The following is a 72089-nucleotide window of genomic DNA, read 5'->3' on the forward strand; positions in this document are numbered from 1 at the left end:
TGGGCTCTCCTGCAGCTGCTCTGTCGAGTGGTGGGACTGGTTGGTGAGCCATCCAAATTTCAAAGTCCTCCTCACTTGAGTTTTCAGTGTCAATTTGCTGTAGCTCTGGTTCGAGTGTCTGGTTTCTCCTTGTCCGAGCTCGGCGTGGGGCAGGCTGTGGAACATCTCCTGGTGGCTCATTCACCAGGTAAGGGCAAGGCAACAACAAGTTGCGGTGTAACACACGTCTTCTCCCAACACCTTGCAGAGGCTCAACTGCATAAACAGGGCTGTCGGGACCCCTCCTTTCTCTGACCACATAGATGTCCTCCTCCCAATAACTCCGCAGCTTTCCAGGACCACCTCTGGGAGCCAGATTTCGAACCAGCACATGATCACCAGGCTGTAGAGTAGAACTCCATGTGCGTTGGTTGTAACACCGCTGCCCTCTTCTGGTTGACTTCCACATGTTCTCCATGGCTATGGCATAAGCCTGTTGCATAGCTTCTCTCCACTTCTCTGCATATGCAATGGGAGACTGGTGTTCCTTCTCCCCCTTCCTCTTACGAGGGATGAGCAGATCAATGGGCAGAATTGGTTCACGGCCAAAGAGGAGGAAAAATGGAGAAAACCCAGTAGCTTCATGGACAGTTGAGTTATAGGCGTGGACCACTTTACTCAGATGTTCTTTCCAGTGTGTCTTTTCGGTCTCCGCCAGTGTCCTCAGCATGCCAAGCAGCGTCCGGTTGAAACGTTCTGCCGGGTTTGACTGCGGATGGTAGGGAGACGTGCGGGAATGTCGTACACCAGAGTAACTCTCAAGCTTGCAAAAGAGCTGATTTTCAAACTCCCTTCCCTGGTCATGGTGAATTCTTGAAGGGAAGCCAAAGCGCAGAATGAAATCATCAAAGAGTTTCTTGGCCACCGTCTTCCCCGACTTATCTTTTGTGGCATAGGCCTGTGCATACTTGGAGAAATGGATCCACCAGCACAAGAATATACTCTTCTCCTCCACTGCTTTTCTCCAAGTGCAGGAAGTCAATAGAGACCATCTCGAATGGGGCTGATGTTTCAATACTTTGAATTGGTGTTCGGGTGACTCTGTTCGGCTTCTTTCTCTTCAGGCAGCAACAGACACTGATGACATGATGTTCAATGTCCTGTCTCATCTTGGGCCAGAAAAAGCGCTCACGTGCCAGGGCTATGACTCTGTCCGCTCCCAAATGTCCCATATCTTCATGCAGGTGCTTGTAGATGAGCGCCTTCATGGTCTCTGGGACAACCAACTGTGTTCTGCAGGCTGTCTCCCTCCAGAGGACTCCATCTTCATCTACATGCAAGCGGGACCACTCTCTGAGCAGATGTCGAACTGGTGCACACTCTGCCATTTTGTCTTTGTGCTTCAGGTGAGTATGATTCTTTTTCAGGGTGAGCACTCTGGCAATAACTGGATCAGACCGTTGCGCAGCTCTGATATCTTCAGCTTCCAAGGGCTGAACAGGTGGGACAATGCTGACCTCTGCTGGCAGAGCATCAATATTGCAGGTGACAGATGAAATCCAATTAACTTCACCCCTGCTCTCTCCTTGTATGCCCATTTCAATGCCCTCAATGTCCTCTTGATGGCACTCTTCAGTGCACTCTTTCATGATTGTATGAATAGGTTTGTGTCTTGACAGAAAGTCCGCATCGCGATTTGCTGTCCCAGGCCGGTATTTAATTGTGAACTGGTAGTCAGCCAACTCCGCAACCCACCGATGCCCTGTCGCATTAAGCTTGGCAGATTTAGTGACATACGTGATGGGGGAGATAGTCCCGAAAGCGCTCCGTAATAGACCATTTCAGAGCCAGAAACTCCAATTTTCCAGAGTGAAGTTTATAGTTCTTCTCTGTCGCAGACAATGTTCTGGAGCCATATCCAATAACTCTAAGGACTCCCTCTTGTCTCTGATAGAGTACAGCACCCAGTCCTTCCTCTGAAGCATCCACATGCAGAATGAAGGGTTTCTCCAGGTCGGGGTAAGCCATCACTGGTGGATTAATCAGTTGCTTCACCAGCTTTTGCAATGCTTCTTGATGAATAGCAGTCCACTGCACTGGATGTGATGGAGGAAGCTGAGCTGACTGGCGACTTGAGCCCTTCCACTGGAGACCTTTTCCAGCAGACTTGGGTTTGGAAAGTAGGTCATAGAGGGGTTTGGCTGTTCTTGAGAAGTCTTGAATATACGACCTGTAATAGCTGAGGAATCCCATCAATTTCCTCACTTCTCTGACAGTAGATGGCGTTTCGTTTTGGAGAGCTTGGACCACCTCTATTTCTTTGGGATTCATTCTGTAGCCTTCAGCTGAGATGATGCGTCCCACATAACACACCTCATGCTTGAAAAACTCACACTTTGTTGGTCTCAGTTTAATGCCGGCTTGTTTTTGTCTGTGCAGCACTTGTCTCACATTTTCTACATGTTGGTCAAAAGTATTGCTGAAGACCAGAACATCATCGAGGTAAGGGACACATACCTCATCCCTCAGATCCCCCAGACAGCTTTCCATGTAGCGCTGAAAGTTGGCTGGGGCATTTGTGAGTCCAAAGGGAATCCGTACCCATTCATAAAGTCCCCACGGTGTAATAAAGGCTGTAGATGGGCGGCTCTTCTCACTCACAAAGCCTTGATGGTATGCCTTCCCTTGATCCAGGACCGTGAACCACGAGTTGCCCCCGAGATTCTCCAAAATCTCTTGAATCCGGGGGATTGGATGGCGATCGGGCAGAGTCTTTTGGTTCAACAGCCTGTAATCCACACAAAGACGGAGGCTCCCATCTTTCTTCCGGACACAAACAATAGGTGAGGAATAGTGATTTTTGGATCCACCCCCTGCTCAGCAGATCTTGGATGTGAGCCTTTACTTCCTGATAGAGGTGACGTGGGATGGAATTATATGTCCTTTGCACCGGGATATTATCTTTCAAATGAATGTCCATTTCTAGTCCTTTAATACATCCCGTGTCCCAGTCATTTTTAGCGAATACTTGACTCTCCTCCCTTAGCATCTGTCGTACTTTCTGTTGCTGTTCTGGGGAGAGGTGGCTCAGATCAACAGGTGGGTCCCACAGCTCCCCTGGTGACACTTCGATAGACTGCTCCACTCCAGAGATAATGCTGCCCTCTGGTGCAGATGGTTGTGACTTGGGTTCAAGTGGGCACACACTATCAACACTATGCAACCAGCCAAGAGTAGTGCGGCCACTAATTGTAATGTCTCTGTCCGTTATATTTTCCACAGCCACAGTGACTCGTGTCATGTCTTGGGGGAAAATCACAAGCTGCTCTCTTACTTTTAGCCCACTTGGCCATGGGACTCTGGGTTAGGCTCTCAGCATAGCAATAATGGGACGTTCTAGAGCACTACTGGCCACAAGGACAGGAACAAACACTGACTGCTCACTTATTCCTGGAACAGCCTTGTGAGCCATTGTGAACTCCACCTCAATCCATCCTTCATAATTTCAGTTCCATTTGCTGCCAACAGGTCAAGTTCCCCATCTTCTAAGAGCTCTGCCACCGGTCGCACTTTGACATGAGGTAAGTATTTGTTTTTCCAGTCCACACCAACAATAGATACTTGTGAGCCACTGTCCCATAGCACTGTGGTATCCACATCATTGAGTGAGGCTCTGACCAGGCATCTTCGTCCCACTAGCTTAGCTGTTTGTCTTTGTTTGCTAGTGAGAGGGGCATAATGAGTAAACTGGGCATCAGTCTTACCAAGATGTACCGTAGTGTCAATCTTATTAGTAGAGGCTGAAACGTGTGTGACCTTACGACAGCCAATTGCCCAGTGATCAGAACTGCCACATTTATAACACTGGTCACACTTGCCATGGGGGTTGTTGGCCTGGCAGCGCTGGCACTTTCTTGAGATAAACGATTTCTGCTGGGACCTGAAATTTCTGCCGTATGGTCGACTGAGCCTCTCTGGTGGTGGGGGTCTTGGTGCTTGGTGGAGGCTGGAGAGCTGGGTGGAAAGCTGTTGAATAGCTTCACAGATTGCTTTATTGCCCTGATCCACTTTTTCCAGGAGAGTTTCACGTTTGTTGGGTTCACTGGGCTTATTGCAGTTGGTGGGTGTCAGGGCTGGGCTCTCTCTATTGTTAATATTGTCTTCCCCCACTGCTGCAATTCGGGTGGCTCGTGCCTTGGAACTACAAGCCAGCTTGTTTTTTCTTTCCATTTCCAGAGTGTATGCATCAGTCACCTTTTTCAGCAGCATCTCATCAGAAACCTTTGGGTCACGTAAGTATGGCTTTAAATCAGTCCTTATTGTATCATCTATCAGACCCGTAAGCACTGTCTGCAGGAATTGGTTTTTAATTAGTTCAGAGCTATATTTGAGTCCAGTCTCAGCCCTTTCAGATGCAAACAAAATCTGCTGCCTTAAGTCCATTGCTCTGAGGACAAACTGTATTGGTGTCTCTCTGGGATCCTGTGCTGCTCTCGTGAGAGTGTGATACAGTTCGGTAGCGTCCTTTTCAATGAAATGTGTCCTCAGAATTTGTCTCAAAGCACTAAGAGGTAGGTCCACTCTGCTTTCAAGGTAGCTCTTTAATTTTATTCCTGGAGCAATGGCCTGAATGACAGCTTCCACAATGTCAGACTCACTGTATCCTTTGTTTAGAGCTTTTTGAATCTGCCTCTCCAAACTAGTATATCCAAGTTTGTCCTTCTGGTGTGACTCACCAATTTGCCCCACAATTTTCAATTCCTTTCTATACAACTGGTGAACAAAAGGTGGATTGGCATTATAAACAGGAATGCTCGCATTAGAAGCAGTTGGTTGTCCATTGAAAACAGTAGGCGCATTCTGAGTGTTAGGTGCAGTACCTGGTAAATCCAACAGAGGGGGCTCCCGCGCCGGAGTAGACGCGGCTTGAGTTTTAAGTTCATCAATGCGGTCGCAAACTATAAGCAACAGAGACATCCCTCCGTCCTCCCGAGAAATAACGTCATCTCCTTCCAGATACTGCAGAATAATCCTTCTCATTTTACGAGGTAAGTTCTTGTCCTCTTCGCTTACAGCGAACTCCAACATCGTGCACAGATCAAATAGTCCAGCGGCAGGTAAAGTCAATAGTTTCTCCTCGATCTGTCCCAGTGTATCCTCCCAGATCACGGTCATCTTTTCACCCGCAATCGACATGATTTTATGCTTTTACCTTAGCGAGAGGTGAAAAGCAATTAGTCCAGGTGAGTGGGCCGTCAGCTGGTGGCTTAACTTCAACTCCACTCAGCTGTTTTCCGCTCCATCAGTGTTGTCCCAAATGCGATCTCTTATCCGGGTCACGGCACCAAGATTTCTGTTGCACTCTTAAATAATCCAGGCGAATAGTTCCGTTTTGCAACGTTTATTTTATCAAAGCGGTTCATTACATGCGAGGCACGCAGGGCTACAACACCTGAGCGCAGGCCACACTCACAACACCTGGATGGGCGTGTCTGACCTACTTTTATAGCTGGACCCCCAACTATTGGCACCACCCATTTCCTGGCTGCTCTCGATGCTACAGTGTATTAATTATATTCAAATTTAATAAATTAACAGTGCATATACTGTAATTGATAAATACTACATCATTTTACATGCCATCAAAATATATTATATAGATGGGCTACATATACATAAGAAACAATGTGCCTAACCATCCATTAGCACTTACAGGTAATCTAAAGACAGTTCATTTCATCTTATCTCTATCATGAACTGAACTAGTACAGTTGTTTCCCAAATACAGAGGCATTTGTACAAAGGCCTTTTGATGCACAATAGAATCACAGTTGTAGAAAATATGTTAATAACAGGACAATTATGGACTATTAACAGTCCATAATGATTCAGTTTTATTTCTGAACTATTTGGCATGGAGCCCATCACCAACTAGATCATCACTCAGTCAGCACACATTTCCCATATTTTACAAAAATGGTCTGGAACAAGTCTGCAACTTATGCAACTGGCAACGCCCTAAACACTGTTAAGATGTGAAGGAATTTGTAGATTTAGAGTTCTGAAATATTCAGGTAAATGTATAGAGAAGGGAAAGTGTCCAAGCCTTGGCCCTGTCTCTAAACTAAACAGATGAGCTTTGGAGGAGTGAAAGACTGTAAGCGGCCATGTGTGACATTCCACAGAGTAATTGTGTGGGAGTGTCTGCATCTTGCAGCTCATTGATACATATTGGAGGCAGACAGTGGGAGAGGACAGGAGGAGTGGATCAGGAACCCTCAGAGAGAGGACCATGATGGATGGCTCTCATCACACGCAGCAGTGTGACCGCACCGCTTTGTGCCGGAAATTTAGGGAAACAATGGCAGCCAATGTTGAACATGAAAAACAATGCTCCAAAAACAGAAACTTGAGTGTTTCTGCACGTCTGAGATAAGGACAGGAAAAGAACATGTGTCTCCTCAATCATATTCTACAGCTATGTCACTGTGTCACATTATTCAGGAGAAAGACTAACACACAAAAATATCTTTCTTGAGGCACAGACGCTGGGGCAAAAGACTTAAAATTCAAACAAAGACCCGCTGGTTCAAAGAAAAAAGATCTGACAAACACATTAAGGTAAAAACTGACATCTGCAACCTGAGAGTGCAATGCTTTGTTTGAATTTTTACCATGTCTAATTTTAGGACCACACCTGTGAATTGATGCTGTATTTTTTGCTTGTTTTCCCTTCTTGTTATTCACATTCTCAAGTAATTTTGTGTTAGCCTCATGATACAGGGAACAATTTGATATGCAATCATACAAATACATGGTGTTTAATGTTATGCTGTTGATGTTTTGTTTAGGACCTGCACTTGATTTCCACTCCTTCTGGTTAAGATAAATGCCCTTTATTCTTCAATCTAGTGTGGCAGGGACACCAGTTTCCATCCAATCAGGAGCAGTGTTTGCTAACGTTCATGGCAACACAACTGCTTGACATAATCCTAAACAATTTATTCCTGGTCATGGCGCATTATGCATTAAGAGAGACAAAAGAGATCAACGTGGGTGGAGATAGATGAGAATCATGTAGAAATAACTGCATGAAGACTATCCGGACAGCTCACAGTAATGATTAAAGGTCCATTATAATACAAAACGGACTCTTGTAAGCTTTTAGGCATGTTATAATGTTGTTACCTCATCAAAAACATAACCACAGTTGAATTTTGTTTCATTTACACATGTTTGAGTAAACCTTTATTATTACTCTGTCTACATTTCCAAAGCTCAAAATACTCTGTTCTGTTCTGGTTGAGAGAAAAACTCAGCCTAAACATGCAGGGTTTGAGTGATGAGTGTTAAGTGAATGAAACAAAACACAACTCCAGTTATGTTTGTGATGAGGAAACAACATTATAAAATAGACAAGAAAATAGAGTAATATTGTCCCTTTAATTAAGCTGAGCTATCAGTTCAAACTAAAATATGTTCCTGATAGTTCAAAATGGTATACACTACATTTGTTGGTATTTGTGGTATTTGTGTGTATTTTGATAAACTTCGTCTTGCTGCAGATACACGGTGAGTGATGGGCAGGAGCTGGGCTGTACAGATCCATCGTTCTCTGATTTTATCAAGAGTGACAACTACAAAGAGACAGCTCTGATTCTGCTGTGGTGCCATCCGTCACGTCAACACAGCCCTCCTCCACGGATCGGTCTATGCCATGTGTGTAAAGTCCTGGTGAAGTTGTGGTTTTTTGCAGAGTGGGGCTATCTAAACAATGGTCCCAGAGTCCATACATTATTAGCTTCCCACTGATCTCATTTACAAAGTGATTGGTTCTGCATGAGACCTATATGTCCCACTGAGCCTCTAGGAGCAGCCTATTTGTTTTTATAAAAGTCTAAAGTTTACTCTGTGTGTGGGGCTGGACCACTATAACAAATGATTACCTTCCTTGTGTTTATCTTCCTCACTTATATATATATATATATATATATATATATATATATATATATATATATATATATATATATATATATATATATATATATATATATATATATATATATATATATATATATATATATATATATATATATATAATTGACCATCTGCTACTTTATGTATGTGTGTCCGTGAGTTACTAAAGGCAGAATACTTTTTTAACTATTTGTGATTTAATGTAAATTGTGTAAATTTTTTGTATAAATCACATAAGCAAATGTTGCAAAAGAAAAAAAGGCAGGCTCAAGGCTCTAAGAAACTATTTTAAAAGCTTTCTTGTTTGTTATTATTGTATAGCTAATTGCTAATTGACATCACCATCCATCCATCCATTTTCGTCCTCTGATCCCGGGCCACCATCTCACTGAAATAAGAGAAACTTATGGGCTTTAGAGTGATCAGATGTTACTTTCCATAGCAATTAACCATCAAAACAAAACATAGTATCATTTGTTTGACCAAAATGTTGAAACCCACCACAACACTAAGTTTGTACATATAAATGAAATAATATCACCATCTCACTGAAATAATGGAGAAAGAATGATAATAAAACCAGTAAGTCCATACCATGTATCACCCTCCACAGCAGAGTTAAACTGTCCAAAACCTTTAAAACAGTTGACAGGAAGAGAGTCCATGTGAAATTAGCATTAATAAATAGATAACTAATGAAAAATATAGCTCTTGGATGCTGGAAAATGTTTCACAATTAAGGACATTTTCTTTCATCAAGTAAACATAACAAGATAAGCCTTCAGCCTGGAAGACCTAACTTCACTTGCAGCTTCCTCACCATTTCTCCAGAGTTTACCTGCTCTTCAGCCTTCATCGCTCACTCCAAATACTCCTCCCTTCCGCTCACCGCACCTCCTCTCGTCCAATCAGTGCCCACTCTGCCCAATTAAAACTCCCATTGCAGCTGCACACTCGCTTTGGTTTGTGCCACGCCCCATCTCCTCCTCAGTAACCCTTCTAATCATCTCATGGTCCCCCTTCACTCTCCTCTTCCTCTTCTCTTCCCCTTCACTATCACCCCTAGAGGTGAGGCCAAGGGGCTAGAGGGTGTTGAGTCCAGCGCGGTGAACAGGCACAGGGCTGTAACAGTGGCTCATATGGAGAGCACTGGGGCTGGGACAGACTGAGGCTCACAGCAGCCTGTAGAAAGTGTTAGACTCAATAGACACCATGCTCTATAAAACACCTCATAAATGTTATTGGATCACATAGTAATATGTTTATGGAAAATAATATAACATACAATCATGGAGGAATTAGGTTTTTTCTTGTTGCATTATCAGAGTAAGAATATTCTAAAACAGTAGAATTTTTTTTTCTTATGAGTGCTCCTGACTGTTTGTAGGATTTCCAGAAGAACATTTTCATTTACGAAAAAGTTTTGCGAATGCCAAAAATGTTCATAAGAAGGTTTGTAAGAAGTACAAATGTGTTTCTAAGAATGCTTCATAAATAAGGACCAATAAAACTACTAATAATTTTCCTTGTGTATGTCTGAGTCTCCAGGTTGAATTGTTGCTTTCCCATGTGCTCTTAATATGAGGTTAAAAAAAAAACGAATGGCTGGAGGAAACATTCAAAAGTTGTATACTGATAAAACATAGTCTCTCCATCTGAGTAAATACATGGTTTTGCTGTGCACTGTATTGGCTGTGGTGGTATTGGCAAAGAGTTATTTGGTTGAGAGCTTTGTAAACAGAATAGCCTGTTTATTCATGGGGTCTGGTTGTCCTTCAGTCTTTTGGCACATGACAGCGGAACATGTCCAGGCTTTGTTTACAGTGCTGTGGTCAGTCGCTCGGTTCCTCTGTGTATCATTGGGCTGTTTGGTCTTATCAGTGACCTTTCCACTGCTCCTTGATCCTATCGACTTCATGAAAAAGAATAAGTGGTCCTTTAGGACAGTATACGCTCAATATTGTCTGTGGGTGAAAGTAAACTAGTTTTCACATTTTTATAGTTACATTTACTATTTTTTGCATTATCTTAAAGTATATTTAGACTATTTAGACTGAGTTCTCTCAAACGGAAAACACTCTGTTCTACCTTGGCATGTCATGTGGTAATATGGAAAGTGCTCCACTGTGTTTTTAAACTCCATACACCTCTAGAATCATTTGGGTAATTTCAGCCCTGGAATTACCAATCTCTACTGAACAAAAGTTAAAAGGTAGCTGTGGTAACTTGAAAACTACTCCTTCATGACATCAATAAGTGGATGGAGCATTCTGAGATTTGGAGATATAGACAGACTTATAATAAAGGTTTACTCAAACATAACCGTGAATGAAACAAAACACAACTCTGGGGGTGTTTTTGATGGAGTAACAATATTCTAACATGGTTTAAAGCTTAAAGAGTAACTCTGCGTAATATAGGAACTTTGAATTATCTTATGTAGTCTTAATTTTATTTATCTAATTTTCTCTAGGTACTTTTTTATACTTACTATGCTTATGCTTACTTTGTTGCTGCAATATTAAAATCTCCCAGTTGTGGTCCAAGTAAAGATTATTTTATCTTGTCTTAATTTCCAAATTGAATTCAGTCCTGGTTGATACTGTGGGGAACCCTATTTTGAAGTATCACATATGAAAACCATACCTCTTATATTGTTATTGTCAAATTGACTCGAGTTAAGTTCCTGGCAGAGGCCTATATATTTGGGGATGTAGTTTCAAACTGGCAGCATGTACACATCACAGACTGAGAGAGTGCATAAGAAACAATGTGCAGCAGATGGATGAGCAGCAGTGTGACAGGGAAATTGCAGATGAAAGCCCAAAGATGTTGAGGGATTTTCTCGCCGTGATTGGCTGTCTTTGTGGTCTCAGGTTTTTTTTATAATCCCGTCCTGTGATGCGCTAATCTCCTCTTTCTTTCCTACACATTAAATACCCTCATTACATAGGGCAAAGCTGACGACTTGTAATAAAAATGGAAATGAAGAGCCCGGAGAAGGCATTTAGGAAATACTTCTTACAGAGCTATCAGGCCAGCAGCGCCCACGTGATTACCATGAAAGATCCTCTGTCCAAGTGTGTGGGATAAAGATGTGCACGTAGGAACTTTTAGCATTTCTAAACACATCACATCATTATTTAACCAGGAATCCTCTCTTTCTCTCTCTCCTGTCGGCAGCAGAGTCTAATTAAATGAAGGTATTAAACTTTGATGTTATGTTTAATCCTTCGGGGAATCCAGGTCATTGTGTTCAATTTAAAGTCGCTTTAATTTTTGGGGAAATTATATCTTTGAGGGGAAAAAACTTCTAGTCTAAAGTGGTGAAGGTCAAAGAAGGCGCTGAAGGCAGGATTATCATCATCATCATCAGAAAGTCTCATCTCACTATGTGCAGACACGTGAGCAGAGAGTCAAAGGGCAATGCTCTCAGTCTTCACTGCATACGTTTAAAGATTATGTCATTTATTTCTCTGCAGATGACACAATCAGCAGGTGATAGCCATGTGATTCTACTCAGATCACATATGGCAACGCATATTAATACATTAGGACAAGTTTGGAATCAATTAGAATAGATTTGGAGGGCTACATAACACAAATAACATTATAGACTAGTTTCATAGAAGTACTATATTACTCAAAATTTACTCTTGTGAGCTTTATGCCATGTTATAATGTTGTTAGCTCATCAAAAACATGCAGTTGTGTTTTGTTTCTTTCACACTTTTGAGTAATCCTTTATTATTAGACTGTCTACATCTCCATAGCTCAAAATGCTCTGTTTGCAGTGGTAGTTTTCAAGTTAATAACTACCTTTACCTTTTATTCAGTAGAGATTGGTAGCCAGGCTGGCGCCACCTAGTGCCTCCGCTCAATTTCATTTCTCTCCAGCAACTAGGTCAGGAATAAAAATACAATAGACAGTTTGCAAAAACCCCAGAAGTGCAAGTTCGGGCACCAGCCAATCAGCGAAGGGTGATATATTCAGTGTTGTCAACAATTCCGAGGATCTAAAGCCGGAACAAAGAGAATGTTTGGTGAATTTCATCAAGGGGAAAGACGTTATTGCCCTTCTTCCTATGGGATTTGGGAAGAACTTAATATACCAGTTAGCCCCGTTAGCGGCGCATTACATACGTCACGACCAAATAGTAGCAACTGGTTAAATGATAAAAACTACCCGCCTACTGTCGAGTGAACGAAATCTAATGCTGCAAGGTCAGACGGTTTTTACAAAGTGAAATGAAGTAAAACTGGCTGATGAATCAGGCTAAGAGATTGGCAACTCCAGGGTTGAAATCATACAGAAAATTATCGGAAAGTTGTATGAAGTTTACAAACACAGTAGAGCACTTCCTCTGCTGTCATCACATCATAAGGTGGCGTTTTTCGCATGAGAGAAGAACTCAGCCTAAATATGTAGGTTTTGTGTGTTAAATATGTGAATTAAACAAAGCACAACTCCAGGTATGTTTTTGATGAGTAAACAAAATTATAACACAGACCAGACAATATTGTAATATGTAAATTTTAAACCTAAACTATGTGACTTTCTTGCATTTATAGCTGATTTTATTTCTCAAAAATACATTGAAAAATATGCATTCTGTGTGTGTAGTTTGCCTTCCCACAGATCTTGACTTGCATGTCGGCATCACCTAGTGTAATGCTTTACTTTGTAACATTCCAGGCAAAGCATTAACATCTCCGTGGAGTCATGTGTCCTGAAGCATGACTAGTGTTAATGTGTTAGCACAGTTGTAAATCCCAAAGCAAAAACGTTCAGGTAATCAAAACAGTGTTATATCTATAGTATAGTAATATCACCTCTTAAAATGGGTCCATCAACACTCTGGGTATTTAGCATATTATCCTGACCAGCCATGTATAAAATATCAGAAACGTGTGTAAAAGCGTGTGTTTTTGCTTACTTTTATATACGCTCTGTTGACCATATGACCATACATTTCTTCACATTAATTCCCGCCCATGAAATAGTATTTGTGTTACATTAATGCCCCAAATTGTAGGTATGTGCAGCTCTCCAACTCAATCCTGTTCTGCCTGAGGCTCTGCTCTAAAGCTGTTCCATTTTGGCCCTGTATATTCATGATCCAAATGTATTCATAGGGAAGCTGCTTTGGGGAAGAGGCCATGTGATAGCTGTTCGACTCCATTATAGTGTCAGGCGGGAGGCACCTTTTCCATACAGACCGTTTTAATTTGAGGACTGCGGAGTTATTGATTCACTAAAACTAATCAAAGGCTTTCGTCGGGCAGTTTGTATGCAGTGATTCATTTGTGCTTTGTGTGTGATTAGAAAGCTAAAAAGCCATTAATCAATTGTTTAATGTGATGCAATAGGTTAATATTTCCCTTCATTCACCCACAATGTACTTACTAATTCAATAAATGAGTCTTTTAATTATTGGCCTCTAGCACATAAGCCATGTCAATCATTCCCCCCCAGCTGCTATATTAACGGAGACAGGAAGACAGCAGTGTAAATACAGATAGCGCAGTAAAAGTTAATGGCCTGGTATATGTCTAGCCAGTGTCACAGCACAGCAGCCCAGCATCGACTTTGTCCTCATCCAAACTGCTCTATAAACTACACCCCCTTGATGTCTTCATATAATAGCAACGTGGCCAATACAAAAAAAAATGTAATTCAATTCATTTGTCCACGTGACCTGTATGGCGCGTTTCAGTCATTTTATAATCACATTAACATCAAAGTGTGAAATGTGCATGTTTCTATTGGTGATGCTGCCACTGTTAAAATTGAGGTTTCAAGCTTTACCTCCCACAGCCAGGTTTTCCCTCAGGCATGATATTATGCAATACAACGTGAACAAGGAAGAGCAGGGAGAGAGGATTTTGGATAGATAGAGACAGAGAGATAGAGAGAAAGAAAGATACAGAGAGTTATGATGTGCAGGCTAATCGTCGGCTTAGAAACTAGTTTGAGAAAGACAAGGCCAGACTCAGCCCTCTTGCCCTCTCCTGACACCACCACTTTGTGTGCACCATTCACTTCGAGCAGTGCAGGCGCAGGCAGCGGGAACCTGTTCTAACTAAAAAGGTGCAATTATAACTCAATGCCAAATGATACAAAAACGTTGGCCTCAATTTTTTTTTTGTAGAATTTTTAACAAAAATGTCAAGATCTGGGGAAAAGAGTGTTGCAGTGCAGTTGTCCATGGCAACTGAAAATTTGCCACAGTGGTGGAGTCAAATGCAGTGGGCCAATCTCCCCACTGAGACAATAAAATATGACTTACACCATATATGTCAAAAACAAGGGGCAAATGAGGGGTACATGCTTTACCCACTGACAAAATACAGGCAGGATGCATTTTACACAAAATACTTCAATCTTTTATTTTATTTTATGTATTGTATTTATAAATAAAAAACTTTATTTGAATGCACTACATAGTTTACAATCAAAGAGTTTACTTTTTATTATTATTGATCAAGATTGTGTTCCATCTCCATTCCAAGCATTTTATCAATATTTGACCTCTATTTTTAAATTCTTTTATTGGAAACAGATTCACAGCTTACATAAATATGACTTTGAAATCCCTGGGCAATGTAATCAATAGCCTATTTTTAATTGTATCTTCCAACATAGTATCTTTTTATACTGTATTATCTTTAACAATCACTTAAACAGATTCCTTGGGTCACTATCCCAAATGTGACATTTTCAAAGTTGACGCAAAAGTTGATGTATCTCTCCTTGATGCTGTAATGTTGTGTGTATTATTATCCCTTTGACAGAGCCTGTGCTAGTCCTGCCTGACTCAGCCTCTCATGCAGTCTGCTGCTCCGCTCATCCCCCTGTTTTGTGCTCGTGTGGGTGTAAGTGACACAGGAAGAGGAGAGCTGACATTGTACACTTGGCTTTGGCTATCACCTGCTCACTGTTAATCATGGATACTTTGAGGACATCTGTTGTGAAGAACTATGCATTCTTATCTCATTATCTGAAACTTGACTGGACCTTTCTTTTGAGAGGATGTGAAGGAGGGATGCAAATGTTTAAAGTGTATGTACAAGGTTAGAAAAGGACAATGAACTGCAGTTGGCTAAACTTTTTAATTAACGAACAAATGAATCTTGAGATCTCCAGGGAAACAAAAATAAACAAGTCTTGGACTGAATTAACGCTGTTTTAACCAGCTCACAGCATGGAAAATAAAACAATTAAAGCACATTTTCAGCTTAAATCTCCTGGCAAAGTTTGGTGCATTGCAACCTAGTCAGATCTGCCCACTTGCAAAATCCCATGTGGAATCCAAACAAATTAACAACATCAATCTTACAATGTATTTAAAATCCCGTACAGGCCGATATCGTTCCGGTCCCAAGGCTCATGAAATGAAGTGGGAAACCGGGTGGGCATCTGGCTTAATGCCTTTGCTAAATTAATATGTAAATCACAATGAAATGCTTTGTGTATAAGCAATTACTGGGTTTTAGATCGCATCACAGCCATTTACAGGACCATACTTAAAAGTGCTTTGTGCAACTTTTCTGGTGGAGAGTCTGCCTTCTTGGCTTCATGGAATTGTTATTGCTTTGCCTGGAATGTTCCATGTTATCACATTAAACATACATCTAATATGTGTTTATTACGGGTGTTTCTATTGCTCAAAAACACAATAATTGTTTCTGTGAATAAGGGCAACTCTCCACAGATCTGAACTATAATGTAGTGTAGTGCTGTAACCTGCTTGTCTCCCTCTTGATAGATAGGTTTAATCTATACTGTGGAACATTCTAGACAAAGCAAAAACATTTCCATGGAGACAAGCAGGTGGCAGTAGCCAGGCTGGTGCCACCTAGTGCATCCGCTCAATTTCATTTCTCTCCAGGAACTATATCAGGAATCAGAATACACTAGATGGTTCACAAAAACCCCGGAAGTGCGAGTTCAGGCATCAGAGAAGAGCGATACATTCTGTGTCAGTAATGATTCCCAAGATCGAGGATTTAAAGCAGGAACAAAGAGAGTGTTTGGTGAATTTTATCAAGGGGAAAAATGTTATTTCCCTTCTTCCTATGGGATTTGGGAAGAGCTTAATATACCAGTTAGCCCCGTTAGTGGCACATTACATACATCACAACCAAATAGCAGCAATTGGTTAAATGAAAAAAAGTACCCACCTACAGTCAAGCGAATGTAATCTAATGCTGCGAGGTCAGATGGAAACCAAGCTAAGGTGGCGGACCCTTCACTAGAAATGTTACATAGTGCACCTTTAATTCAGAGTGGAGGCAGCCAAAATGGACAGTTAAAATGTAGATTTTACAGTAATTGAAGGGGTCTAGTTAGATTTGTGAAACTGTCTATTTCTTAAACAATATAATTAATAGGAAAAATTGGCTCTTGTCTTCATCTGGCAGTTTGACATAAACGCTTACCAGACCCATAGAAATATATGTTGCCTCGCTAAAAATGTTCTTAGAATGAGAAAGCATCGTGGTGGTATATTTTGTTCTAAGCGATATGGTTGCACAATTTGTCTGACTCACTTCGAACTATTTCTAGACATACCCCCCATCTTATGTGTTACCAAACAAGCAGTCTAGTTAGTTCTTCTCTCTGTGGATGTGCTCTAGTGCGTTCAACATCCGAGTTTATTTACTGTCCGGACCTCGCACCAAATCGTAATGAGATTCCTTCCTAAAGAATCGGAGCGGTCCCTGGAGGCTACTGATAAACCACACTGCTGGGTAGATGGGTCAGTCACGGCCAGACAAGAAATAGTGTCCTGGGCGCGTTGATATTAGTGGTCTGGAGTTTGTTGGCTGTAAATGCTGTATGCCTCTGCTGGTGCGCTTGGTTCCCCTTCGGTTCACTTTAAGGCATGTAAGGGGCTCTTTCTCCCCATTTGGCAGGCCCCGAAATTGTTTCTGTCAGCGTAGATAAACACACCCCTGGGTTTGTCCATCTCCGTCACACCAGCTTCTCCGCACACGCGCATGCTAACTCTCCTCCTCCTTCTCCAATATAGATCATGCTGTAATCAACCACTGGGGACTGGCTCTCACTCCTCTCTTGTTTTGAAAGCGTGTTTACTGGCTTCACGTTCTATTAATATTCAGGGTATCAAAAGGTTCCTCCAGAATGCAGTGGGATCTGGTTTATTTATGGGCTGAGAGATGTGCAATTGGGGAGGTTTAACACAGGACTGCACTGGTGAGTTCTGGTTTTTAAGGGTTCAGTTTTAAGCTTCATTTCTGACAGGTTATAACCATCTTTTGTAATACTGTTAGCTTCTTGTTTTATTTTTTAGACAAATTTCTTTTGTTATTATTATTATTATTATTAATGTGGAATTTCTTGTTTTATTGTAACTTCCTCTTGCGTTGCCTGCTGGTGTAGTACTTCAGAAAGTTAAGGTTAGCTGTGTATAGAATTCACATAGGACTTGTAGTGGTAGTTGCAGTTTTTTTATTTACTTTCAAGGGTTAGGTTCTTCGTAAAGTTCTACTTGATCAAAAATAGGTTGACCAGATTTTCTAAATGAAAAACATGTACACACCCGGGTTGGAATGTTTGGTACAGATATAACTGTGCAAAGAGTAAATATCACAATATCATAATATCATAATCTGTGTCAATGCCACAGAGTACAGAACAACTCAAATCTGCCATCTCAGACCACTGTAAAAGAGAGAACCACATTATGGACTGGGATGGAGCAAACATCTTTGGGACAGAGGATAACAAACACCACTGTTGGGTTAAAGAGGCAATCAAAAGATGGAAAAGTGCCCACAGGACTATAAACCAGGACGAGGGGGCTTTTTTACTCTCACACATCTGGGATACTGTCATGAGGAAGTCGGACTGCAAATGGCACTGTCATCCTATCTCCAACAGTAGGAAGACGGCGCCAAACTTGCTTAAATCAGCTGACCGACATGTTACAGAAACTTCACATGACCACTCTGAGGAAGACCATGAGTGAGCAGTCGAAACTGTCAGGTATGAAAACAAACCTTCTTTCTTGGTCTGAAAAAAGAACATATGATTTAGATCATATTGGTCAAAATATGGACACCTAGGACATTTCTTGTATAAAACTGGGACAACTTAATGGCTTTGGATAAATCTGCTGGGACAGGGGACACAGGGCTCAAAACTGGGATTGTCCCAGGTAAATAGGGACTGGTTACCCTAATCAAAAATGTTAACTCAACCAATATTTTATTTTCTACACATTTTTCAGCCTAAATATTTTAAAGCCATTCATGAAAACTGCAGCAGTAGACCCACTGACGCCCCCAGCCTGTCCATCTCCTCCTGTCCATTGTCTATCTATATTCTGGGCAGTACTATTTTCCCTTATGTATCCATCACAAAGCTGATCTGGTCAACAAACTTCTGCCTATAGTTTTTTTTTTTTTTTGCAAACTTTTGAACTGCTTGTTTATGCTTAATGCAGTTTCATACTTGTTGGTAAAGTCCTTTTTAGCACTTTCATCTGTGTCAATGGTCCTCACGATGTACTGTAGGGACTATGGGGCGTGCTGCCTGCTGATAAAAGACTGGACTTTTCTGATGATAAACCGCTCCAGACATCAGTGGCGCACATTTGGGGAGATGAAGACGAGAAAGCACCGAAGAAAATACTGATGACAACTGAATGTGGCAGTGATACGGATTACATGAGGGATGGAGAATCTCCCAACTGAAAATATCCTCCAGTTCCATCATTTTCAGGCCAAATTGATTTCCTCTGAACAACTATATCATCGAGTGCCATGGTTTGTTGCCGTAAAGTATTGTGTGAAACTGCTTCCTCTGATACAGTTCGATGGCAGCGATAATTTTGTTTTATTTGTTTTATTTTTTTTTTCAATGTTTGTTTGGAGAATTTCTTTACACCGTGATGTGATTTATTCTGACAGTTTTGTTCCCTGTTGATTTGATATAATGAGACGAGGTGCCGCTTCTGCTGTTTGTTCATGCGTTTTGCCTTTATCCCACATGAATCCTGAAAAAGAAGAGCTAACAATAAAAGCACTGACGCACATTAATGCCTCTATATGGGTCGTACCTGAGCGCAACAATTTAAAGAGGGTTTGCGTTAAGAATAATGACTATGGCTTTAGTTTAAATCATAAATATTTCAGAAGAGCTGCATTAGTTTTCACATCCATTGACAAAAGCCTGTATGGTTGTGCTTGTGGCATTTCCATCTGAATATTCTGCTTCATGCTACACACTTGGAGAGTGAAGAGAGGGACCATGCAGGCGTATAGATAAATAATGGATGCTGCATAGTGGAGTGCCCCATTTTATCATACATCATCCATACACCCTCACAATTAACAGGATGTGTAAAAGCAGATTTTTCTGTACTTTTGCGTCTAAAGATTATTAGGTAACACAGACTTAAAAAAAATTATGAATACTTAATTCATAATCAAATACAGATTTAGGCTGAGTAACTGCTTATTTAATCTACCAACCATAGACTGTATAAATTGGACATAGCTAACACGCTGGCCACCGCATTCCAAATAAGATGTGAACATGGGGGCGCTGCCAGCTCCATCGACTCCCCTGTCACCCCTCTCTTTGCAACTGCTACAGTGATGTTTGTCATTTTGGTCTTAAAATGTGCATATTAACCGCTCTACAAACTTCAATAACACAATGTTTTCATTTAGAAAAACTATGCATTTCTATCACCAAGATTATCTTTCTTGGTGTTATTGTGCAGCCCAAATCAAGAGCCTCCAAATGTAAAACAAGCAAGCAAAGGTGTTTCCATAGTCCATTTCTTCTTCTCATTATCAATGCACTATTAGATGAAACTGCAAATCATTTTCTGTTGTTAAGTTAACCTTATCATATGCTTTACGTAGGGTTACGAGAAATCACTCCAGTCTGAAACACCAGAAATCCCATTAAACTTTTTCTTTCAATAAAACATACCATACGTCATTAGTACATCTATCTTTTAAATGCAAAGAACGTCTGTCTGTGTCTCCTGCTGTTTATTTTTTGTTTGTTTGTTTGTTTGTTTGTCTGTTCCACGCATAACTCTCAAACCACTCGTCCAACTGATATCAAATTCGGAGGGTTTCATCCTAATGGTATGGATGTGTGCAGTGCCAAGTTTCATGTTGTTAGGGTAAAAAATGCCAAAGATCTGGTAAAAATGAGTGATATATTTCAAGTATAAACAACTTTTGACACCACAGGTCACATGACATCATTGGTCATATTACATCACAGGTCACATGACACCACATGGAAGTGCTCAACATGTTCTGAAGTTATCGCTGGCTACACTTGGAATCTGTAAGTCTTCTGCAGGCTATACTTCGTAGTTAGACACTCATCCATTAGGTAATGATCGCTATGGGTCGCACATCATTTAAATAAGCATGTTTTCTCATCAGAACTGGTCAGGAGCTAAACCCTTTACAACCCCCATCATTTACATAGCGTGCAAATTAACACTTGTTTGTAGCAGCTGCCTAAAGCACCATTGATACAGTTGTGGACAGAGCATGCAGAGGGAGAGACATTTATTTTCTTGGAGTGAATTTGAAAAGATGAAAGTGTTGCTTGTTGTCATGACGCTGTAGCTTGAACTAGCTTTTGTTTGTGTCCTTTCGTCCTCATTCATACTTGGTCTCAGAAAGGGTTCGAATATGCTGTGATCTCCTTGACACATGCACACAGCGTTGAACGGAGGTGCCCCAGATGAGCCTGCACCAGCGAATGACTTCTCTTTAGGGGCTAAGTGGGCTGGGGGTAATTGCATAGGTGGATAGGAGCGTAAAGGGGTTCTTATGAAAGCAAATGATAGCTGTTTTCTGGAGTGCCGGCTGTTTGATGTTGTTGTGGTGTTTGTCTCCGGGGCGATAGCTGCCTGTACATTTCAGTTGCCGCGGTGATTCAGAGCGGCAGACACGAGGCGCATTTGGCCCAGATGAGAGTGAATGAGAGTGAATATTATGTCCCAAGGCAGGTTGTCAGAGCGTGGAGCACTTCTGGAATGTTTGTCACCTTTTCTTCCAGTCCCTCAATGCTATGTCCTATTGTTTTGCAGACAGCATATTTCTACTGCCATTCTACCAGTATATAAACAGTCTGAGCCATTTAACATTGACCTTACATGACCCTGGATCATTCATTTGATTGATTTTAAGGCCCATATTATGCCATTTTCTGGTTTATTTTATAATGTTGTTTTCTCATTAAAAACATACATGGTGTTTTTAATGAATAACACACAAACCCTGCATATTATATTCTGAGTCCTGTTCCACCTTGTGATGTCATGTGCTAATATAGGAAGTGCTCCACTGTGTTTTTAAACTCCATACAACTTCACTGGAATCATTTGGATAATTTCAACCCTGGATTTGCCCATCTCTATGGATCTTAAGGTAAAAGGTAGCTATTAACTTGAAAACTACCATTACATGACATCACAAGGTGGAACAGAGCATTTTGAGCTTCGGAGAAGTAGACAGATAATAATCTATTCATGTAATAATAAAGGATTACTCATACATGCGTGAATGAAACAAAATACAATTCCAGGTATGTTCTAAGGAGGTAACAACATTCTGAAATGGTTTAAAACTCACAAGAGTCAATTTTGCCTGTTATAGGACCTTTGAAGATGCACTATGGAACTTTTCTGGTGAAAGGTCTTCCACCTGCTTGTCTCCATGAAGATGGTATTGCTTTAATGTTCCAGTATATCAATAAACTTGTCGATATCCATGGAGCCAAGCAGGTATCAGGTAGTGGACTAACAACCCAAGAAGTTAACTTTCTCCAGATAACACCTTTACATCAATATAAAGTTAGGAACAATAAAAAATAAATAAATACATAAATAAAAATGTTTTCAGGACAGGTGTTAACCCCAAAGCAATTTCTAGCACACACCTCCACTGGTGCCAACAGCCAGATTTACACTGTTTTGGAGATTATAACAAGAGGAAATCACCTGATGTTAACACCTCTACATGAATGAACAAGAGACGAGGTATGTGATAGCAAACATCACATCATTAGAGCTATGAAGACTTCTTAGAAAACCTCTTAATCTTTTCTTCTTTCTGGACATGCTCAGTAGAGCCTGGGCATAGGAGACCACATGACACCACAGTCACAAGTAATTATCGTTTTGGTTCATCTAGTCATCACAATTTGTCAACAACAAGCTATACTCTCATGCTTACCCTACCTAGACAGATACGACCAACCAGGTATGTTAGATGAGAATCATGGTGAAACAACTGCCTGACAGTTGTCAAGGTGCAAAGTCAGAGTGAGAAAAGGGACTTAGGGCGGGGTTGACAGCTCAAACTCAAACATATTCTAAAAATAGGCTACAGGGTATTTGAGGCAGTATGGAATAATAGTGTAATTGCTGCTCACATTGATTATATTGTAGGATCAAATTTTGACCACAGGTAATTTCATTTCCAGTTTAGTCATGATTTTGACCTTTTTGTAGACCTGTTTTAGTTCCTCATTAACATTTTTATAGAAATCAAATATCACATTCTTATCACATTTTCCTAATAGTTATTGCATAAGGCAGCTGTCTGACAAAGGGCCAATAATGCACTGTTTCTTGATTAGAAGTGGATCCATTTCCAAGGCACACCACAACAAATGGATGAGTACAAAACATGCTTTGAATGCTGCCTATTTCCAAATGGACAAACACTCGGGCTTTTCACAGGGATTGGAGTGAGCTGAAGATATCGACTGGTGACTGGAGATTGGAGGGACCTAGGGGGGCACTTCTAATCCAGGTTGACCCACTCTTATCACGTACGCCAAGGTCAAGAATCTAATGAGGATGGGACGCCATTAAAGCAATTAGTCAAGACTGGGTTCTTTCTGGGGTGCACCGCTGAGACGAGCGCCCAGGGAGAGGTGAGGAGAGGGGAGGAAGGGAGAGGGGAGAGGGGGACCAATACAGTAGACACACATGCAATGGTGCTGTCTATTCTGCTCTCAGCACCACCCTCTGATCCTCTCTCTCTGTCTCTCACTCTCTCCCTCTCTCACGCTCTCCCCCCTCTCTTTTTCTCTCTCTCCCTCTCTCTCTCTCTCTCACAAGGGTGGTTCAGAGCCCTCAGTGCTACAACAGTGACACTCGGTGGTGGACACAATACTTGACAACAAACAAACAAACAAACAGAATTTTACATTTTGGCAACATTTTTCAGAGGTAGATATTGTATTGTTTACTTGATCTTATAAACACTGTTACTAAAGCATTATAAGTTATTTATAACCTATTTTGGATATATAAATGAAATTGTGACATTTTTAAACATAGTACTTCATTATAGATAGAGAGTAGTGGTAGAAAGGGGAAAACAAGATTGGTAGTCATTTGATATAAACTCTGTCAAACTTTGATATCTGCACTGAAAGATTACAAAACCTACTTGCTCCTACATTATAACAAGCCATGTTATAATGTTGTTATCTTAAAAACATGCCCAGAATTTTGTTTTGTTTCATTCACACACATAAATCTTTATTATTAGTCTGTCTACATCTCCAAAGCTCAAAATGCTCTGTTTGTAATGTAATGCAGTGCTAATTTTCAAATTAACAGCTACCATATCCCTTTTTAGTAGCTTAGAGGTTGGAAATTATTCATTAATAATAATAATTCATATTATTATTCAACTAGGGTTGAAATCATCCTAATGATTTGAGTGCAGGTATACGGAGTTTAACTTCCAAAATTACCACTTTACATTACAAGGTGGAGGAGTGTTTTCTATACGAGAGAAGAACTCAGCCTAAACATGCAGGGTTTGTGTGTTAAACATGTGAATGAAACAAAACACAACTCTGGGTATGTATTTGATGAGGAAACAACATTATCAGAAAATAGCTTAATAAGGGCCCTTTAAACATATATTTATTTCTTTGCTATGTCTAAAATAATTTCATTGGTGGTTATTGTTATGGTAATGTATTTGGTTTGTTTTGGTTTGTTACTCTCCACTGACTAGTCAAACAAATACAATAGGCCTTCAGTATGTCAGTTAGTCTTGATGACAATTTATAATAACTAATGCAAATGCTCATAAATAATGTTCTTTCTTTTTTATCAGCATATTGCAGAAGCTGGAGAGAATAAAAAGACTGTGCCAGCTCTGCTCATGTAATGAATGAGACAGCACTTACTGTATTTGCCTGAAGCCGTGCATGATAATGAAATATTGATTTGTGAAACTTTAAATTACAAAAATTCACCCATGATTGGATTTTTACACTCAGATTGTTATTGGTAACATTTCACTGGAGTCAAATAAGTGGTGCAAATGCAGCTGAAAGCACTTCACTCGCCTCCTGCTCCACATGAAGTTCAAATGCAAAGAACTGTTTATGATTGGGGTTCATTTTCTTGTACATTTAGGTGCCATTTTAACTGAAGACAATACAGTATTTTGTGTTGTACTTCAATTCCATATTTAGATCACCATGTCATTTTTTATTGTTTTGAAAATGCTATATTTGCCAAAAACAACATGTTTAATAAGTTTCCATACTCTTAGTCCCCCTTCCTCTTGCTCCCCAAGCTAAATCACACCCCCTTCAGAGCACTATCATAGCATTACAATTGGTGTGCATTCCAGTACTGAAACTACACACGTGGCATCAGGTCTGTGAACTCGAAGTGTATTGTTTTGTATCACGCCTTTGTATATTTGTGGAAAATTAGTGTGCTTGCAGACTGAGCATCAGACAGAGTCACACTGCTAATTATAAGGAGGGTTCATAAGAAGGATTTGAAACAGGCCTGGAAGTGATCACTAGATTTCTCCGACATGCATGGATAACATCGAAAAGCTATTCCAGCATGTTTTAATAAGGAAACAACGTTAAAATGTGATAGAAAATTCCAAAAAGTCAATGATACATAATACATCCTTTTTAATTACAGTATTATGTCAATAGTACTAATTTTTCATCAATCTAAAACCCATGGATAGGTAAAAATTGGAAGACAGTTTGTGATGTCTGTTGAAGCACATTTTTAATATAAATGTGCAAAAAATATAATTTGTGCAAAACACAGTAATGCATAGTTGTGAAAAGCACATGGTCTTAAATTCACTGTGTAATGGTTGGGGTGAAATAAGGCCATTGGATCAGTAATTAATGTTGTCATTTACTTTCAGTTATTCAAGTTTCACACTGACATTCACCTAATCACTAAAATGGATTTTTCTTGCTAAACTTTGCAGAAATGTTTAAGAGCATTGATGAAAACTTTTCTCGGGTAGCTAGCTCAAATATTTGTCTTTTGTTTGCCAGCACTTGTTGCAAGTAATATATTTATGTATCAGTTGCAACCTAATGTAAAAATTGGAGGGGTAGAGATGTGTTAGAATTTGCTCTAAATGCAAAGATTCATAAAATATTCAGCAATGTTTGTCTCTTCATTGCACTCAAACACATGACTAATTCAAACTGCAGTGAGAAAAATAATTGTTTTTCCAAGTGAATTGACTCATACCAATAGAAATCCACAATAGTCTATTACAGTATCTTTAAACCACAGAAAACATTTAGTGATAGAGTTCTCCCTTGTGAGAATAGACTGTTTTATTAAATAAGTCAGTATAATCACAACCAAAAACATTCTCTCCGGGTTGGCCATGTTGCAAGGCTGGTTTTCCACCCCGAGACAACAGAGGGAGATGACAAATACCCACCACAGAGACTTAAAACAATGTTTAATAAGGTAAAAGTGTTACTTAGTTCTGCTACTAATATTGTTGTAGTTTGTGTTTTCACTGATGGCCCTATATAGAATCACTGCTTTAATTATGGTGGTGTGAAAGTAATTTGCAGCCATTTGGACATGTTGGCACTAATGCTGCAACAAAAAAAGTCTCAGTACAAGCTTTTCCACACTTAGTCAGTTTGAAAGCATTGATTAAGGGGTTATTAAATTAATTTTTAAAGCAATTCATTTTCTATTGATTGATTGCTCAACCCGTGTGTCTAATCCAGCGTGTGGTAGACTGCAGCCACTCAAGTACTTAATCTCTGCTGACAGCTCCGAGGGCGCTTGTTGGAGCCGTATCATTCAAGGCCACACATTTCGAAACATGTCGGTGAAAAATGAGAAAAGCGGCAACAGGAGTGCCAGAGGGAAGAACCAGACAGACCCAGGGCAGCGGAGGAGAAAACCTGTTTGCAATCGGCTATTATGGACAATGTGAATGCAACAGAGCACTCTGAGTTCGGACTTGTACTCCCCCTGCCCAAAAGTACTTCGACGAAAACACTTTCCTTTTATCTACCTGCTACCAGAATGTCATCCATCCATTTCTCTAGAGAGTTTATTGTGTATCCAAAACCAGACGCACACGCCCACACGATTAGCCCAACAAATACTCCATACCCCAGCTGTTGCAAGCACCATGTTTGCGTCCTTTTTAGATTATTATTTGTCCCCATGTTGATGCATAAAGTAATTCTCTCAGATAATCAGTCATTTATGCGCTCATTTACTTACACATAATTAGTCAATATGGCCTCCAGTGCCTATTAGAAAGGCATATGGCTTGATGAGAGACAATACTGTTGCTGCGTCCTTGTTTGTTTCAGCGCTTATTGTCTGGGAAGCTGTCTGTCGTGCGCATTTCCTCCAGAATTGATTTGGGTTGACTAAAGTTGATCCTTCGCACTGTTTCTCTGAGGGGAGGCTGTTCAAATTGGGTTGTTCCATTCAAACAGTTCCCAGTAGTGAGGAAAATGTTTGACGACGACTAATATATTTCTATTCGTTAGTGATGGCTTCTTAACAAAGCTGTGAATGAGAGGGAAATTACACTCAAGCTGGTTGTTAGTTTTTTATGATTCAGTTACAGTTAATCAAGTGACAAGTAGGCTGTTTGATGAAGTTGGTAGAGTGCTTGTCCACTGATCCAAAGGCTGGTAGTTTGTATCCCACTCACGACATGGTGGTTTGAATCCCGTTCACGACAAAAACATCATTGGTAGAGTGGTCCACAGATTGGCAGTGTGGTTCTAGCCTCCACAGATGAATACTTTCATTGTGTCCCTTGGGCAAGACACTTAAGTCACCTTGCCCCAGTGTCTGTGTACACTGGTGTGTGAATGGGTATGTGGTTTCTTGATGTAAAGTGCTTTGAGTGCCTTGGAAATGGAAAAGCGCTAAATAAAAATATGATCATTTACCATTTACCAAAGTATATGGACAAATGTGGAAAAAAATAACAAATTCCCACAGCTGCCCTGGGACATACTAATATATAAGTGGCTGCCAGTCACCATTGTCTGTTTACACATTCACATAGACAAGTTGGGTGACATAAATGCTGTCATAGTTGAAGTTGATATTACTAGTTTATTAAGAATGATTGAGGTGTAATGATTTAAGTGATTAAAGTTAGAGTATTAATTAGGTAGTTGCTAAGGCTGAATCACTCTGAATAATTAATTTTGTTCATTAATGCTTTATTAAAGGTGCACTGTGCAACTTTTCCACTATTTACTTATCTCCGTGGGGATGTTATTGCTTTGCCTGGAATGTTCCATGGTATGACATTAAACATAACCATCTAGCATTTATTCATTACAAGTGTTTCTACTGCTCAAAAACACAGTCATTCCTTCTGTGAATAGGGGCGACTCTGTGTAGCGTTGTGCTGTAACCTGCTTGTCTACCTCATGAAGATAAGTTTAATGTATACTGTGGAAGATTCTAGACAAAGCAAGCAGATGGCTGACCTTCCACTAGAAATGTTACGCAGCACACCTTTAAGTTATGTAAATTATCATAGTGAAGTGAAAACAATACATGGCTAACAATATTTCTAAGAATGTGTTCAAAAAGCCCCTCTCCATGGTAAACATAACACATATACACTCCTCTGTATCTTTTTAATGAAGCACGTCATGTTCAATTCTGTGTACATATGAGTTACCATCCAATACCATCTATATGTTTTGTGTGTTTGCATTTGTGGTTAGAATCCCAGTGCAGCTTAAATGAGACTTGTAATGAAAAACAGAAGCTGCCAGCACAGAGCCTCAGCTCCTCAAAGATCAGCAGCTTCCTCCAGAGAGAGTACAGAAGTGCACCGCTCATACGCATTAGCTATTTATGTTTAGTGATGACATTTCATGGCGGTAATAACCATAATTTGCAGTGAAATGTTAAAGAAGTGACACTGCTGCTGTGCAGTGAGGGTCTAACTACAGGTTGAGCTCAAATATTCATGTGTAAAGGGTTAATCAAAGTCTCAGCCTGATAAGAATTACAAAATTTCATAGTGTTTTTGGATGTGAGGATTTAAAAAACACTAATATGGATGGAATTCCTTTTATAGGTGCTCTATGTAACTTTTCTGCCACCTGTTTATCTCCATTGAGATGTTAAAGGTGCATTGTGTAACTTTTTTGGTTGGGGATCTGTAACCTGCTTGTTTAGTGCTCTGCCTGGAATGTTCCACAGTATGACATTCAACAGCTCTAACTTACAATTATTCATTCATAGGTGGTTTAATGGCTCTAAAATACTGAGAAAAACAGGCATTCTGACTGTGAGCGGGGTGGCCTCTCCACAGATGTGACCTATAACTTGGTCTGGTTTGGTCTTCATGAAGATAGAAAGTTTTAATACTTCTGTAAAGCATTCCAGACAAAGCAATACTGAGAAAAGCATTTGACAGACCTTTCATCTGAAAAGTTACACAGTGCATCTTTAATTGCTTTGATTTATTTGACAGTATTAATGTGCTGAAGAAATGCAAAAAAATCTCTGACCAACAGAAAAGGATATTGGCATCTACAACAGTAAATGAGCACAATTTTCTCTTTTCTGTGGTCTCCTAATTTACTGTCTCAGTGTCATAAATGACTTTACCTCATTTCCATCTTAAATCACAATCAAACACTGACTTGCATTGAACCAGAACTAAATCTCCCAAACTCCCCAAAACAAATGCCTGGTCTCAAAGTCTCCAGCGTATTTAAATGAAAGGAGAGCCGGACATGGGTGGTGCCAGATGTTGCTCAGGGCAACTGGAACTAATGCTGTGCAGCCTCTTCACATCTGTGCCAGCTGACGAGGGTACGCTCCACCGCACAGGCTCAACCAAACTCAAAACAACAGGCAGGGCTAAGACAGGTGAAGGAGGAAACTCAAGTCTGCAGCAACAGTATCTTTGTTGAAGGATTTTGGGGAGAGCTAGGGTAATACATAATTTTTAAAAAACATTATATATATGATATTCTATTTTTTCACATAAATAAATAAAATCAAAACTGCGTAGGAGAGAACAAAAAAGTCAGCTCAAGATCACCTCCCTTAAAACATTAAGGTTAATGTATACTTCATTTCCCCCCTACGTATTGTATATTATTTGTATAAATTAGCATTAAATTAAAGACAGTTGCAGGTTAGTTATTCCACTTTGTTGACTATGAAGTAGACTATGCAGTTTTTGTCTGGGTCAACTTACCCCCTCCACTCTCAGGTCATATCTTCAGCATTCTGGTACATGTCTTCATAGGTCGCTTGTTGCCAGGGTAAACTCCAGTCACTGTAGCTGAATAACTTTAATTTTCATTTTATAAAATTAGACATTTTCATCTAAAACTGAATGATCTTTTAGTAGTCCATTCATGTTCCGACCATGTTGACCTGCACTCTGTGGCCCATTGCTGCTGTTGCTGTCTCCTCATTTATTTCTACATTTTAACTATTTGGCAACAAGTTATCTCTCATCCCACAATGTTACACGCCTCTAATTTACATTTTATAGGACAGCACCTAAGTGTGGGTGTGTGTGGCACAGCTTGCCAGTTTACAAATGAAACAAGCTGGCAGAGGATGCATCGGCTGCTCTTGTCTGTCTCCCTGCTGTCCCACTGCTGCAACCTCCAACCACTTTGTTAGCATCCCAAATGAGCAGACAGCTATGGCACGGAGATTTGAATAACATAAATAAATGAATGAGCAAACAAACCAGCCACAACGCCAACGTCTCTCCAGTAGTAGTGGCAATCTAGGGCTTGCACTCGCCACGTAATGATCTGCAAATAGCTGGCTGCTGAGATAAAATTCAATTGCTGGTACAAGCGGCCCTCTGTCGACCACATGGCAAATAGGCTGTTGTAATTTTAACCCAGAGATTTGAGCCTTGCACCTGGTAAAATCCAAACACTCCAAGTCAATAGGACTGCTGGGGAACATCAGACCAGGCCACATGTTGAGCTATATTTTGCTTCTGCGCATCAGTGTAGTCAATCAGGGAGCCGACTCGCACAAAATAGAAAAACATTCACCACGGTTACAGCTATGGAAGAGAGGGCATAGATTGGGCAAGAAAGATTTTTGCTTTAAGAAATGCTGTGGCTAAATTGCTTCTACACAGACAGCTACTTGTACTTAAATATATGCAAAGTAGCTCTCACAGCTCCAGCTATGGCACACAGCCAGAAAGTATTTCCTTTTCTGTTCTTCACTTCCAGTGCAACTTCAAAAAGATGGTATAATAAAATAAAAGAACAGTGGTTGTAAGATTAAAAAAAAAAAAAAGCAGTGGGTGTTAATAATAGAAATCAAGCAAAAACGTTTTGTTTGTTGTATTTTTGAGTCATATGTAAAAATAGGAAGAGCAGAGTGGGACAACTTAACAATACTTGAAATAAAAAGAACTGAACATATCTCTGGGTCACTTGTGTATTTATGTATGCTTGAAAATTCTTGGTAATGTATTTCTTAATTGGTGAATTTTAAAATGCTTTTTTACACACATACAAAAAGGGGTCATAGTAAGCACTGTATTTTCTCCTATGTTATTTCAGAACCACTATAATACAGCATAATTAACCTTAAAGGTGCACTGTGCAACTTTGCTGGTAGAAGGTCCACCCCCGCCATGGAGATGTTATTACTTTGTCTGGAATGTTTCCTGGTACATGGACATTAAACATATCCAGCTAGCATTTATTCATTATTGATGTCTTGCTCAAAAATATAATAATTCTTTCTGTGAATAGGGACTCTCCACAGATCTGAATGGTAATGTAATTAACTGGTGTAACCTGCTGGTCTCCCTCATGCTAGGTACTTTTAATCTGTAGTGTGGAACATCACAAAGCATTTCCTTGGAGACAAGTAGGTGGCGGAATCTCCACTAGAAATGTTACATAGGGCACCTTTAATAAAGCATGAACAAAGACTTAATTAATACAGAATAAAAAATGATTCAGAGGAACTTAGAGTATTAATTAATTTACTATTAATCATAAATTTGTTCTTGGTTCATGATATATTTATTAAGACTAGTTTTGTAATGCATTTTACTATAGAATAAAGAAACATAACAAAAGAAGATAAACCTTGTTAGTGTGTGTTTAATCACATTTAAATTGCACTTCCACCATCAAGTAAATCCACATTATCAGACTGGATGCATACAAACTGTACACAGTGAGAAGCCATATAGAGAACAGAAGTGATTGGAAATGAGATTTGGCAGTGGGGATCTCACCATTAGATACAAATGTCCCAGTCTCTCTGCTCTGACAGATTTGGAAATGAACTACCCAAATGGATTCAGCCATTAACGGCAGCCTGTGACTCATCATTTTTCACATGGCAATTTGGTAGGAGAGACATTGACTCAAAATGACTGCATTTTCCTCACAGAATAAGATCGTCATTGGGGTGAAATCATGTAATATATATTTGAAGGTGGTAGGACAAAATAAACTTTTAAAATTAGAGAATAAAGCAGATATTTTTGCTAATAGGGATCACACAAAAAGACATGAAAAAAGCAAGTACATAAAAAGCTGACATGCTAAAAGGCAGTTCAGGAAAACATAATTCAAAGTCACCTTGCAGAAAATCCAAGCATCTTCCAATCACATTTTTAATTAGTGATTTGTATGGGTCATGTGTACTAAATCGGTGCGCAGCCAAGTGTTTGATTAAACCTTAATACAACTGGATAAAATTAAAATATCCCTGATCTATGCCAGTGCTACAGCAGGAATATTGCAAGAAGATTAGTTATGCAAAGACACCAACCTGAATCCATGTAATTAGCTAAAACAGTAGAATACACTCCAGTGTAGCAGAAAGTACTGATGTACTCTGTAGAGCGCTAAAATAAATGGGAAAGTGCAACCCAAAGCTTGTGTGTAAAGCCAGTGCTGTTTACAGAGCCTCTGCCCACACATCTCCCATAGTCAACAACATGTAATCACTCAGGAGTACCACTTCAGGCTCCAAATAAAGTGGTTTCAAACGGGGCCAAATATTGACGACTAATTTAAAATCAGACCATTCTTGTAGGTCACCTGCTGTGAATAGTGTTTTTGATCGTATTTTTGTATTTTCCAAAGTGGCACAGTAGGGCAGGGTTGAGTAAAAATTGATATTTGTGATTCATAAATCTGCATGCTGCCGCTTAAGGAAAGATTAGATGTTTACTTTGATTTTTTTAAGGGTTTTTGTAAAAGGGAGGAGTGTCTGAAATTAACACCCTAGGTGTTTACAAGTTTGTTATTTGTTAAGTTATTTGAAGTACCTACGGTGTGAACCTGGGTCATATTTTTAAGAAATGTTTAAGCCAGTTCCTTACTAGAGTTCCCTCAAACTTTAGTAGTGAAATGTCTTCACCCTAAAAATGTATTCATCTGACAAAATTCCATCTTCTTTTGCTATGAACCCTGCCTGGACGACAGAGGGATTACAGACTGCTTGGATTAAAGATCTTCAGATCTAGACAGTGTTTAGATCTGAATCTTGTGCCAGTCTTTTTGGAGGGACACCTACCCAAACATAAGTGGAACATGTAAACTTAATACAAAAGGCACTATCAGATGTGGAGGACATGATGTTTTGGCTGGGAAGCAAGAGTCAAGAGCGCTACAGTTTATACCATTTAAAGGTTGTATAGAGGATTTTCCAAGGAACGAGAAATCCAGCGACTGTTTGTCCTTTTTCAAATGTTGCGCATGCGTGAAACCACCCCCCCTCCCCTACAGCTCCCTACGTAGAAACGCCTTCTCCCGCCTCCTCTTTACGCCAGAAACAGGTTTGTTTACAGCCGGTGAGCTGCACATGACTTGTAAACAACTAACTACAGTGTTGGTTAGGCAAGGTGGAGAAGTGAGGAGCGGGGGGAGCGGGTGCGCGGACATTTCGTTCACGGACGAGAAGTGAGGAGCAGGGAGAAGAGCGGAGCAGGGAGAGGAGAGAGGAGAGAGGAGAGGGAGCGGTGCGCGGAGATTCCGTGCCCGGAGAACTGAGGAGCAGGGGAAAGAGCGGATCGGGCAGCGGGGACAGGAAAGGGGTGCAGAGAAGGTTGCGCGGAGATTCCGTGCGAATGAACTAGCTACAACACGCAGCAGCAAGCGGACTCTTTCTTTGCCTTGAAAATTACGTTTTCAGACATAGGATATCGCTTTCGTGTCCTGAAAAACGTTTGTCTAGCTCTTGGAAATAAAGTACGTTTTCATAATAAGCAGAAGTGACCTGTCCAGGAGTAATTTGGCGACCAATGCGTCTGCTTCAGTTGCGCCATCGCTGGAATGAATCTACAAGAATCACCTTAGTTTGGCTTCGCTGCTTTTCCCCTTGTCTTCTTCTTTCAGCGACCTCAAAAACGGACTTTCTTTTGCGGCTAACTGCTCCTGGATTCTTGTCGCCATTGCAACAAACTTTGTGCTAACTGCGAGGAAGATATAGGTCAAAAAAAGCCGCTAAGAACTGTTGCGTTGGTGGAGTAAACAGCGTCTGTGCGGCTTGCGTCTGTGGACTGCGTGACAGGCGTACGTAAACCACGTACCGGCGGCGCGCAGGCAAGTCAGTTACGCTAGAAACTTAGGGAGATTGATTGACAGCCTGTCAGCTAACAGATAACGAGGCAGTGTCGTTATCTATTGGCAAATGTTTAGCTGGCCCCACCACGTCCAGAGTTGATGAATTTTTATTCTCTTTTTTTTGGTCATCATAATTACAAGGCTACTGCACCTCTATAATGCTATCATTGACAACTTGAAACAAAAACAAACAAAAAAAAATCCTCCATACAACCTTTAATAGACAGCAGTTACAGAAAAGTTTCAAAGTCTGAATTCCAGTTTTATTTGAAAGGTACTTTTTTTACTACTTTTTTCTAGTTAGCATACTTGATTTTGCATAGATTTAAGGTGTAATGCCCACAGAGATGCAATTATTTCTATTAAACTAGAATCAGAGAATACTATAGAACTATAGAACTGGGTAGGCCATAAATCATGTAGTGTATATACCTCATCTGAAAGTTCAGCAGTGCTTTATACTCCAATCATTACAGCCCAGCCAATACAAAAGTGAATGTTAAGTGGGTATCTTTCTTGTTGTGAAGTCCTCTCAGTAAATGCAGTAATAATCACACTGGTTCACACATGTCAGAATTCTCAAAGTTAGTCTTTACAAAGCTGCCCATCATTACTCCTCTTTCTCTGCTCCTTTTGCTTGGATCAATGTTTCCTTTTGGTGAGCAAAGATAGTAATTAATCCCCAGTTCAGCAGAGCCTTCAGGCATGACTCTCCTTCAAAGATCTGAATCAATGCCTCGGCTTTTTCGCCTGCTTTCTGAAAATGAGTAGCCATTTTTCAGAAAGTGTTTTGCATGGCATTGTGGGAAATCAATGGGTCTGAAAGGAAACAAATAGTTTATTTTCATGGTTAATACAAGAATAAGAGCACATTTGATGATTACTTTGCCTTCAGAGACTTCTCATTAACTTATTAACTGCTAAAAAGTTTGGACAATGTCTAATATGTAATTTAAAAATAAAACAACAACATCAAAGATACAACTCACTTAGGGTGGATTAACAAAATGCTAGTGAAGTTAAATTATAAATATATATATATATATATACACATATACATATACATACATATATACATATATATACACACACACACACACACACACACACACACTATATATATATATATATATATATATATATATATATATATATATATATATATATATATATATATATATATATAAATTGAATATTTATTGGTTGATTTGACAGATGTATTAACCAATCAGAGAACAGTGGTCCATCTGCATCAAAACAAATATGACAGCTTACATTTACAGAGAGATTTTTCTGATTAAGAATTTGGACAAGTAAAGAATTCATTTAAGTGCATTTTAACCACATACTAAAGCTGTGAAATCATTGTATCTACTTTTATTTGTTTGGTAACAAGGGGAAAGTGGGAAAGAAGAATAGGTGTTTTTATGGGGGACTAACCTGGAAAAGTTAAATTGGGAAAAATGGCGAGAGCTCAGAGGGCGGTAATGCTACAGTGCCTGGTCACCGCTGATAGCAGGAGGTGTGAAGGGCCACTGTGTATTTATCAAGAGTACGGTGCATGAAATTGGCTCTTAACCTCACAGTTAGAAAGGTTTAATTAGAAATCATGCTTTTGGTGCGGGGCCGCGGGACACCTGCATGAGGTGTCCAAACAGGGTGATAAATGACTAGTGGGACACCAGGTGGAGGAGGGCCAGAGTGAAACGTAGGTGACAGATCTGTTCAGATCAGTTCACAGCAGGACATGGGGGGACAGGGGGACAGGGGAGTGTAAAAGGCCCCCCCAGAGACACAGGGTCAGGACAGCAGAGGATGAGACAGCTGACAGGACAGGGGACAGAAGCAAGATGGAAGATGAAAAAGAAAGATTTGAAATAAAGGATTTAACAGATTAGTCATGAGTTGTGCATGGAAATTGGAGCTTCTCAGTCTGCTGTTAATATAAATTAAATGCACCTCTCTAGAGTTGCCTTTTGTTTCATTCACTGAAACAAGTCACAGTTTTAGTCATACTGCCCTGCTCAAAATGCCTCAATAAGAGACTCATTTTCCTCAGTGTGCAGTTATGTATTGCTTTGTTTTTAACTTAATAAAACTGCTGTCGTCTTCACTGCAGCTCGAGGGGTAGTCCAGTGACTGCTGGCATGTAAACACACATTTCATATGGCTGTCAGTAGGACTTGGGGGATATGGCAAAAATGTATCACAATTCTCCAGTCAAGTATATTTTCCTTATTAAAATGACTGAGGGTAGGTTCAAAATATTCTTTTACAAACAGATGATTGGCTGTATACCTGCCCATTATAAGTTCAAGATTATCAATATCTATTTGAAATGGATCTCAATTTGATTCAAATGTATTTCACAAACAGGAAATACCAAGATAAAAGTAGTTTTAAAAGCCTGAATCATACAGGAGGACATTTATATAGTTAACAGTTTGTTGACAATTTCACATAAAAACACTTGTTTCTTTATCTTACTTTGGAAAGCTTTAATGTGAATAAACTATATTTAAAATAACAAAAAGTTTCATTCAGCAGCATCTCAGTTCCTAATCCTGCAGCCCTGGCTCTGGTGTGTTGCTATAAGGAGGATTTGAAGCCTTCAGCAAGAATTAACCTCACAGGGGATTCGCAGGAGGCTAACTGCACGCTTTTTTCCTCACAGTGGTGCTAGTAAAGGTGCTGACCTACTTTTAAAGAAAAAGTCCTGGCCGTGGAATCGCACAGGGTTTTAAATGTCAAGTGCTGAATGTTGCCAAGTGAAAGGAACCTGCAGGGAAGGGGAAAAAAGTTTATTCAGGTGCTGATCTGTCTCTAAACATTGTACATTGGATGCATTTTTGACAACAATCGTGATAAAAATGAAATTGGAATTAGGCAGTTCTGATGGATGGTGGCCCATGTTTCTGCCAGTGGGTTTGAAAGTAATTTTACTAATGGCGCAGTTATGGACCAGAGCCCTGCATCGCCTCTGCCATAAAGAATCTCTGCTCTCATAAAATAAACTTGTGTGCAATCGCCAAGGCACTGTGATTATCATTAATGCCATTGATTTAAATGCAACGGGCAAATGATCTTGTGAGGCTGCACCAAACCAAAATAAGAAACTCACAAATCATGCAGTCGTAATTAGCAGGCCTTTGGGGCTCTCTCAGAGGATCTATGGTAATACGCGTGGATGAGGTTTTAATTGTATTGTGCACAGTATAATCTGAAAATGTTAAAGCTCCATGATTGTTTTTGAAGGGTTATATGAAGAATCAACTATTGGGTTATCTGCTGTATCATAGTATTGTTTCCTAATCATCTAAAATATTCTGTGTGTCTGTTTTTTTGAGGCTGTTTTCGCTGGTATTGCCAGTTACCCCCTTAACCCCGCCCCCCAGGAAGAACCAATCAACACATTCTGATCACATTCAGTACTACTCTTGTTCATTAGAATCTTAGAACAAGTTTCAGAGGCAGTCATCTGGACAGCATTTTGAATTTTGACTGCCGGAAGACATTTTCAACCTGTAGGTACTTGACTGAGAGACAAGAATTTAAATTTCTACCATTTCTTGGGTGATTACACCAAGTTGGTTGTAGAGTCTCATATATTTTACTTATAGTCTGTTGGTCTCTTCACCTAGTCATGTATTATAGACTGTGTTGGAATGTTTGCCCTCATCATTTGACCTATATGTTCTGTACATAGTTTTGGTTAAGGGAGGTAACCAGAGCACCTTAAAGAAATCAATGCAAAAAGGCAGCACCCAGTCTAGAAATTCAATTACCTGGTCAGCCAGAACCACACGCTTTGACAAAACTTTACAAAGGCAAGTGGATCTGGAGTCATATCCTGTCTCCCTGATTTCAGAGGGCATGATTGACAGTCCAATGAGGTTCATTTGGTCTTCAGACAATTTATGTTATTAGGTTATTTTTTCAGACCAAGAGTTTTGTTTTCATGCCTGACATTTTCGACTGCTCACTAGCTCTCTTCCTCAGAGTGGTAACATGGACATGTTGCTGTGATGTGTCTGGTCAGCTGATTTATACAGGTACTGCCTCTACCGGTAGGAAGACAGACACGTCACAGCAACATCACGTGACCACTCTGAGGAAGACCGCTAGTGAGCAGTTGAAACTGTCACGTATGAAAACAAAACTCTTGGGCTCAAAAAAGAGCTTAATAATGTAGGTGTGATTGACAGGTGGATTAACCAATCACAGGGACACTTTCTCTGTTTGAGTCCAAAACAAACATAGTTGGTTACATGTAAAAAATAAAAATAAAAATTCTCAGAATCAGTAATTGAAGCACCAAACTATTACTTATCTAAAAGAAGTTATATATTTTGTTGTGAATGTTACAAGAATTTTTAAGTGGAGATGTCGCATTTTTCATTTGAAGGACACATGCTACAACTAGGCTGGTTGGACCGTCTCAAGTTTGGAAGGAGATTTTTCATGCTCTATGGTCCTATTCAAGTCCATTCTGAACAGAATTAAAAGGAATTGGCTGGTCAGGCAAGGAATCCAACCCAGGATCAACTTGGTGACAGTGCTATCCACTCAGCCACAGTGGACTGTAAAATGTTCAAAGCTATTTACATAAAAATGTCTAAAATGTGTTTAATATTGAGTAGGTAAGATCAATATTATGGTAATTCCTAGATATAAAATGTGCAGGTTTTTCAGTTGATGCGACCGCTAGCTCATTCTATGTCCAGTTCTAAGTGACAAAAGCAAGAGAATTCATAGCATCATTTGGCTGTAGTGGCCCTGCAAGAACTTTATGAAAAGCATTCATTTTGAGAGCCTGTTTTGAGGTAGGCACTGAGTCTTTCCATCATATTTACAACTCATTAAAATCCGTCTAAAATGCTATCTGTAAATTAACTGCTGAAAATGCACCGACTCAGCATCTCCATAATTCTCCCCCATAACTTTGTGCTTACCCTAATCTACGGTCCAGCCTCCCTCACACCCTCAAATCAGTGCTCATCCTGTCTCATCACTTACTGCTGGTGACATCTCCTTGAATCGGGGCCAGTCGGTAAGCTGCATATCAGACATTTGCCTTTAACAGATAACTCCGGGAGGGAAATTGGGAGAATGCGCTAATATGGACATAAATATGAGACTCTCTGACCCTCTCTGCGTTTCCTATTATACTGGAATTAATTGGCTGGGGTGCGAGGGACTGTGGTTTGGTGAATATGCCACACACCTTGCTTCCTTGCATGGGCAGTTGGATTGTAAAAGCCGTTTAATTAGGCCTGTGGTGAGCCGTGATAAAGAGTGGACTGGGCAGAAACCACAGAAGGGACAGTGAGGTCAGCTGCTTATGGACCTCCAGCAGACACCACCTGTATCCAGCAGGGTCACTGTCTGTTCTCCGAGCCCAGAGAGATCAGAACATAACAGTGTGACCACCATGGATACAACAACCTACATAATCATATGCAATCGATCTAAAGTGGAAGCAGAAGAAGTCATATGGGTTTTATTCCTTAGCAAATCAAAAGCAAATACTACAGAATGTGAAAGTAAATACCTATTAGATATCATTTAATTTTTAAAAGAAGAATTATATTAAGGATCCCATATTACACTATTTCCTGATCTATGTTATAATGTTGTTTCCTCATCACAAACGTACCTGAAGTTGAGTTTTGTTTCATTCACACATGTTTAACACACATACCCTGCATATTTAGGTTGAGTTCTTCTCTAAAAACTACCGCTACATGACATTGCAAGGTGGAACAGAGCATTTTAAACATTGGAGATGTAGACTAATAATGCAGGATTACCCAAACGTGTGAATGAAGTAAAACACAACTCCAAGTATTATGTTTTTGAGGAGGGAACATTCTCACATTACTTAAAGCTTCAATTATCAATTTTGCGTAATATAAGACCTTTAATCAACATATGGCCAAACATACATTCTCTGATACTTATGGGTCGCAAACCCAAAGATTTCCAGGTGGGTCCCAGGGGTTCTAGGTCCACATGAATTTTAATGAAGTGATTATTTTAACATTACAGTTCTATAGATACACCTTTATTGTCCCCAAGGGGAATTTTTATTCTTTTTATTTTTTCATAGAAATACAAACAGTAAAACTGGACAACACGATGCTGAATGGGTCTGTTTAAGATCACAAAGTTTTACTGAAGTATGCTCGCTTGCACCTCAGAGTCCTGTATTTGTGGCCTGATCAGAACATTCAAATATTTCACCTTATAAGACAGTAGCTTGGCAGGTATGGGAAGGGTTTATTGAACGGGGTGATTAGAATTGAAATTAAATACTGACAATAACATAATGAACATTTCTTAAAACTTTTCTTAAAAATAATACAGCAAAAATTTATTATTCCACCAAGCACCACAATTAAAATGAGTGAAAATTGAGATAGAAGTAAAATTAAGAAAATAAAATTGAGATAGAAGTTTCACATTGACTCTTAATAAGCCTAATTGTTGGAAAATATAATGGCCATCTGTTTACACATCAAAATTCATGTTTTTATTTCACTGCCTCATTCAAACAATGAAAAAATGAGACAGAATGTTTATATGTTGACACCAGATTAGATCTAGGATCTAAGGATCTAGATCTGGAAGGATCTAATTTAATAATGGGTGCAATATTACTGTGGGCAAAACGGCACTACTGACAAAAGAAAAAGCGCGGCTCAGAAAGTATAAAGGAAAATTTAAGTACTGTGTAGTTCAGGTATATTTAAATTACCTAGACTTCCAATTACATTGAAATGATACAAACTGTTTGATTTAGTTTTATAGTTTTATTTGTGTATTTGAAACTCAATGCATCCACCTCTGCATGAAGATGAGGGTATTGTTATCTTAAAATATGTAAGTATAATATGTACACTGGTTCTCAAAAGCAAAAGGAGTTTCCTAATCCCCTGATGTTCACTGATTTAGAATATATGACTATACCTGATATACTTAACTCAGCTGCTGTCCCCACTAATCCAATCCAATTCACTTTATTTATATAGCACATTTTATAAGCATGACAGTTTCCAAAGTGCTGCACAGACAAATTAAAACAATAAAAAAAAGAGTAAATTATTAATAAAAACAATAAATAAAAAGTGTTCAAATACTTACATAAAACATTTTTATAACCATAAAAATAAAATGAAATAAAAGACACAATTCACAGCCATAGAATAAAAGATGTGTGTGTAACAGCTCTTGTGAAACTTAATATCATTTGCATTTGGATTGTTAATGATACTTCCATGTTTATTTCATTGTGAATATCTGTCCCTTCTTCTGTCACTGCCCATGGCCTTCTCCTAGAGGCAGGCTCAGAGCAGAATCAGCCTTTAGCCTTTAGCTGCTCTGGGCTGAGGTGAAGGTCTCTCTCTGCTTCATGGACAGACAGGGGGGACCACGGTGCCCTCAGGTTACCTCCTCACTTCCTGTTTGACACCTCAGGTATTTACGGGCTGCAGACCAAATTGAAAAATAGACAGGATTTGGAAGCAGGCACAAGGGAGTCAAACTTTTTTGGACTTTAGGAAATAACTGTTCTCCATTCGAGCTTGGGAACAAAATTGGTTGTCGCTGTCAGTCACTAATCACAATCTTTACGGCAAAAGTGCTTGCCGGTAAAGAAAAGAAAGTAGATGTGGAAAGCTGTCGTCTGTTGTCAAAAAGGTTCATTTCAGGGACAAAGGTACAAAGAAACTGTTGAAGTACAAGGCTGTTTCCGCAGAAATGATATGATCGCATAGAGGAGCGGAGACGAAGAATCACTTCACTCAATCTAAAATAACAATTATAAGAAATCTTCCACACTCACGACTCCTATAAACTCATTAGAATAAACAATGCATAAAGGCAGTGTAGCATTATGTATCTGGTAGTTATTATGTTGCCTGATTTTTAATGTGTAAAGATGTTAGTGAGATGAAAAAGATGAAATGAAAAATGAAACAAATTTGTAGAGCCATGAGAGCTGGATGTATCTGTGCGGGGTCAGACAAAGCCAGCAGACTGACAGCCATCACACAAGGCTTCTACACAGGTCTGAGGCTTCCCCCTGAATTTGCTCCAATTGTTCAACTCCCCGTGGCATGTTTGTCAAAAGTGAACCTTGAAAAATTGATTTGGCATCAGTTTTCCAGTGGAGACCGAGCTGCAGGTAATCAACCCCCTGCTTGTTGCCGAGCGACGTGTGGTCGACTGATTGCTGCTCTTGATCCCAGTCATTTTCAGTGTGTGTCGTCTGATAGGTCTCCGTGTGCGGGGGGCTGGGGGCCGTCAGGAGGACTATTCCCATCAATACAACTGATGGACCGGCCACTGGCTCACTGTTATTTGGGCTGGTTTAACACTCCCAAACTGTGGCCACAAACAGCTCCATGAACTTTTCATCTTCTTGTTTCTGTTTAACTTTGCTGTCGTGTGGAGCGTGTACAGCAGTGCTACAGCAGAGGCTAAATGGAGTTATTTGTGAGATGTGATCTTGTACTGTGAGCTCACCCCAGGCTCTGGTCATGTCCCACTGCTGTCAGCGTGCACTGAGGGCCACAGGGCACAGCACGAGAGCGCCACCTCCTGCTCAGTCCTGATAATAGTCTGACCGTGTAAGGACACATGGGGTAACCCCTTCAGGGCGGATACACAGAAAAACATGTTTTACTGAGAATTTAATCAGAGTGAAGTGATACAAGTTTGCTGTGCTGGTGAGATCTTATAATAAAATAAATTTCACCTCTGGTATCAACCAAATAAGCTCCATTCAGCAACATGTCTTTTCAGTCTTTCTCTGGTAAAGTTACAGCAGTAAAACTCACAGTAAAATGTAGTGTTTGTAATTTTGACCCATAGTGTACTAAGAAGGGTCACTCAAATCACAGAGCAGGCGGAGAGACCACTCCTGCAAACTCAGAGCATTTCAAAACCACTTCACATTCGTGTGCTGTGTGCTTGTGTACTTGCCTTGCTGTGTGAAGTGAACTTTGCACTGGTCAAGGTGCTGACTGATACAAGAGAGCTGTTTGTCTCGACACATAAACCTTAATGTGTACAAGTGGAAATACAGCTCCCGGATAGGTCTCAGTGCTCTGCTTTCAATCTTGACCTTGTTCTCTTAAACGGTACACACAAAGTACTACGATTAGGATCACATGGGAGCAGGTGCTCAATGCTCAGGTTAGATCTGACTCTGCATAGTAAGGCATAATTCATTTGACAGCCTGATATGTTTATGGAGACACAACACAATTTAAAGGGGCATATTATGTAAAACCAGCTTTTATGAGCTTTTTGTGGGAGGTGCTCCTTCATAATAAGGCTACTCAAAGTCTCAATTGATTCATGCATGTCTGAGTAATCTTGTGTTGTCCTGAGTTTGAGGCACAAATGCTCAGTTTTCACCTACCCTCTATGTCCCTCCACAGCTCTTTATTTAATGGTTATTATTCAAAAATATCTGAGTCTGGGCAGAGCGCAAAAATGTCACACAGACATTTTTCAAGAATAAAAGCAAGTAAATGAAAATTTGCTTCATGCTTCTGTGAAATTTCCTTATGAAGAGCTTATCAGTTTTGAACAGAAAGTCAGTGGACCTCTTTCTATTATTAATCTGTTTTCGGGGAACATTCCTGTTTAAAATGAACACAATGTAAAATCAGGATCCATAGGTCATTGTTCAATACTAAATACCTCCAAAAAGCATAATAGGTTTTTAATTCAGCTAAATTCAGTGAATTTAAAAATGATATTTTGTCAAGAAAAATAAAGGAAAAGAGCCTATCCCACATGACTCTCTTTGAACAGACAAACCTCACTGAAAGAAAGTACAGATCTTTACAAATGCCAAAGAGCCCTCCCCACCTCCCACGTTCACTGAATAATCCCATCTGTAGTGTTCAGCTCTTGTTACTGCCTAAGGAAATGAGTCACTGGTTCATGACCTTTTTACTGACTTCAATCAGTTTTAATTTCTTTTTTTTAAGTTTTATCATCAGTGATGTTATGATACAAAATGGAGAGAGCAATTTGTTATCCATTGATTTGTGGATAGTAGCAAAGTTCTGACCTGTTACTCTGGGCTCATAGACTGTATATATAAATGGTCATAGCTAACCTGCTAGATAGGAAGTGAACATGGGCATACTTTCAGCTCCATCTCTCTCAAATCTGTTTCAAATTGATTTTACATTGAAAAATTGTTAATCCTCTCTTTTTAACTGCTGCTATGAGCCTTGTTATTTTGGACTTAAAATGCTTTAACTCGCTCTACGTTCTCTAAAACTCCTATAACAACTATTAAAGGCATAACAATTTGTATTTTTTATATGGTAAGAGCAGTGTTTTACCGTATTAAAACATTTATATAACAAATGAATAGGGAAATAATTCAGTTACCTTTTGGGGTTTTTTTGATGATTCCACACATCTTGAGTCTTGAACAGTGCACCTACAATAGGGAGAGAAATTAGTCCTATCCTAACACAAGATGGGCATACAAGTGATTAACAACAACCTGAGGCAAGCTTTTTATCCCATTGTGTATTCAAGTGCAGTTGAGCTCCGGTGAATTTTCCAAGTGTAATTAGGCCCAGCACTGAGCTAGAAGAACCTCTCTGCTCCACACAGTTCTGCCTCCTCTTCTCCTACTCAACAAGACCCATGGGGATAAGTAGTTGGCTTCTGTGCTGAGTTTTTGTCTACAGTCTTTTCTAAATACGATTACTTGGGAAAGCGTGGAGGTGTCAGCTGCACTTTTGCTCCCGATGCTTATGTCCTGGCTGCGTTTTGCCTTCACTTCCTGACAGCTGATAATGCACTGACAGCCCATTACAGCTTATCACAGGCCCTGCTCCCTAATCAGTGATGTCACAACCACACCAAATCCAAATATCTCACAATCAAATAGCTGACTTCTTCTGATAATAGTTTTGTCACATCATTACAACACAGTCAGTTAAAAGTTAAAATTTCTACTGTCGTGACCAGCCCTGCTGCCTAACTTTCCAGAAGGCAAGTATCTCTTTTTGAAAAAGCAAAGTATTGTGAATGCCAAGGCCAATTGCATCAATAAATGTGCCTAGTCATTTTCACTATGTCCCTAGAGTTGTATAGTCTCCTAGTTTATTCAACTAAAGTAATAACAATCTCCTCCAAAGGCATTATGCTGAAGTAAAGGTTAAATAAATTGTTATCTTCATGGAGATGTTAGTGCTTTGCATGGAATGTTCCACAGTATTAAAACTTATATTACATAAATGTACTTTCTCAAAAATACCTTGAAAAAAATTTATTCTGATACAGATCTGACTTGGAGGCACCACCTGCTTGTCTCTAAATAGACAGTGAGATATTCCAGGCAAAGCAATAACAAGCAGGTGGCAGACCGCTAATGCACCTTCAGAAGAGTGTGAGCTTGTAACAGCAATAGGTCTTGAAGCTTTTAATAGAACAAAACATTTATATATTGATCCATTATTGTAAATGTCTGCGCACAGTTTGTACATCTGTCTACACAGCAAATTTGAAAGTGTTAAAATGAACAATATACAAGTTGAATTAACACTTTTACCATGTCATATGGGGTGCACAATAAAATGAGTTAAAACTACACTTTACAAAGTGTAGAAGGCTCAGGACTGGTAAAATGATGTAACCACATTCCTCATACTTGAATCTGACACTGATTTGATTTTTTTACACGTGTACAGTGAAAAAGTAGTAACTCTTTATTACTATGTTTTAACACTTTAAAGTTATACACTTTATGAAGTAGAAATTGTGTTCTTCATGTTACACTATTCAAAAGTAACTCTTTCTTCACTAAATACAGTGTAAATGCTGTGGTCGTTCTAGTTTATAATCCCTTTTACAAATGTTAAATAATGAAAACCACCACAAAATTCCATTTTAACTTAACTTGTATTAAAACAATGCACATCATACAATCAACTCAATTTAAACAAGTCATATGACACAATACTATTGTTCCAAAATCCAACTGACAGAAGGAATTCTCTGTGCCCTCAACAGTTGGTCACAATGATTGTCTTTTTTTTTTTTTTTTTTTTTTTTTAAAGCTGATTTTTCAATGCAGGCAGTCGACGGATGAATCAAGATTTTGAATTCAGGCATACTCATCTCCAAAAATGAGAGGAGCATGTTTGACTGTTTGAAACAAGATTTTCTACATTATATAAACATAACAATGTTCACAATAGAGGCAGTCCTGCTAATTATGAAATATTAACATTGTAGAAACTTTTTACCTCAAGATTCAGTCTTTCACTCTTGGGGTTTCTTTTGACACATCCAACGTCCATGTTGTAGACAGTTCTTTGAATACAGGTGTAACGTTTGTGAGAGTCTGATGACCAAGTGCCTTGAAGTTTTCACCAAATTCAGCCTTGTCAACAATGACAAAAAAAACCTTTGTCCTTAGGTCATCCAGGCTCAACCAGCAAGAAATGTGTCCATACCGATTTGTAAAATAAAATATAGAATAGAATAAATATAACATATTGAAGTAACCACCTTGCAAAACGGGCTATGCAATATTTAATGAGCCATGAATACAAATTTAAAAGTAAATATATAGTAAATATATTGTGGTGCATACATCATTATTTGTTTGTTCCTATTAAGCAGGTTATTCTGTTGCATGAGCTGTATGTTTTTGTATACAGAAACCATTCAAATAAATAACTTGAAGGGTAATTTGAAAAAATGTAGCCCCTTAGAAAAGATTATTTTTAAATGCAGGACCCACAGGAAACAAAACAAATGCCATTAATCATGAAAATAGAATGAGATTAAGGCAAAAATTACCACTATTTTGCACATATATAAAATTCAATTAGTCATTTACAAAATTATTGGTGAGGTTACATTTAATTTCTACATTTAACCATTTCATGACATACCTGCAAATCTCTGATGAGAGGGTTAATGGCTTGAGCCTTTATCTTTCCACTGTAGCCTTTAGGAGCTGGGGATGCATGTGAACCAGCAGCAAGACATTAACCCTAAAGAAAATACAAAAAAAAGAACGTATCATTACACTTTTTGACTAAAGGTCAATAGCATGTTAAGACATTGTATTGGGTAAGACATCGTACTTGAAGATATTTAACTTTTACAGAATACTACTATCCTTTTGATTCAAATAATTTTAATAATTCTCCACCTGGTACAATATCCTACCTCAACACACCACACAAAAGTGTACACATTTATAAGCTATTATTAAGAAATGTGAATACAGCGAATGAATGCAGCCCAAAGTGTGAAAAACAAGGTGAAAACTCGGAAGAGCTAAGCTGACGAATGCTAAGCTAATGAATGCTAGCCTGCCCTTCACTTCAGTATAGACCATGGATATGGAGTAATAAAGCTGTCAAAAATATTTGTGCGCATAAAATAGAAATCCGTGCGTATTTGGGAAATCCGTGCATATTTGGCTGTAGTTGCGCATAAAATAAATATTTGTAAACTCTCAAATGAGTCCAATCGTACATAAAATATATTGTGTGTATTTTATCCATCAGAATACGAATTGAAAAATTACGACGTCATGAATTACAATCACGAAATGAAAATTTACGATTACGCTTTCATCAGTACGAATACGAATTCACAGACGGAACTTTACTGTCAAAAATACGTCATCACTTCAAAGACATTATTCATCGAGCAGAAGAAACATCGATCAAGATCAAGACTGCGCAGCTCAAGTTTGTAGCAGAGGGTAAAAACAGAGTAATAGCACAAGAAGCTACAACAACGACCAACAAGTGGGTTAATTAAAATCTATTGTAAAAATGTCTTGAATTCGGGAACCAAACGCTGCTGTATAATATTGTGTAGAAACACCTCCTTTGAACGGGAAATTGCACCTATATGTTAGATAGCATAGTGGTAGCCAGTTGGCTAACATCCGATGTAACGTTATCCCAATTAGCAAATATCAGGTTCTCTGTATGTTTAGATTAAAACATTCACGACTACAGCCACAGCGAGCATCAGTCAGTCTTCACTTCAGCTGCATTTCTCGCATGAAATGCCACCAAAAGTTCCTCGGGACGCTGAAATGTCCCAGTTTACACCAAACACTACCAAACTGTCCTGGTTACAGACGTCACAGCTAATGAAATGTTACACATTACAGTTTAATGCAGCTTCCAGCATCAATTAATGTTCGTGTTTACAGGCAACACCTTGGTATGTTTACAGTATTTACCGGTAAGTATAACGTCACCGTGACGTGGATGGATTTGCTCATTATAACCCATTATAACTCATGAAAAACCCATTGTCTGAAATGCAGCTGAGATGAAGACTGGCTGATGCTCGCTGTGGCTGTAGTTGTAAATGTTTTAATCTAAACATACAGAGAACCTGATATTTGCTAATTAGCCCTGGGAGAACGTTACGTCGGATGTTAGCCAACTGGCTACCACTATGCTATCTAACATATAGGTGCAATTTCCCGTTCAAAGGAGGTGTTTCTACACAATATTATACAGCAGCGTTCGGTTCCCGCAGACATTTTTACAATAGATTTTAATTAACCCACTTGTTGGTCGTTGTTGTAGCTTCTTGTGCTATTACTCTGTTTTTACCCTCTGCTACAAACTTGAGCATGCGTAGTCTTGATCTTGATCGATGTTTCTTCTGCTCGATGAATAATGTCTGTGAAGTGATGACGTATTTTTGACAGTAAAGTTCCGTCTGTGAATTCGTATTCGTACTGATGAAAGCGTAATCGTAAATTTTCATTTCGTGATTGTAATTCATGACGTCGTAATTTTTCAATTCGTATTCTGATGGATAAAATACACACAATATATTTTATGTACGACTGGACTCATTTGAGAGTTTACAAATATTTATTTTATGCGCAACTACAGCCAAATATGCACGGATTTCCCAAATACGCACAGATTTCTATTTTATGCGCACGAATAGTTTTTGACAGCTTTCTTACTCCATACATGGATCTATTAAAATAACATATAGACCGGGGGTCCGTGTTGCGGCCATTAGATTTTCGTTTGGAAATGGAGAACCAGTACCGGGTGCAGGCAGAGACAGGGCCGTGTGAGGGCGTTTGGAGACGGAGCAGAGGCAGAGCGGGACTCACCTGGTTTAGGCGTATGCGGGTGTCGGGTTAGACCTGGTCAAATGCGGGGTTAGTCCTTGTTTAGAGAAGATTCCACCTCCTCTGGTGCCCAGTCCACTCCAGGCTACGGAGCGTGTACCGTGTCCCCGCTGCCCGTGATGTACAGCCTGCAGAAACACCGGGAATCCCAGACAGACGCTCCCCTCAGAGACTCAGCAGCAGCGCAGCCGCTGAGAGCCTCTTCGGTCAGTGCTCCGCTGCGCTGTAACCCGGTCTGGAAAGTGAAGAGCATCACGGACACTTGTCACGGGGCTTTGAGGGCTGCTCTACGACAAAAACACGGACAAGTAGCAGAATCATCTGTGCAACATTATTCATTCTAAATACGCTATTGTGGTACATTTGATAACTTAACTCAGTAAAGCATGCACAAGGCTAAGCGCCAAGTAGCAGTTAATGCTACCACAATGTTACGGTCAGACATTTGTACACTGTACTGTACTGTACAGTCCTGGTAAATTCTAATTATTTTTCAACTAACATTTTAAAGGAATTATAAGTAGAAAGATGCAATTGCATTCACTTTAAATGACAAATCAGATGTTTCTTCCAGTTACTTTTAACTTAAGTTACTTGAGGAGTAGTTTCCCCGAATACTTTTACTCTTAGCTACTTCACACATTTTTTGGACTTCTACCTTTTACTTAGACTTGAGAAATATTTTTTTAAGTAACATTACTCTTAATATAGTACAATTTGTGGCTATTTTATCGAGAGCCCGACTGATACGGATTTTGCTGTGGCCGATATGAAACCGATATATTGGGAGTTGGAGCTGCCAATAGCCGATATAATCGCCGATATATTTAGTGATGTTAAAATTCACTGTAAATGTTGAATTGTTTAAAAAACTTAGGTTTGGCTTTGGTGGATTTTAAATTGGGTTTATTTAGGCAACATTTATTGTTAGTCTGCCTCTTTATGTCATATTTACAGACAGTAGGTTGGCTTAATGCCATTTTTGCATCACATTCTAGACACTAGTGATGGGTATTCCAGTTCTTTTTAGAGAACCGGCTCTTTTGGTTTTGCCTCCCAAGTGGCTCTTCAGATTGTTTTGTTGCAAGCAGGACTAAAGCACGTCTAAAGCACGTCTAAAGCAGGACTGAACCAGGTCTAAACCAGGACTGAAAAAGAACTAAACCAGGACTAAAACAAATCTAGACCACGTGTAAAACAGGACTAAACCAAAACTGAACCAGGACTGAGTGTCGGGACTCGGTCTCTATCTCGTGCCCAATATTAGTCCTGGTTTATTTATTTTATGCTAAACTACAGCCAAATATGCAAGTTTTTGTTTTGTTTTTTATCTTATGCACACGCAAATTTCTCAAAGTTTCATTTTCAGTCGCTGCCGCTGTCAAAGTACCACGAGTCTGCACGCGGCGTGAAGAGAAAAAAGGTGAGAGAAAGAAAACACGGCTCCCAATAAGGATCAGGCTCCCGTCGTTCGCTTCAAAGAGCCGGCTCTAAGAGTCATTTCGTTCGCGACCAACCCATAACTAGTAAAGAAACTAGCGCTATTAGCCTTTAGCCGTAAATACGTGTGCGCCGTGGTAATTAATTATATGCGCAAATGTCATAATTCACATGTCTGTTCACAGCTCATTTACATATCAGTGCAGGTCCAGTAACAAATATACGCCCAATGTAGTCACTGTACAATAGACCAATAGAAAACAGTCTGTTTATGTGCGGGAGCTACAGCAGCTAACCCATAACAAATGACCAAAACTAGCTTCAAAGTCGACATATTTCCAACACTCACCGCTCACACAGGCTCCTCCTCACATCACAAGTCTGCACTAATAAATGTCCTTTTAATCCAGACTCAAACCGATTGTCCGTAAAAAGAAAATAATCTCAATGTTTGGATCTATGTCTGCGAGTGTAAACAAACACACGTGAGTGACACGACTCTGTGGTGTGTTCAGGGACAGTACGGACACACACACAGAGAAATGACTCCACAGATAAATACTGATGTGGAGCCACATATTAGGACATTTATCTGTCTGTAAATTGGATTAAATGAACAGAATGTAGAGAGTCTAAGATTTTTAACGACATATCAGATGCCCATGTGAAATATCGGCCCCTATCAGCAAGCATATCGGCCGATAGCCAATATGCCTCCAGGTGCCCATATCGGCCAATAATATTGGTCAACCGATATATCGGTCGGGCTCTAATTTTATCCCATTTTCATGGACATCAGTGATGGCAACATTGACTGTCACAGGTAAGTTAGTTGGCTTACTACTACTCAATACTACTACTAGTAGTAGCATTAGGCTGTTCTAAGCGTTTGCCGTTAACACTGTGAATCAACAACTACTTATTTTACTCTACAGCACTGTCATAGTTGAAATAACTCTTTACTATGTTGAAACATATCTGGATTTTCTTCTCTTTACTCACAACAACACCAACACTGTGAACTTAACACTTTTGAATTTGCTGTGTATTATTACATTTTGATTAAGATTTTCCGGTGAGACAGTGAGTTTGGCCTTTGACAGCTCACCCACCAAAAGGTATAAGCTTTTTAAAGCCACATCTTAGCTGGATCTTGTTCTGTCTGTGTCTACTGTCTACTTGAGTGTGGAAACGTGCTTGGCCTGGTAATAAGTGAATCAAGTTTAGACCAACCACTATTTTATTGCTTTGTTTAATCTTAGTTAAAACTGAGGTTTTTGCTCTCAAAACTGATGCACCACTTTGCCTATAGTCAGTTCTGTTATGCTGAAGTGGGACTAAACACATAAATTTGACCCAAACCACATTTGAAATTGAGCTGCTAAACTGGGCAGTGCCTGGAGGAGTAAAGAGGAGAGTGAGGGGAGATGATGGGCGGGGTCTGGATATATAGTCCCACATTGGGGACAAAACTTACGCTTACGTCACAAAACCAGAAGACGTGCGGATGATGACTTCCTTTGGGCGCTGTTGGCCACAGTAAATCTGACAACGTCTAAGAAAACTGAGAAAATGGCCTGGGTTTCTTCATTTAGATGCCATTGTATTCTTCTTTTCATTTTATAAATTGCATATTAAGTTATTATAATTTGTATAACTGCAGCGTTCCATTATGTTTGGCAGTTGCAACCAGCTGCCTGTAAGTGACATGGAAGATGCGATTAGAGTCACATCCCCCATGGAAAGCTTTGGTAGACTGTGAAATCTGCTGAATCCATGGTCATTTATCATATCTAACCATTGTTGGTAACTACACCGGAAGTCGTCATCCTCGTGTTTCAAAACATCTTCTAGTAAACATGAATAGAGCCCATACATGTAACTTCATTTAACTTTTTATACATGAATTCAAGTGTGAGAATAGCTGTTGAACTTCCACATTAATGAAAAAGCTACTGGTGAATATTTACCCTTAATATTGGCTTAAACATTTAGTCTATAGGCTGTGGTTTAGTGCTATCAGCCACCAATTTTAGCCACTTAGATTTGCTTAGATTGGCAAGTCATTATTACCAAGAGGCAAACAGTTCAAATCCCACTGTCACATTGATTGATTGGTTATTACAGTAGAGAGGCCATTATAGCAAAATTACTATCACTACAAAGGAGCTTGAATGATGCATTTTTGAGTATTGGAAAATATAAAATGTTAACTTAATGAGCCATTATGTTGAGTTATGTCTTGATTGCGGTGATTGCAGGGTGCACAGGCCCATGTGAGTTGTTGTCGTTGAGTGACCACAGATGCTGCTGCAGATACACTGATATTTAAACACTGCTCTGTGTGAGATTGTGCAATTGTGCTGCTATAGCATGATTACATTTATTCAGTGTTTCTGCTCTCTCAGCTCATTGTCACATCGTAACAGCTGATTGTGCCTGGCATGTTTACTCACTGTTTACCACTGTAAGAAAACCAGCCCAGGTTGCATGAAGTGTTTGAATAAATTGTGTTTTATGTTAAATTTTGCCTGATGTTGCATTATTGTAAGGCTGAGAAGCACGGCATGCATTGCTTTGACGTTAGCTTGTTGTAGTCATCAAAAGTAAATGTTTTCCGAAAAGAATTACATCGTGTTCTGATTTAATGAATTATAGTGTTTAAAAACTAGAATAATGCATTTTAGTACATGTCTGGGGCAACTCACAACCACAGAAAACTGAGCTCTCCTTACATATTCTGTTTTAGTGTTGTTCAGTAGATTAATAATAGAAAACTTCTTGGAGGAAACAAGAACTTTGCACATAAATAACTGAGTAAAAGTGAAATCTCCACCACTGCCTGTGTGATAATAACAGGAGAAACAGCAAGATCACAGTTAACTCCCACACATCTTATTCAACTTTAGTCTGTAATGATCTTTTAGAGTAACACTTTCTAATTACTTTGCATTTTGATTAAATGAGGTGAGATCTTGCTTGTACTATGATTCCCTTTGTTTGATTGTTTGATTTTTATTGGTGTCTTATAGTATCACACTGTACTGTTAATTGATATATAATAAATGCTATTAAAACTATTTATAATGCGCATGTTAGGGCAAAGGGTTTGCTATTTAACTTTTCTTTTGGGGGGTCAGCCACCTGCACTGCAGTATGTATTTATCTTTAAGGAAACAAGCATTTTTGACACCACAGTAGCATACTGCAGGTCAGATCTGTGAAGAGGCAACTATGCTCACAGTGTAGTCTGTATGTTTTTCAATGTATTATGAGCAAGAAAAATGTGCAACTGAATAAATGCAATATAGATACTTTAAAGCTATACTGTGGAACATTCAAGGCAAAACAATAAAATCTCCATGGATACAAAGGATTAGACAAGCAGGCAGTAAACCTATGCCGCATAATGACTAAGTCCAGATGTGATACCTTTTCTGCAGAATAACTTTTATTGTATTCTCAGATTTCCAATGGTACATTTTCAATCATAAACTGTATAAAGAAGTGGACTAAGCGAGTGTGACATCATCCACAGTGTTCAGCTCCAGTCAAATGAAGCTCACAAGACTAGCAGTTATAGGAGCAAATAGGAATTTATTTACAGATAAAATAGCAAAATAAAAACACCAGGATCATGTAGAATGGGGCTCACAGCAGCAGATACAGAGAGAGGTGTGACTATCTATAAATTGTTTCAGCTTTATTCTGCCATCTCTTCCATTTATTTGGTTGAACTGTAAAAAAAGATCAGGTCACTTCCACAGGTACTTTTGTAATAGGTCAAGTCAAGTTATTCAGTATGGACAGTTCAAAAAAACTTCAGTACTTTTATTTTGTTTTGAATAATGTGATGAAATGGCTCTGTTAAAGCCCACAGCACAGTCACTAACTTAAGTAGGCACCATATGTTATGCACATACAAACATGTTCTGGGTCTCAGAAGACATCACAGCATTCTATAGGCCAATGTTATTTAATACAGATGGGGGGCTTCTAAAATTAATATTGTTCAACTGCAGATTTTTGTTGAAAAATAGCATGGTCTTCGGTTTAGTCAATAATATCAAATTATCCTGTTCTAAATTTGGAAATTTACTTTTCCGATATATCATGGTAAAGTACAATACAATTAATAGGAAAAACTGGCTCTTGCGGCCATCTGAGTATGACATCGCCACATTCAGGAATCTGAAGCCACCTGGAGAGGGAGTATCAGACTACGTTATTTTAATAGTGTTATTTAAAAGTGTTCACTCTATTTTAAAGTGGTGTATTGGTTTACCACAGCCAAAAGTATTTACTCTTTTTCCAATGTGTATACAAATATAAAAGGCACAAGACCATAATATTTGCATCTTTTCCTATGATTCAAGGACCTGAAGTTCAGCAAGAGCTAGAGCTGACTGAGAATGTGGAACAGACAAGCACAAGTCAACAATCAACCGATGAACACTCCCTTCTAAGGTAAAAGCACCTTCATTCCCCCTAATAAGAGGAACTCCTCCATTGACACCTACTGCAGATTAGTCGCAATGTATAATCCTTGATCATTCATCGTATGAAAGAGAGATGCAGAGGCAATTAAGCAATGCTACATTGTATAGAAAACTGGACAAGAAGCCGACCCTGGCATTCAAACGACACATCAGAACAAAACTGGACACCTTTTTAGAGAATGGTGACATCACTAAATGAGAATATGGATTCATGGTGGTTAACATTCAAGTCACACCAGTGCTCTATATTCTACCTAAAATTCACAAGCAATACACTGATGTTTCACCAGAGTGGCTAATTATATCAGCCACTGGTTCATTCACTGAAAAATCTCAGCTTATGTTGATTACCATCTTCAGCCTCTGGTCACATCTCTCTCTTCATATGTTAAAGTCTCTGTGGAATTTATCAAAATGCTTCAATCCATTTTAGTTCCAGGGGAGTGTTTGTTAGTTAGGGATATTGAATCTTTATACTCTAATGTACCTTTTGAAGGAGGATTAAAGGCTTTAGAATTTTTCCTCAGTTAAAGACTCAATTGCATTCCTAGCACAAAATTCATAGTTGATCTTATTGACACTGTACTTACAATTTCTTCATGTCTAGCTCTGATTTTTACTTACAGGTGTCAGGCACAAGTATGGGATCAAAGACGGCACCAAGTTTTGCAAACATCTCACGCAATCTATACCTGCCCCATGTCTCAAACTGGAAGAGATATATTGATGATGTTTTCTTTGTCTGGAGAGGTACAGAGTCACTCCTATATCAACTCCAACAAAGGAGTATGACAAGTTTAAAATGAACTTTTTAGACATTCTTGTGTGCAGAAACTCAGATAATCTCTCCACAAATTTATACTTAAATTATATTTAAGAGCACAGACAGGAACTCCATTCTCCATGGCACCTCTTTCCATCCAGCTTCACTCAAAAAAAAGTCTACCAATTTTCCAGTTCAGTCATATACAACACATTCGCAATTCTAACTCAGACTTTCAAAGTCAAGCTGATGATCTGGAGAAACAATTTAAACAAAGACAATACAAACAAGAGTGGATTGAGAGTGCCCGAAGTTGTTTCAGTGGCATAACACTGGCTCAGTGCCTCCAGCGCACCAGAGTTAATAAAACCGAATCAAGGATCCAGTGCAAACTTCAGTATTAACCAGTCAGCAGATTGTAAATGGTAAAAATCACAGAAAAACACTGGTACATAATACAATCAGATCCAACTTTGAATGGCTTCACATTGCCACCTCGAATCATCTATAAATCTCAGTCAAATGCTGGTGAGGGCCCACCTGCCATCAACCACTCGGGCCCACTTGCAGTTTCTCCCAGAGGGCAACTATCGTTGTGGACACTGTACACAGTGTAACTTCACTCATAAAACACAAAGGTTTAATCATCTCAGTACTGGGAAACCTTATAAAATCAAGAGTTATTACCTGCAACACTAACAGTGTGATCTATATGTTGAAATATCCATGTGGGTTGGCATACATTGGTAAAACAACTAGACCATTAAAAACAAGGATTGCTGAACATAGATCCAACATCCGTAACAACAATAGCAGTGTACTTTACTGAAAAGCAACACAATGTAAGGTCATCCAGATATGTGGGAATTGAACAAATAAAACAACCCAGTCGAAGGAGAGATGTGAATTCCATTTTTTTAAAAAGAGGCATTCTGGATTTACACTCTAGAGACTCTGGCTCCAAAAGGTCTCAATGAAGAGTTTGACCTGAGACCGTCTTTGTGACGTTGACGTCATCACTCCAGTCTGTGGCTATATGTGTGCCAATAATTATATTTTCATGTCTGCAGTTCTGATACAAATATTGTGGTCTTCTGTGCTTTTATTTGTATATAAAGTGTAAATAGTTAATATAAATAGTAAATATTTTTGGCTGTGTTAAACCTATACACCACTTTAAAACAGAGTGAACACCTGTTTTGTACTAAAAATTCCATTCAACAATTGTAATTTAAAAAAAAAAAATGTGTTGGGATTGAGTAGGCCTGAGTTTATATGTAACAGCTGCAAAACGTAACCTTTCATGTCTGAAGAAGGGCTTGACCCAAAACATTTTGTAACGTCATTGAAATAAAAATGTGGGAGCTTTAAAGAACTGCAGTGCAGCTCTTTCTTTTTTTGCACAATTTTTGTCTTTAGACCCAACACGCTGTCACAGTTTTTACTGATGTGATGTCTCTATCTACTAGTAACATTATTCATTAAATCACCAAAAACATCATTTTGATAACACCATCATCATTACTCAGGAATAGAACCCTGTCACAACCCATTTTTTTTTACTTTACCAAGGTTATGTTTTAGGCAAGATAGCTACTTAAATTTAATGTATTTACTTAAAACCAAGTTGTATTTTACTAGTTCCCCAATAACAGAAAAATTACACATACCAAATGTTATAGACAGTTTATCCCAAGTCTTACTTAACCATCTGAATCTGTGCACAGCCTGCTGCTCTCTGATTGTTTGTTCAGAGATGGGTAATCCTATTAATCCAGTGCTTAATCCCTGTGCTATATCAGATAGTTATACATTAGTCTATCTCTTCTTAGTCTGCTTCATGCAGGTGCAGTATGTATGGGCTAATTGTTTAACATGATGTGTGAAGTCGAAGGTAAAAAAAAAAAGAGTTATCTTTGAATTTGCCGGATCCTGCAGACCCCAGATTTATACACATACCAGGGATGACCATGCACCGTATCTGTTGATTTAAATTGTTCCACTTGAGACGAGGCTAAAGAGCATGTCAGATGTTGTGGATTATGTCTAAACCTGAAGTTGTGTTTTGTTTCATTCACACACATATGTTTAACACATAAACGCAGATGTGGTAAAACAAGAAGTGCTCCACTGTGTTTTAAACTTCATACACTTTGACTAGAATCATTATAGTTTCAAACTTGGAATTTCCAAACTCTGAACTAAAAGAAAAAGGGCTGTTAACTTAAACTACCACTTCATGACATCACAGGGTGGAACAGAGCAATTTGAGCTTTGGAGATGTAGACAGACTAATAATGAAAGGGTTGCTCAAACATGTGAATGAAACAGAACACAACTCCAGGTATGTTTTTTTGAGGAGCTAAAAGCTCAATAGAGTCAATTTTGTGTAATATATGGCCTTTAATGTGCATACTTGTCCTGATCAAATGAAATAAATACATAAATTAGCTAGTAAGGGCTTCAGTAAAATGTTCACACAAACACACAGAGACAACAGTCTTACATTGTTGTCCCTTAATCTTCATACACATTTTTTTTTGTATCTGTGGTTTCTTGTTAAATCAAGCTTGTGAAACATACAGTTTCCCAACCAAACTTGAATCGTTCTCACTTAAATAAATTACTTCTGAATGAGTTGAGATCAAATGCATCTTCATCTGAACAGCTTGAAGCCAGTTTGAGTAAGTGTCCCTCAGAGCCAATCCAGAAACATGTACATTATATCCTGAGATTTGACGAGACCCTGCACTTCCTCCTTCCCCTGTGATCCGCCCATCTGTACGTCTGCACTGTGTCGCTCAGCCTCCATCGAGCTCAGAACTCTCACTGAACCCTCATACATTATTCAAGAGCTCATATAATGTTGGCAAATTATTTTATATAGTGAGGAAAGATTCATCTTAGGAGCAGGAATTGGGTAGGGAGAGGCTAATGTGTTTATTATACCAAGATAATGGTATGAAATAGAGGCCAGGGGTGGGGAATTTAGAGGAGTGTTTATACTTTATATTCATTGGGGGCATCTTCTGAATGCCTGATGGTCACATGACGGCACATGTCTTTTCAGAGCCAGATGTGAATGTGTGTGTATTTGTGCATGTGTGTGTGCTAAGAGACATGAAGTGCTACAGTCAGCATTGCACTGTCTGGAGCAACTCACTCAATTCGTTCCATGCACGCCAGGAAAAGCAGATAACTGGCCTAGTCCAATTTGAATTTTTAAAATGCATGTAAACCCAAACAGTTTGCGATGCGCTGAGGAAAGGGGAGCAACAACTGAATAAACAGTAGCATCACACAATCTGTTATAAATGCATTTTTGTTTGTTTGTTTGTTTGTTTTAATAAAAGCCTAATAAAATGTAAAAATAAAACTGTCTTTCAGGGAGGCAGAGGAGAGGAAATTAAATTGCCTCTCCACTGCTCATGTTAAGACCGAGAGCCAATCAAACAGCCCTCAGTTCACATAAACAGGCTACGAAGACTGAACAATCTTGATATTATATTAGCAAATGCAATATGCTGTTCAGATTTTGGACCAATTCTCCCAACTGGCCTTCATCATCTAAATAGCACCATTGTAAGCATAGACCAAGTTCAGAGGACTATATGCTGAAAGTGAAACGTTCAGAGCCTCATGTCTCTCCTTACAACTCTAGAACTCTTTATATAGGACATTTATTTTCCCAAACAAGTAGTAGAACCATTTATTTAGCAGTGGGTAAATACATTTGGCAGATAATTTAGCAAAGGTTCATAAACTTTCCAATATGTCAACTGAGGCAATGATAATGCACTACAAAAAAGAAATGTGCAGTAAGTGCAATCGGCTGGACGAGAGAAGAAGCAATATATATAATCCAGACAAGGCTATCTGTAATGTATGGTTATCTGAAGGGTCTTTGTAGTAAAAACTAGAGATAGACTGATATATATCGGTTGGGCGATATACGGGGCCGCTATTTGGACTTTTTAAGCTTGATGGCTATCAGCCTGAAATCTTCTGTATAGATTTTGGTCAATTTTCTGCCAAAGAAATACACACAAAGCTTTTTTTTAATGCTTTAACCCCTTAATGCCTGAATTTATATAGATGCTTTGTGTGCGTTTTTGCCTTTAAGAAGTAGATGGTAAATTAAGTTGAAATTATTCATTTGACTATAGCAAAAAGAAATAAACAGAAATTTGGGTATGCTGCAAATTTGCAACAGCTAGAAACAAATGCTTGCCAAAGGTTCCTAGGAAGGTACTGCATATGCACTAACTGGCACTGGGGGATTTGCAGCTGCTGTCTCGGCTTGTATCTTGATCCAAATGGTTTGTCCCATATTTGTGACAGTCAGCGTTAAGGGCTTAATATGAAGAGATAACTGCACTAAATCTGATACACTGAGATACACTGAGATATACTTAGATCATTTTAATGCCACACTGAAACATTCTTAGCAGTCAAACTTCCATGGAGACAATCAAGTAGTAGATTCTCCACCAGAAAACTTACATAATGCACCTTTAAGATCCCTTTTTATTTATTTAGCATCATTTTGACTCAAGCATCTTTATCAGTCCTGTCCATATTGTTCTACTTCATATTTCAAATGTCCAAAGTGTCTGTAGACTCAGATGTTGTAATTACATTGCTGTGGATGACATCATACACAGAAACAGCATCAGCACTCTCAGCGGCAGGCCCTGTGGTCAGCTTTGTGCTTTTGTTTGCCCTAAATTAGCACTTCTTAGACTTAGTTCTCCATGAAATCCCTTCCGGTGACATGAGCCGGCATTGAAAGCAGTGGGGAAGAGGAAATAATGATGAAGAGTTGGGACAGGCAGAGGAGCGTGGGGTATTAACATTGGTTATTGCAGCTAATTTCACAGTGATCAGCTTGGGGAGAATTGTATGTGATTTAAATTGCATGATGGCCAATGTGTAGCTCATTAAACTGTGAGGGGGAGACAGAGTTTGTTTAGAACTGGAAAATTCAGCTTGCAATGTATTACTGAGAGATTAACAGCATTAGCACAATAAAGGGATTTAATAATAAGACACGTTGGATAACTAAAGTAGCGGCATGCAAAATGTTTGGTATTTGGTACAAGATTCTAATGTTGACATTCCGAGGTAGAGGACATGTGCAAAATTATAAAAAGATTTGATTTGGGAGGGTTGTGAAAAAGACCCAAGTCCCACTGGGGCAGTAAAAAGACATTTTTAAATAAACTGAAGATGCCTTTCCACTTTATTGTAAAATATAAAAATGAAAATCCTTTTTGCAAACACAGAACCACCTCCTCCTCACTTCAAAGGGACAAAGAGTGCACGAGAGCTGAAAGTCCTCCAGCACTTCTAATGGCTCTTCCCTGACTGTGAGCACTGGCTAAAAGCTGATCCCGCGGGTTTGGGCTGCCTGATCCCAGATTGTGTCAAAGATGGGCGTGGGAGTGAAAGGGAGCAAAAAGAGGAAAAAACACAGGAATCTTCGCCTGGTATGCTGCCGAAGATCAAAAAACGCCAACAAGCTGCAAAAGTGCCGGCTTCTTGTCAGTCATAATTGATCCTGAGACACGCAGGAAAGCAAGACGTGGGAGAGTGCACATCACACGCACCTCCTGAAAGGCTGGGGCCCTCCAGGACTTCACCAGTGTGCTCTGCTCTGGATTCTCATCAAAACTAGACTCCATCTCTCCCTCATCTATACTACGCTACATGCACAAAGATGCAGAGGCGTGTAGTATTGAGTTACAATTATGCAGTTAAAGTAATCTTTTTCAACAATTTGTACATAATCTAGTGAAAATATTACAGTGTATTATTGAAAGCAGCTTTTCATTCATGCTTGCATTTCAATATATAGTTTATGGGAAAGGGAAGAGACATCTCTAATCACACTTGTGCTGTACATTCATTTGTACACACTGGCATTCACAAATAACAGTGAAATGATAGGTAGGACAAGAACAAAAAGCTGCAATACTTTTGTCTGCTCAAGGGAGAAATTACCCATAATTGTTAGAAACAGGCTTCTATGAGTGCATTAGCAACCGCTTTTGTTATTCTTATACAAGAGAGACATTATCATAGATCTTAGGCTGTCACCACAATTATCTGTAAGGAAATCTGTACAAATACAGTTTCTTTTTAGGCTTTTGAATGTCAAGTGATTTTGAGCAAATTGGAGAAGTGTTACATCTGAGAGTCCTCTAGACTGTAAGTGATGCTATGTGCTCAGCCATATTAAATGGAGGAAAACATTTGCCTCTAACAATAGACTGGGCAAAAAAATACATTAATGCAAAATGGAAATTATGTTGTTCATGCAAATCATATTCTTTTGTAAAGACTCTCTAATATATTCTTTTATAAATAAGCAATGACTGATGGGCTCTATTTATAGGAATATAGACACTTATTACCCACTACTTTCTCTGAATAGTGCTGTGATTCACTGGTGCCATTTGGCTGAATGAACCTTTGCATTTACATTCAAAGAGAGCTGCTAATGGCCTTAAATCTCTTTTATGCAGCAAAATATAGAACACAAGTAAGTTAATGGTGATTAATAAAAAGATGTTGACCTTAACTTTGTATTTGTGTCTTTCTGCACTGCTGTTTAACGCCTGTACTCTTTAATATATCCTGTTCTAAACCAGGGCTCTGTAATGTCAGGATAAATTAGAGCCCTGTCCATGTTATGTAACACCAAGATGATTTTGGAACAACATTTTTAAAAGTATGATCACATGTAGAGCGTTTGTGCACTGACCCATAGTGGTTAGTGGTGCGATTCCAGCTTCCACAGATGAATGCTGTCATTGTGTCAGTGTCTCCATACACACATGGTGTGTGAATGGGTGTGTGTGAATGGGTCCCTTGATGTAAAGCGCTTTACATCCTGGAAGGTGGAAAAGCAGTATATAAAAATGTGACCATTTACCATCTTTTTTTTTTCTCTCTGTATCTTTCTAGGAATTTAAGAATAACATTTAATTAATTAAAACTAGTTAAAGCAAATCAAAATCAAACTTCCACTTTTCTGAGAACAGAACAAATAGGGGGGCGATGCAGAATAAAGGCATACATCTACCATAGTTAGACTGCTAAGTTAATGCTGGTAAGATTTCACTGTGATAAGTAAAAGTTCAACTCTGGTGATTTCATAAATGCATTAGCTGAAAGGCTTTTAAGTCTGAGCAGTTGTCAGTGCTGGTGAAAATGAAAATGGTATTTTCTGGCCGAGATTAGTCATCATTGGTTCATATTGAATTAATGTGAGTGCACAGAACAGATTTCAGAATAAAAAATAAATCAAGGCTTTTCTAAGATGCCCATAAGCCAGCACTATTGTGTGGCCATTTTGTTATTTCACTCATCAAATGCGTCTCCTGTTGCTGTGGATCAAATGACCAATGACAGGCTTTTTATGTCTGAAGGAGTAATGGAGCTGCAGCTTAAGCAGAAGTGTCTTCCAGAGCGTCCCCGCGCTCTCACCCCTGGTTCATTTCCTGGGCTTGCGGGGGGCACAGAGGGGGGTTTCTGACAGAGGTCTTTTGACAGTCCTGAGGAGCAGTGACACTGAGTGCTGGGGTTCACTGTCGCCTGTGGCCAGATTGGAGCTGCTCAACATGTGGAGCGCTGATGAGAAAACCCAGGGGACATCACCACAGGAGGACTGGACCCGAATCTGCTGGAGAGGCTGTCAGCACAGGAGGGAACAGCGCCCCACAGAGGTCAGACAAGTTATAGCACACAATGGGAACTGCATGTGTATTCAAGACAATCTGTTTGGTGTTACATGCATACATATATTAATGCGTTAACATGGATCTCTCTCCTCACGATGGCTGTCACTGAGAGTCACTCATTCACATGCACAGTTGGAATATATCATACATCAATAATCTCATCAGGGGGCCTCAGCTTCATCTTCTGTTTACATGCATGCAACAATATACTGTGTTCTTTTTGTGTGTACTGATACATATTCATCATGATTTAAATACAATAAAGAAAACTGACAATTCCCTCATGCTGTTACATGTTTACAATCAATAGTTTCTTATTTGTTAAGACCTCTATATATATATATATATATATATATATATATATATATATATACACACACACACACACACACACACACACACACACACACACACATTGGTATTACATGGCAGAGGCCTATAAAAGCTGCACAACATGGATATAGACTGGGCTAGATAATCCAAATCAGGTGGGGCTGTAGTCTGTACCCATTTTTTGTAAATGTTAATGGAACAAAGTACAAAATTTGCCCCAGTATTGTAAAAGCAGCTCTTGGGGACTGAAAGACCACTCTGTGCTGTTGGCATCTAATTGAAAAAGTGTATCCTTTGCAAACCAGGAAATCAACTGTTAGCATGCTAGTTGATGCCATGATGATAAAGCTCTGCCTCAGACGTGGTTGTGGTGTGATAGTTGGGAAAGTTTAGAAGAAAAATTACAGCTTCTTTTCTACAACAAGAAGAAATTACCTGTTTAAATACAGCATCACCATATGTGTTGTATTTGGCAAAAGTCCCTCCAGCAGCCTTGTGCAGTTGACAGAATTGAGCTTATCTGAAGACTTTGTAACCTCACTAGGAAGACATAAATTTCTAATACATACATAATTGGAATTCAGTAACTTGATAAGATTAATTATCAACTGTATGGTGAAGTCAGACACCAGTAATAGGGTGTGAAGAGTACGTCTGCTTGCATCTGTATGGAGACAGTTTTGAGATTTTGTGGTGAGAAAGCAGTGAGAGGGATACAGCATTAGTGCCTCACAAGCGTCTGCGTGTCTGTTCCATCTATTATCAAAGGTGCCACAGAACAGTGTGTGTGGAACATTCAGCTCAAAATGCTCTGAAAAGCAGCACCAGTCTGTTCTCACCGCTCCACGACCTTCTCCGCCAGACGCCTTTCACATTTGTATAATAAGCAAGTCCCTATACTTTTCAGGAGAAGGTTCTAAAATGATTTTTTTGTATCCCTGTTCAAAATTTGTTCAGAAAATACCACGTCAACAAATGAGAATGCAGTGGATGAGTATACTAGTTAATCTAGTTTATCTTTCACCAATTCAAGGTGAACAGATGTTGATTCACAAAGGAAATTATTTGGACAGGGTGGCTCACATATCACAGTATATAAGAACAACACAGAGAAAAGATATAAATGGTAATAATAAATTCAAAATAAGTAGCAAAATTAGTAAGAGAATCTTCTACAGCATAGGTGTCATACATACTGCCCGGGGCCGCATCTGGCCCTGCAAGACCTTTAATTTATATTGTTATTGTTAATATTGTTAATTTTCTGCGGTGTTTATCACAGCAGCGTCTCCAGCGCCTCTGTACGTGGAAGTACGTGAAGACTTGTCTCTTTCCAAACGCTCTTAAAGGACGATCGTTTTGACTGTTGACCGTGACACCCTCATCAACAAAATGTCAAAAAATAGAAAAGTGGAGCCGAGTGCAGGATTTTCCAAGAAAAATTGACTTATTCCTATTTGCATACAAGATAATGTTAAAACATTGTGTTGAAATTGCATTTTTTCAGTTTCAGGTTGTTCATAATATATAAGAAAGAGTTAATCAATTAAAAAAGATTTCTGTAATAGATTTGTGTTTCTCTGCACAAATATTTGAACTTATTGTTATTTTTGGGGTTTATATGTCATGAGTTTTTTGATCTGGCCCTTTAGGTAGGTTGGACACGGCCCCCTGGATCAAAATGAGTTTGACACCCCTGTTCTACAGATTAGGCACATACTGAGTAGTTAACATAAGGGGTTAATTAAACATGAAAAAAGCTATAGTTTAGTTTTATTAAATAATTTTTTCAGACCCAGAGTTTGTTTTCATATCTGACAGTTTCGACTGCTCACCCGCGGTCTTCCTCAGAGCGGTCATGTGATGTTGCTGTGATGTGTCTGGTCAGCTGATTTAAGCAGGTTTTGGCAATCTCTTCTTACCAGTGGAGGCAAGACGACAGCACCATCTCCAATCCGACTCTTCAGGACAGTATCCCAGGTGTGTGAGAGTAAAAAAGCCCCCTCGTTCCGGATAAAAATATCAGGTATGAAAAGAAACTTTTGTAGAATCTAGTAGAATCAAATAAAAAGAAATATTACTTTACTTACATTCTCTTTCTTCATCTTCTTTGTTGCTACTGACATGTTTCACAAAAGATGTCTTTCCTTTGAAAATGAGCTAAATGTTTTGCTACTCTTGCACCATGGCAGCTCAGACCAGGAATCACACCACCGGGATATTGCCTTAATGTTTTTTTCTACATGTTTACTACTTTCTACTAGGGATGTAATGATATCCAAATCTCACAGTTTGATATTATTATGGTATGCATCTCACAGATATTTATTGTGATATTTTGAAGAGGCTAATATAATTGTAGATGGACCAATTTTTTGCTTTTAAAATACCTTGGCAATATTTTGGTGTGAACTATTTCCATCATAATCCCCAGAATTAAAACAAAAAACATATATCTTCATGTTGTCTGAAATGAATCATGGGATATGTAGTTTCCAATGTTCATAAGCTGTTGCTACTAAAAACCATGTATTTAAGCAAAGGAACTTGTAATTACCTCCGCCAAGGAGGTTATGTTTTTGCCGGCGTTTGTTTGTTTGTTTGTTTGTTTGTCTTTTAGCAACATAACTCAAAAAGTTATGGACTGATTTTGATGAAATTTTCAGGATTTGTTGGAAATGTGAAAAGGAAGAACTGATTTCATTTTGGGGGTGATCCGGAAGAAATCCTGGATTCTGGATCACTTTGAAATTTTAGTTAACATTGTGGTAAATGGGGCCAAAAATTTTGTTTCTCAATATCTCGGTTAATTATTGACCAAACCCCATGAAATTTGACTCAGGGATGGACAATGGGATCCTCTTTCATATTCCAAAGGCTGATCCAGATCTGATCTAGAAGACTGATTTTATCGCAATTTATATAAAAAATGGGGGTAGTCCTTGGCGGAGGTCTGCGCTCTCTGAGTGCTTTTCTAGTTAGATATATTGTGACAGTCCACGATATTATTGTGAGACTTTTGACGATATAATATCACAGTATTTTGGTTATTGTGACATCCCTACTTTCTACACTTGATAAATATATATAGACTATATCTCTCTTCATATATTTGTCTTCTGTAAGTATATAAATAAATAAATAAATAAAACTGAATGAGTTGGTATGTCCAAACTTTTGACTGGTAGTGTAGTCCTGCTCAACACAGACATTTTCCCAGCTACTTCTTCTTACATATTACAGGAGAAGCTAAAATTATTCCCTCCTTTGATGTTGATGTGTACTTTATGACATTATTTGTCCCCATCAAAGCGCAATCTGGGAGAACTATGAAAATAAGAACATGGCTGTGTACACACAAAACTAAACTATTAGAAGTTACTGAGGTTGTTAAGGGCCAATGTATTTTCTGAGCCTGAGTGCATAGCAGATCACAATCTACATGCATAAGAAAAGACTTCAAATGTTGTGTAGTGGAAAGTGTTGAATAAAATGTCTGAGCTGGATTTTCATGTTGCTCTCAGCCTTTGGAGAAGCACATCCAAACAGATAATGGAGGACCTTGATCTCTGCGGCAATCACAGCCAAAGCAGTTACAATCATTGCACAAGCCAAGGGCAGCCTATATTCAAACTGGGACTTTCCTCCAAGACTCACATCATAAAGTTCAGTGCGTATGAGATGGAAGTCTGAATGTGCTTTTCTGTTTCCAGGAAAATAGATTAGAAACCAGACAAGAAATGCAGCAAGTAAATAAATGCACTGGAAAAGTATTATCCACACAACACAACTCAACTGTCAAATATATATCTTGATTTGAGTAGATTTAAAGTTCACTATGTAATTTTTCTGGTAGGCTTGTCCATCATATTGTTGTCTCAGTGAAGTAGTAGTCGTTTTGCCTGAAATGCCTCACAGCATTGAAGTCATACATCATATCATATAATTTCAGGTGTGATTACCAAAAAAAAAATCTTCCTGTGAAAGGGTTCGCCTCTCCATAGATTTGACCTGTAACTTGATCTGGTAGCGTCACCTTTCTCTATGGAGAAAGGTTACACGAGCACCATCACTTTCCAATTTATTTTCAAGGTTGTTGTAATAAAATGTTTCTCATTTGAACTAAAATTATTGGCCAATTGTGAGTCAAAATTGAATTCAAATCTTTCATTTCCCATTTTCAGACTTTCAGACCAGATTTTCTTCAAATGGTCAGGATACTTTTCCATTATCCATGCACCTAAATAAAAATAATAGTATGAATTCAGCATTTTAAAGAAGAGATGTTACACTTCTATCAGGTAACACATAATGTATTTAGAAATGAAAATGCTATATTTACTAAAAACAATGTATTAATATGTTAATAAAAACATCCAGTTTTGTATGTCCCCCCTCCCTTTGCTCTCCAAGCTAAATCACTCCCTCTTCAGAGCACTATCACAACACAATCAGAGTGTATCCCACTAATTAAACTACTGCACATCAAATCAGGCTTGTGAAGTCATTGTGTTTTGTTTTGTATCCTGTTTTTATGTATTTATGGAAAGTTTTTTGTGCAGGTGCATGGATTTAGGCTTGTGGGCTGAGCATTGGACAGACTTGTGCTGCTAACTGTAAGACCGCTAAATTACTAAAACATGCCTGGATGACATATAAAATCTCCTCAGGCATGTTTTTGATGAGGGCAAACTGTTATAACATGGTAGAAAGCTCAAAAAAGTTGATTTAAGCTCATCTGGATAAACATATTTTCAGTTTTATCGTTTATATATTAAAATACCATCAATCCATTGTTTCCATAGCAACATAAAACCATTTTATTTTGGTCACAACTCATTAATATGATTATCTTGTGCGCTCCTGTCTGTATCATCCACAAGAAGCTAAACCAGTGATAATTTAGTCAGGCACCCCTCTGAGCCATCTCCTGGGGTCCTCCGTCTCCGCAGCAGCCACCCATCCACATATTCTGCCCCAATTGGTGCCACTTAATTATTCGTATTCTCACATTGATTAAGAGCAGTGGATGTTCCAGTTGAAATATCAGCGTTGTAAACCACATGAGGTCTTCTGTATTCTTACACCTGCTGCTGGGGTGAAGGCTGTACTGAGAGCATTATAATGATGTGTGGGAGCGGACAGGAGCAGAGCAGGCATGGGCCCTGTTCCTTTTCGGCCTAATGGGGTCTGTGTCCACTGTCTGATTAATTAAACATCGCCTTGAGGTCAGAAAGTCACAGAGGAGATGCGATTTATCATGGGGCAGTGTGTAATGGAGTGTGGCTCTACTGCAGAGTCGCTCATTAACAGTGATAAACTTAGTGAATGTGTCCGAAGCTCGCACTGTTCTACAAGACAGGGGCTCTTCAAATGTGTGGAGGAAAGCGAGTGGAATCCTAATGGTCTCCTTGAAATCTGTCATATTTTGTAATAATGATGTATTGGTTTTATATAGATAGCACTTTTCACGCAATGTCGCTTTAAAATTGGATGCAGTATTCTTTCACATGCCAAACTCGGAGGTGGTAGGCTGCCCTGGGGTAGACTGATTGATGTGTGGCTGCCGATCTGCGCCTACAGCCACTCCAATTGTCACCCATCACTCAAATACCATATTCTTTATAGGGCAAGGTGGGTAAGGTGTCTTGCCCAAAGACATAAGAAAAGAATGCACCAGTCGGAGTTAGGACTGAACTGCCAACTTTTGGATTTATGTGCAAAGTAAACACAAACAATATAACTATTTAGGTGTATTATGTAATTTGTATGTGTGCATGTGTGTGTGTGTGTGTGTGGTGTGTGGGGGGGGGGGGGGGGGGGGGGGGGGGGGGGGGGGGGATATACATGTATCAATAATATCTATTTTTATTGCAAAAAAATGCAATAAAAGTATGTCATGTGATGTCACTTGCTAATTAGATCATTTTAATGCCATACTGTGGAAGCTTCCAAGCAAAGGAATAAAATCTGCATGCAGACCCTCCTCCAGAGAAGTTACTTAGTTCTTGGTAATGTAAAGAAATATACAGATCAAAGGATCTGTAATGGCAAAAGATTATGACTTACTGGCAATCATAGTATGTGTTATACACCAGCCAAATCTTCAGACCAAATATGGTGGGCTACAAATCACCATGAGTCTTTCTGAATACGCCAGGGTAGATTGTATTGTATTGCTGATTCTAGTTAGACACAGTGTGGATGCAGTATGAGTCAGATGAGTGTTGCTTTGTCCTGGAATCACAGAATTCTTAGTTTCGTGTGTTAAAAATGTATTTGTTCTTTTGGTGTATTTTGAAGAAGAGTGTGTGATGCAACTGTTTCAACAAATCATTATTAGAAGTTGGTGAAATAATGTGAGATTATCTGAAAAGGGCATTCGGAAGTTTTTCATTCAGTTTGATGTGTTGTACAAGAAAACATGTTCTAAAATTAATTCATTTTCTTTTTTCTTGTTATAGCTTTAGAATTGCAATGTCAATTCATCTGATATGCTTGGGATGGCAGCCACTACGCTAACTTGCAAAAAGTTTGATATAACTTTAGATCTCTGCTACTTTTCAGTGATTCTGGGGGTGTTCTACATGTATGTCTACAGGCGGAATGTTCACCAGTGACCATGGGGACACAATGCACACATTAGTAAAAACTGTCAAATAAGTTTTAAGATTGTCTGATTTAATTGTGCAAAATCAGCTCACTTGTTGTAGTTTCAGCACATTCAGTTCTTTGGTCAGACTGTGTTAAATTAAAGTTTAGATTAATGTCTAACAACCAGGGAATGTTGATGAAATCTACTGTATCAGTCAGCATTACGTCATATCACACTGTGTCCTTGGGCAATACACTTGGTCAACTGCGCCTGTATGTTTTAAATCATTATTTATGAAGCTTTGTTTGTTGCTTCAGTGAGACATCATTTTGACACTGACTAAAAAATTTGAGTGTTTGAAGTGGAGGTCTCCAAGAAAGACAGGGTGAGAATGTTTTCCCATCATGTCTTGTGCTTTTGTCTTTGAATGCAGAGTCGTGACCTCCCTGAGCATGTTGCCGTTCGATTCCTGCCATTTCCTGTGGTGTCCCGCTGTGTTGAGTGGGTGTGACTGCTGCACACTGCCCCCCACTGGGCGCTGTACAGCTCTGCAGCCCCACGGTGCCGCACCCTGCTGGAATATCAGAGCATCTGTCCCCCCTGCGGCTCCCCTTTCTATTCGCACAAGGCCATCTCCCTCCAGCACAGGCATTTTTCAAAGACTGGGAATACGCAGTGGGAATACATTATCAATGCATCCACAGCAACACCTAGGAGGCCAGTATCAACTATTCTCAAGCATCGCACTAATACACTGCACATTAAAATCTGATCATTATGAATTTTTAAACATGACTCAGTTTAAGCAGGAGTTTATTACACTTGTGTACTGACCTGAACCATATCTCAGAGAAAGGCGAATTAAAAAACACGAACAACCCGTAAAAGAATAAACTTGAGAAACTGCTATTTAATGTAACCAGGGAGGAAATTGGCAAATTAAATACTCCAAATATCTTAATTGAGAAGTTAATTTCAGAAAATTGTACTTGATTGAAACTGTAATTGAATGTAATTATAACCACGCAATTGTTCTCCATTACCACGAGTAGAGTACAAATCCAAATAGTCATCAATGCTCTCTTGTCTCACTGTTCTCTGCTCTTCTCTGTACCGATAAACACAATCATGCTAAAAGAAATTACTTTCAGTTGTTTTGTTTTGTTTGTTTTTTTTTTTTTTTTTTTATGGATACTAAAGGCATATTATGTATTTAACTGTTCTGGTGTCTATTTGGTAGTGCATGTCTTTAGTATACATTTTCAGTATATAACAACACCAGCTTCATCTAAATTGCAATGCAGTCCTTTGGGAAACTTGTACTAAACTTTGAACTTGTAGTTTGGGTTATCCACTTCAATAGAAACTGTTCTTAATGACACAGAACAAAACGTACTTAAGTAAGTATTTTTCTAGAAGGACTTGCCCCTTCTGTTTTATTTCTGTATAATTCTTCAGTTCAAATCTTGACCCATCTGCACATTTCTGTTTACAATGGAACAAATGTAACACATCAAACCCTGTGACGCCCTTAAAATGAAATTCCCTCTTTTGTCCTGACAGAGCTTTGGCTGAATCTGCTGATTACATGGTTGAAATTGTTTTGACAAAAGAGGAAATTGGTTTCTTCATTATTCATTTCCACGGGGACACAGCAGG

At 39.1% G+C, this 72089-nt stretch overlaps 1 protein-coding gene and 1 long non-coding RNA gene across 3 annotated transcripts in view; one reads left to right on the plus strand and one right to left on the minus strand.

Moving 5' to 3' along the window:
- Nucleotides 1–20236: 20236 nt before the first annotated feature.
- Nucleotides 20237–57183, plus strand: LOC129407221 (uncharacterized). Its single transcript, XR_008631458.1, has 3 exons — nt 20237–20296; nt 54872–54962; nt 55621–57183. It is a non-coding gene; the product is annotated as an uncharacterized LOC129407221 (long non-coding RNA).
- Nucleotides 57184–65768: 8585 nt separating this feature from the next.
- The window catches only part of treh (trehalase (brush-border membrane glycoprotein)), a 19609-nt gene continuing 13288 nt past the window's right edge, over nt 65769–72089 (minus strand). For both annotated transcript variants that reach the window (XR_008631457.1, XR_008631456.1), the window contains exon 10: nt 65769–65886. The gene's annotated coding sequence lies outside the window, so the exon portion shown is untranslated. The remainder of the gene's footprint in view (nt 65887–72089) is intronic.

Source organism: Boleophthalmus pectinirostris, unplaced genomic scaffold, assembly GCF_026225935.1.
Source record: "Boleophthalmus pectinirostris isolate CB_2022bp ecotype Guang Dong unplaced genomic scaffold, ASM2622593v1 HiC_scaffold_9, whole genome shotgun sequence".
In the NCBI taxonomy this organism is placed as follows: Eukaryota; Metazoa; Chordata; class Actinopteri; order Gobiiformes; family Gobiidae; genus Boleophthalmus; species Boleophthalmus pectinirostris.